This window comes from Amblyomma americanum, chromosome 9 (assembly GCF_052857255.1).
Source record: "Amblyomma americanum isolate KBUSLIRL-KWMA chromosome 9, ASM5285725v1, whole genome shotgun sequence".
In the NCBI taxonomy this organism is placed as follows: Eukaryota; Metazoa; Arthropoda; class Arachnida; order Ixodida; family Ixodidae; genus Amblyomma; species Amblyomma americanum.
In genome coordinates, this window is record NC_135505.1 from 16,734,880 (window position 1) to 16,806,968 (window position 72,089).

The 72,089-nt window shown below is 47.5% G+C and overlaps 1 protein-coding gene across 1 annotated transcript; it reads right to left on the reverse strand.

Moving 5' to 3' along the window:
- Positions 1-1,979: 1,979 nt before the first annotated feature.
- Positions 1,980-57,135, reverse strand: LOC144105186 (uncharacterized). Its single transcript, XM_077638339.1, has 2 exons — positions 56,908-57,135; positions 1,980-2,294 (listed from the first exon to the last, which is right to left on the reverse strand). The coding sequence occupies exons 1-2, from the start codon at positions 57,133-57,135 to the stop codon at positions 1,980-1,982; spliced, it is 543 nt and encodes a 180-aa protein (XP_077494465.1).
- Positions 57,136-72,089: the final 14,954 nt, after the last annotated feature.

Sequence of the window (72,089 nt, forward strand, 5' to 3'; positions counted from 1 at the left end):
GGTTGACTGCATATTTTTGCATTTTCAACAAGCTTCTGATTTTGTCGCACATAATTTATTATTACTGATACTCTCTACCCTCAGAGTTCCACCCACTTTTCTGAAATGACTCGAAGCGCACCTTGTCGGTAGAAAGCAACGCGTTAGTCTTGAAGGCGCAAGCTGATCAGATATTGCAGTCTTATCAGGTGTTCCCCAGTTATCAGTTTTGGGCCCTCTTCTTTTCTAAATATTTATTAATGATATAGTTGACCAGGTTTCTAGTCGGGTCAGATTGTATGATGAATATTGTTGCAGTTACCGTGACGTCACATGTGTAAGCGAGTCCTATGAATTGCAAAGTGATCTCGACTCTCTCCTGGCATGGTGCAAAACATGGAACATGACACTAAATTTTTAAAAATGTAAAGTTCTGCAATTTACAAATAAAAAGCAACCAATACATACCCAGTCCCCTTTAGGCGACAGAAACTTGTCATTTGTTAAGAATTTCAAGTAATTGGGTGTTATCTTCGCAAACAACCATTCTTGGAACGACCACGTAAACCATATTGCTGCCAAAACTAGCCGTGTGTTAAACTTTTTAAAACGCAATTTCAAGCAGGCACCTGCTGATTTGAAGGAGACACTCTAATTGACAAACGTGCGTCTCATCTTAGAATATGGTTGTGCGACTTGGGACCATGAAACGAAAACACTTATCAGCGAACTTGAACGAATTAAAAAATGAGCAGCAAGGTTTGTGTCCGCAAAGTATGGTTTCACCAAAAGCTCCTCTGAGCTGTGCAAAAGTTTCGGCTGGCCTCTATTGCAAGACAGAAGCAGATACCTTAGACTTAAGCTATTTTACAATATTTTATAGGCTCAACAGGTTTGCTTAAAGATTCATACATGAAAGCTCCCAGCTTCATAACCCCCGTTTAGATCATTCCTTAAAGGTTCAAGAATACCAGTGCCGTATAAATGTCTTTAAAAACTCATTTTTTCCCAAAACAGTACATGACTGGAATAAATTGCCAGACGAAGTTGTCTTAGCCTCGCAATCTTCTTTTGAAAACACTTCGTCACGCCTTTGTTGAATTAACTTTCGTTGAATGGATTTTGTGTGTGTGTGTGTGTGCGCGCTGTGTTGCTGTGCGTTTTAGAATTTTTGTATACGCTTATTTATATTAGAATATGCCATTTACGTCTTTCTTGCTTTCATGATTCTTTGTTATCAGTTTGCTCAGTATTGGAATGCGTTGTACTTTTATTGTTTGTTTGTTTGCTATTACACAGTCATATGCATGACGATGTTTTGCAACTGTATCCCCTCTACAAAAATGCCCTCAACGGGCGCTGTAGGTACCTGAATAAATAAATAAATAAATAAAATTCTTGTTCAATTAGGAGTTCTGACAGCGCCCTTACGCATGCCTCGTGCCTTCGCGAACACATTGCAAAACCTACTATCAATTGGAGCCGTTTCTTGTCGCCGTGGTCGAAAAGCGGTTCAAACGACTGTTTCCGACGTGCTGGAATGGGAGCGAGTGCTGCTTGGCTCGCGTACGTCTACTTCAGTCAGAATGAAGCGGCGCTGTGCAAGAAAAAAAAAGGTGAGCCAGCCATATGCATATTTCGCTGCCAGTCAAGCACCCAGGTAATAGCGCCAATGCTGATTTCTAGAGTCAATATCGCAGAAGGGAGCCCTCTGTTCAGGCCGTGCGTTATGGAAGGAGTCCTCGTCCTAGTTTTCGCTATGTGGTCGATAAACACCTATACTTGGTGAAGCGGGAAAGTAGAAGGTAAGACGAGGCCCCGTCTGTGCGCCTAGCCGTGTTGAATGTCTTTTCTAGCTTCTTTTCCGGTAAAACTATGCTGCGCCTACAATTTACTCCTGTGTTAAATCAACTATAGTTCGAACACCAGCCATACCTAATGTTATCTAGAGCCTCGTTATTTTGATCAAGCGGTCGTCGTTCTCGCGCTAGGCACAGCTTTCAAGGAGAGTAGAGAGACCTCTGTGGCCTCTTTTCACTCTTACCCTTTGGCAGGATCTCGTTTGGCTCGAAGGCGCCTGCGTAGAGGCGCGCATAGTGGTCTATGTCCTGGCGGCTTTCCTCGGCGGCGTGAACAAAGTCCCAGCTGAAGCGCTCCAGGCGCAGCACCTCCTCTTGCTGCGCCTTCGTGTCCATGGTCAGCAGGCTCTGCTCGTGGTGCACATTAGTCAGGTAGCCCATGTCGAAGCGCCGCAGTGCGTCACTGCGCCGGCGGTTAGGGATGCCGTGGTCGCGGTTGCTGAAGTAAGCGCTCACCTGCATTGGTTAGGTGGGTACCATGACGCCTTTTAGCACCGCTTTCATTCCCCAAGGGGCCAGCATGTCCGCAGGCTGTGCCGTACACTGATGGAGCGTTCGCAAAAGGCTTTGAAAGGCGTTGCATACTTTCTCGACCAGGGAAGCTATCGTGTGGATAAGCACTACATTATTAATGGATGCACACGTCCCACGAAAGCTACGTTCCTGCAAACGATACCACGGCGCCCTCTTTGGCGGAGTAGCTGCTATGAAGTTGCCGCTCCCCTTGCCTCTTGTTTCTCAGCTGTATTGGTAGCTAGTCTTAGCTGCTTGATTTTACATACTCCCGTACGCGAGTTGAACCTCGCGGCACCTTTCTGGTCAAGATCGTCGTTTCTCCTGAGCAAAGTTCACTGTTAACGCCCTCTGGTAAGAGGAAGTTTCTACTTTCCTTCCTATGGCACAAGTGCGGCGGCTACCGTAAACATTTTGCTTGTTCTTCGCTGAGAAACAAAAGAAGGCGCATTTAGGCAAAATGCGAAATAGCTGCACTAGCCTTTCGGTTTTTACGTATTTCGGTTCCGTTGTTTGTATCCATAGTTAACGAATGGAAGTTGTTGGGATAGCAGTCAAGAGCTAGTGATCATGCGTATGCCATTTTCTGCTTTACGTTTACAGGTACCTGAGAGCCCACATGACCCTCCTGGTGCACCGGTTAAGTGATCGGTCCCTGCCCTTCGATGGCACATGATGCCATCGGTCAGACCTGTGAGACCAAGGTTTCACTTCCCTTGAAACCTCTCGCGACCAATCATTAAATGAACGACGACCTGCCATGGGTGGCAGTTTGCTCACAATTCAGAAGTCAGTGGCAAGAAAACCTGCTAGCATATACACATACCTGGGCAGGTTGCCCACAACCCAGGGGGCAGGTGGGCGGCCTGCCACAAACCAGGCTTCATAAGACAAACACACGCGCAGCGGGTAAATGCGGGGAATGCATGTACAACCGGCTGCAAAATAAGTCGGGGCATGCGACAGGCGGCCAGAATCGGATAAAACTGCATCTTCGCGCCGCCCGACTTTGCACTTCTGGGGTCGAGACATCGCAGTGCACGTCCTTTCATGCTCACAGCTCTGTCTTTTTTCTCGCCTGCAGTGAACTTGCTGATTGCTTGCAGCGTTTGGTGGTAGGGGTCGCTTTCTTTATTCAGAGCGTAACGCTCGCAGTTCGGAGGGCGCACGTCAAAGTGCGAGCGTGAGGTAGTGAATAAAGACAGCGGTCCCTACCACCGAACGCTGCATGCTGTCAGCTAGTTCACTGCAGGCGTGAAAAAAGACAGAGCTGTGAGCATGAAAGGATGCGCACTGCGGTGTCTCGACCCCAGAAGTGCAACGTCAGACGGCGTGAATATGCAGCTTTATCTGATTCTGGCAGCCTGTTGCATGCAACAAAAGATAAAAAACAGGGCTAATTTTGACACAAACCACACAGAAAGACCAGACAGGATGGGCGCTGACTCCAACAATGTTTATTGAAAGCTACATGTTGCATATATATGCCCCCAAGAAGGTGAACGCATGCACATTTCTTACATGGTAATAAAAAAAGCTTAAAAAAGAAAAACAACACCAAAAGACACGCTCAAACTAAACCTACTGATTATCGCGTATTCTTTAGCAATTTATGCTCGCTTTCTCTCAGGGAGATAGAAGTGGTGCTGACGCACACACCACCTCTCTCTTTGATAAAAAAAGGCTTCTACCAGTTCCCGGGGTAATCTATCTTTGCTTCTAGCTAGAATTTTAATCTCCTCAAGTCGTGGTTCACAGTTCTTTTAGTTTTATCAATACAGGAGCGGCGTTGGGCGGGCAGGTTTTCGGACGAATTTGCTGCGTTCCCTAACTACCTTTTATGTACCCCTGCACGCTCGTTAGGAAACGCAAATTCGCCCGAAAACCTACCCGCCCATTGCCGCTCCTGCATTGATAAAAACGAAAAAAACTGTGAACCACGACTTGGGGAGATTAAAATTCTAGCTAGAAGCAAAGATAGATTAGCTCTGAAACTGGTAGAAGCCTTTTTTATCAAAGAGAGAGGTGGTATGTGCGTCAGCACCACTTCTATCTCCCTGCGAGAAAGCGAGTATAAGTTGCTAAAGAATACGCGATAATCTGCAGGTTTGGTTTGAGTGTGTCTTGGTGTTGTTTTTCTTTTCTCTCCTTTTTTTATTACCATGTAAGAAATGCGCATGCGTTCACCTTCTTGGGGGTATATATATGCAACATGTAGCTTTTAGTAAACATAGTTGGAGTCAGCGCCCGTCCTGTCTGGTATTTCTGTGTGGTTTGTGTCAACATTAGCGCTGTTTTTTTTATCTTTTGTTACACAATGTTACACCAACGAACCCAGCAAGAGGTACAGTCGCAAGCCCCGACTTATTTTGCAGCCGGTTGTAGACAATAAGTGCTAACGCATTGAAATGTCTACCTTCATAATGGCAGCAATGCAGCCGGAATCTGCAGCCTCTTGTGCATAAATGCTGGTGCATGAGTGGCGTCTGCACGGGAATAGACAGAAACACATGAAAGACGAAGCACAACGCTGACACTATCAACAACTTTTTGAAGGAAAGGACAACATATATAGGAGCGACACGACATTTCTTTATGTTCTTCCTGACATCTGATGAAGCACAACCTCTGCGTCTATGCTCTGCGCAAGAATTCTTTTTCTTTGGTTGTCAGATTGACTGAATGTGTACTGACCATGTCATATCATCTGTGCCTCTTTAATCTCTTTCACAAGCTTATCTCTACTCTTTCCAGTCACCTTGATCTGCCTTACTTTGCTTTTATGGCCCCGATGATGCAGAGCATGGTTACTAGATGGGACCCTACTGGAATATTTTTTAGCGCAGAAAGACGCCATAGGAAGGAAAGGACTTGACAGGACAGAGCACTCTGTTCTCTGAAGTTCGTTCCTTCCTCTCGTGCCTTTCTGTGCTAAAAAAAAATTCCAGTAAAGCACCAACTAGCCTGTAAAAACGTTCCCGCGTGATGGGGCGTCTTGAGTGATGCCACGTGTTCTCGGGCTGTGTCATTAACATATCGGCCAGTATGGCCGATATGGTGTCGTCCTAAAGAGAACCATATCTTGTAGATAACGCCCTCTTAGCATATGCAGAATCGCTTCTCGTGTTTATTTCGAGCAAGCGCAGCAAACGTTGCTCCCGTTGACTTGGCGGTATATAGAGTAACCCTTGTGGGGAAAAAAAAAACCGCGTCTTCAGACAGGACCAAGACGAGAACTGCACAGGACGGCGCAGCTGCGGGTGTTTGCTGCTGCGGGTGTTCTCCAATAAAATTAGTTTCAAGCTGCCGCTTGTCCAGTACAGTTATCGTCTTCTTGTTTGTAGTTACGGTTTTTTTTCCCACAAGTATAGCGTACCAACTGGCCCAAAACCTATTTTTGTAGAGTTATCCTTGTTTCGGGCAGAGCTCAGCGCTTTGACGCCTGCTTTTGAGGCTATTTTTTCCCCTGCTTCGCATGCTACGTCTTTCATGTATTTTTGTGTATTTCCGTGCTGACGCCACTCAAGCTACGTACCAACTAGCCCAAATACGACCAATGTTGCGAGCATTGGTGCTTCGCGATCCTTAACGGTGGCAGTGGGATCAATCTGTTTCTTAAAGAGACTTGCAGTGATGTTGTGGGGATAAGTGGAAGGCTTAGCGCTCTCGCGTGTCCGCCTGTTGATGACTTTAACGCAATCATCACCAGCCTGACTATGCCTACTGCAGGGCAGAAGCCACTTCCATATCTCTACAATTAATCCCATTCCTATGCCAGCTGCGGCGACCCTATCCCCGCAACCTTGTTAATCCCATCCGCTTACCTAACTAGCTGTCGCCCCTGCTACGCTTGCTTTCTCTTGCAACCCAATCCCTCACCCTTAAAAACCATTGGTTATCTCGCCTTCGCATTACAAGCCCTGACCAAGCCCATTTCTTCCACTTCATTTCGACTACAACGTTTCTAACATACGTTTGATCCCTGTACCACTCTGCCCCCCTCGTGTTTTTAACGTGACACCTGAGATTTTTATCTCTATATCTTGCTGCGTTGTCCTTAACTTAAGCTAAACTCCCTTCATTAGCTCCATGTTTCTGTCCCATAGGTGAGCACCGGTAAGATACAGCTATTACATACTTTTCTCTTGAGGGATATTGGTAAACTGCCATTCAAGCTCTGTGAGAACCGGAGAGTTGCACTTCACATCATTCTTACTTTATTCCCTAATCGCTTCCAGCTCCGCGCAACCCATTGTAAACTGCTTTTGCCTCCTAAGATTGTTGAACATTAGTTTGGTTTTCTGTACATTAATTTTTAGACCCACTGCTCTTCTCTGTCTAAATCATTGCTCATACTCTCGAGTTAATCGCCTGAGTGACTGAACAAGACAATGTCATCAGCGAATCGCAGATTACAGAGGTATCTCCATTAACTCTTACCCCAAACTCTTCGCAATCAAGGCTTCTGTATACCTCCTATAAAAGAGGCGGTGAATAGAACTGGCGAGATCATGTATCCATGGCATACACCTTTCATTTTTGGAATTTGATTGCTGACTTTGTGGAAGGCTATGGCAGCTGTACAGCCGTTATAGAATTTTTTTAGTACTTCTAAGTAAGGCTCTTTTACACCCAGGTTAAGCAATGGCTTCCTGACTGCTCAAGTTTCAATTCAGTCAAATGTTTTCTCGTAATCTAAGAAGGCAATATATAGGAGTTGGTTATATCTGCGCATTTCTCTGTCCCCTGAGTGGTAGTGTGAATATGGTCTATTGTAGAGTATCCACTAAGAAAACCTGCTTGATCATTTGGTTGGCTGATGTATAAGGATGCCATGACTCTTTTAGCTATTACCTTAGTAAAATCGTTTAGGCAGCGGACAGTAAACTGACTGGTCTGTGATTTTTCAAGTACTTGAAGCCTCCTTCTTAAGGATTAAGATTATATTAGCGTTAGTCCAGGCTTCCGGTACGCTCGAGGGCATAATTCATTGCGTATAGAGCGCGGCAAGCTTTTCTAGTAGTCTCCTCTCCGTGATACAACAGATCTGCTATTCCTGACACTCAACAGCTGCTTTCACCTTTCCATTGCTCTTAAGTCTTTTTCTCCTTCCTCTTTTGTTACTGACGGGATGTCCTACCGCTGTGCTTTATTGCGTCTCTCATTAACTCCCTGATTACATTCGCTGCTGTATAGATTTGTGTAGAACTCTTCGGCTACTTTAACTGTATTACCCAAACTCCTAATGACACTGCCCTCTGTTTCTTAACGCATACATCTGCATTCTGCCAATGCCTATGTTTCCTCTACACCGCTCTTGGGCTACCTCCGTTTGTTAGAGCATGCTCGATTAGAACTCCTCCTGTCTTCTGTATTTCTTCGTTCGTCCGATGCGCGGCTTTTTAATTAATCATGAAAGACACACTAGCTATGCTATGTGCCTTGACTGCATATTATACTTCCATATGTCGGCTTCACTTCACTTCACTTTATTTCCTTAAAGACCCTCGTGTGAGGGTATTACATAAGGGGTGAAACACATATAGATTATCAACAGAAAAAGTACACAAAAATTGAACGAGTTATACAAAGAAAATTGATTATCGTGATGCAAGCAAACGCGTAATTTGGTTAAGAAACATAGTTTGGCATCTGATGGCAGCAAGTTCACGGGGAAGGCCGTTCCAGTCGCTAGCAGTCCGGGGAAAGAATGATGAAGAAAAAGTTGTTGTGCGTGTTCGTGGCCGAGATACCTGCTGCTGATGCCCGGTGCGAAGAGAAAAGCGTTGTGGGGGAGGGCAGATATAGGGTTCCTGTGATAGCTCGGAATAAAAGAGTTTATGAAATAGGGATAAACTAGCAATGTGGCGACGAAGTGCAAAAGTAGGTAGACTGGACTGCGATTTCAGAGCTGATATGCTGATATCAAAAGTGTATGAGGAATGAATGAATCTAGTTGCCCTATTTTGAACTGATTCAAGTGAGTTAGTAAGGTATACTTGTTTCGGAAACCAGATGGGCGATGCGTATTCTAATTTTGATCGAACTAGTGATTTGTATGCGAGTAGCTTAGCATGCTGGGGGCAGAGTGGAGATGACGCTTTAAGAAGCCAAGCGTTTTGTAAGCAGATGAAATAATGTTCGCGATATGGCTATTCCACGTGAGGTCATGACTAAGATGAACACCGAGATATTTATATGATTGGACAGGGTCGATAGGAACGTTAGAGATAGAGTAGGGGAACAGGAGAGGATTACTGCGACGGTGGAAAGATATATACTTGCATTTGTTTATATTAAGTGTCATTAGCCAGTCGTTGCACCAGTTTTGTACCAGATTTAGGTTATCTTGTAGGGATTGCTGGTTAACGGAGTCAGTAACTGTTTTGTAAATAACGCAATCGTCGGCAAACATCCGGATATGGCAATCTAATTTCTGAGGTAGGTAGTTAATACAAATTAGAAACAAAAGAGGCCCTAGGACGGATCCTTGGGGCACCCCTGAGGAAACTGGTAATAAGTTAGACGTTTGACTATTAATGACGACTGATTGGGAACGGTGAGTCAAAAATTCTTTTATCCATGCTAGTATGTCAGGATGCAAGCTTAGGCAGGAAAGTTTCAGAAATAGGTGGTTGTGGGGTACCTTATCAAAAGCCTTGGCAAAGTCGAGGAAGATTGCGTCGGTTTGGAGGTTAGCGTCAAGGTTGGCATGCAGGTCATGAACGAAGATAGCTAATTGAGTTTCACAAGAGTATCCTTTACGAAATCCGTGTTGTGATGAATGGAAGAAATTATTTGAGTCCAGAAACTGCATTGTTAAAGAGTAAATGACGGCTATCTTGCGCTAATAATGCAAAATCAATATATGGATAACTTTCAAGGTCATGTCCGCAAAGCGAGTCCGCTCAAAACAGCACCATGTAACGACGTTGACTATATCAAGTCACGTGGCAACGATGCAACATGACGTCATGCCAAGTGACGTGACACAGATGTAACATGATGTCATACCAAGTCACGTGACAGGTGATTGCGAAGAGTTCAGGCCACGTGACAAGTAATCCAGATGCCGGTTTTAAGAACATACCTCAATCCCCACCCAATAATCCATGAAGGTGTAGATGAAGTCCCAGCGATGACATAACTGGCTGACCACAATGTGGTGGCAATATTCCTGACTACATTCCCATCAAAAATTTTGAGCTACCGTTCACCGTAAAGTGTTCTTGTTAGTGTCAGAGCTTTTCTCTTTGCATATTGCTTACATCTTGTAGTCAAGTTAAGGAGAACGCAGCACGCTGCGGAAAGAAAATGATATGTTTAACTCTAAGAGACCGGAAGTGGGCAGAGTGGGTGAGGGGAACAAACGCGGGTTAATAACAACCTAGTAGAAATCAAGAGGAACAACTGGGCTTGGGAGGGCATGAAATGCGAATGCAAGATAACCGCTGGACGTTAATGGTAACGGAGTAGATTTCAAGAGAAGGCAAGCGTAGCAGGGGGCTGCAGAAGGTTAGGTGCGAGGATGAGATTAAGAAGTTTGCAGGCATACGATGGGCGCAGCTGGTAAATGACAGGTTATTTAGAGAGACGTGGCAGAGGCCTTTGCCTTGCCGTGGGCGTAATCAGGCTGATGATGCTGATGATATGGAGGCTAGCTTGTGACAGGGGTTCAGATCTATGACATAGTCACCCTGAGTTGCATGCTTTAAGGCGCGGTGGAGTGTCCACGGAGATGTGAGAGCTACTGCGCCCATTCCATTCCTCAAAATACATGCTTTCGCATTCTTTTACGTAAGCATACTTAACTGTCCCCAGATTTTTTGATCAACTTACATTGCTCTGACAGTATCCGTCTGTGGGTTTAGATGCTATCATTGTGTGGCGTTTCTTAATCAGATCTTTCGTCTCCTGAGAGCTGGCTGGTATCTTGTCGAACCATCGTACCGCCTACTTCTATTCCGGACTCCATAATGATAGATTATCTGTTCTGCAGCACTATCGTGCATTCCGTTACATTTGCTGTCAACGCTAACTAGTTATTGCACTTCCGCTTTATTCTAGGCTAATTTGAGACCTTGCCGTCTTGTGGCCTCTACAACGCATCTTTCCGAGGACGTCTACATCCTGCATGAAGACAGGGTGAGCGCACAGTATGAAGTCTAATTTATCTCACTACTGGGGCTCTTCAACGTCCACGTCCTGTTCTCTCGTTTCCGGAAGGAGATATTCATGATCCGCAGACTATTTTCTCTATATGAACTGCACTAACAGCTATTCCTTCCTATTCCTAGACCCTGTCGTAGTTACCTGTTGCCGGGTCTCCAGCCTGCTTCTTGCCTACCTCCGCACTGAAGTAGCCCATCAGTACAGTGTACTGTGGGTTAACTTTGCTCATTGCCGATTCCAGGTCTTCACAGAAGCTTTGTAACAAAAGAACTGTAGCGAAACCAAGACGAACACAAGAAAGAGGCACACAGGACTACAGGCACACAGTCCTGTGTGCCTCTTTCTTGTGTTCGTCTTGGTTGCGCTACAGTTCTTTTGTTACAAAATGCACCATCTAGCCCAACAAAAAGTTATTCTAAACCACAGAATCTTTCGACGATCTGGTCATCATGGCTGAATGTAGGAGCGTAGGCCTGTATATTTCAATCCGCCTATTTATGTTAATTGCCATTCTATCGTTAATTCTGTACAATTCCTCTGCTGACGGCTATCTTCTGATTGATGAGGAATCCTACACCTAGTTCTGTGCGCTAATCTACGAATGCACACTACGTCCCCCTCATCAGCTTTATATACGCCTTATCTGTCCTCCTAACCTCACTGAGCCCCGTGAGACCAATTTAATACCCGCTAGTTCCTAGAACACTACTGCTAAGCTAGCCTCACTGGATAAGGTACTAGCGTTAAACGTTGTCAGGTTCAGTTTTCAACGGAGGCCTGTCTGGAGCAAGATATTTTTAGCACCCTCCGCAGCGTCGCAGGTATGGCCGCCGACTTTGTCAGTTGCTGCGCAGCCTCTGGGGACTGAAGGAGACGGTTGTCTGGTTTATTCATACGGGAGGTTGTGGCAAACGACTACACCAGAATGGCCAAATCCTGTTCTGGTGCTGGAGAACGTCACCTCAGACCTCACCCAAGTAGAGAATTAGAGGCATTGGGGTTTGAACTCCTGTCCTCTTGCACGAGAGGTGGATGCTCTGCCTCTACGCCATCACTGCAATCCAGGATCGCACTAAACAACCAGACGCCGCGTAAGTTACTCCAGAGATGCGCAAGGGCCGACACTGGTGCCAGTATTTCCTGGAGGCCTCTGGTTAGTGCTAGCTTTATACGCTTGGTCAATTGCGCTCAGTAGCATTCTACGGCTAGCGGCGTCGGTGGTAAACCTTGTGGGCTTGAGCAGCCTGCGGCGCAGGTGTTTCTATGAGTCATTTTGGAGACAGTTCTGCCTCTGTCTTAGGGTGTGCCGCAATAGCGCGTAGAGCGCAACGAAAGATAACGCAAAAGTACTTCAATTTTGGATAAATGGTGAACTGTGGTTTATGCTTGGTTTATTAGAGTTTAACTTCGCGAAACATCTGAGGCTATGCGGCACGCGGTAGTGATGGGCTCCGGAAATTTCGACCACCTAAGGTTGCTTAACATGAACTGATATCGCACGGTAGACGGGCCTCTAGAATTTCGCCTCCATTGAAATGCGACTGCCGCGGCAGGGATCGAACACACGTCTTTCGGGTCAGCAGCCGAGCGCGATAACCAGTGAGCCACCGCGGCGGCAAATGGTACATAGTTGGGGCAGGGAGCCATAGAGCCTGCGAAGACGAACGCAACGGAAGAACGACGGAGCAGAAGTGCTAACTTCATCTACTTTTATTCGTTGAGAAGTCAGCAAATATATAAAAAAACAAATAACTTCATCTAAATTTTTTCGCTTAGAAGCCTGAAAATATATAGAAAACCAAGACATGCGCAGTTATAAAAAGCAGAAACGATAAAGAAAACCGTTCTAGATACGATTTCACAGTCTTAAAATGGGTCACAGATATATCGCTAAAACAGTCTCTTTCTTTCTTCCGTGAAAAGCTTCCAAAACTTCCTGTGCCTTAGTATCTCTGCTCCTGCACATATTCTTAATCGCCTGGAGTGTGGTTCATGCATTCTGCATGAAACACACAATGTTCTGCCACTCGGTGACACATACTGAATTCTGCACAATGTTGCAGAAGATGCGCGCCTGCTACTTCTTTTAGCGACAGCTTGTTCTTCTGTTGTGTTAGCCATTGCAGGCGCTCTTGTTTGTCGTATCAAGTGCAAGAAGCGAGCACTCTTTTTCAAAACTTCCCGCGCCTCCAAGTTCTCTGCCGGACCCTGTAGATCGGCACTGATTTGCGTTTGTCATGACACAGAAATGCACTTCGGCACAATGAAAATGGCAACTGAAAAGAGGACTGCTGCGTTTGTGACATAATGTACAGTCGGATTTTAAAGGGTGGGCGCTTCCGCCAAGCTATTTTGCCGGGGATAACTTGTATTACTTGATTGGGCATATTTTTGATGGTGTGAAATAGTGACCGAAAGATGCGAGGCTAATAGTTTTTCTCTGCTTAGTAAAGCTTGACTGGAAAAAATTCCCACCATGCAGTCTTGTTCAGCAGAGTTCACACTGAGGATACTTGGTGCATATGGCCTGGCCATATGATTTCACGCACGCGATAGGAACAGCTCGACTTTTGACAGGGGAAGAAAGTCACGCTGTTCGTTTTTGAAATGGCATACCAACTCCCCCAAGCATCAGTTTAAACTTCTTTGAATAGTGGCGCAATAAGCTTGCACCCACCGGCATCGCTCTCTCAGCGATATCACTGTTGTAGATCTGTGAATACTTCGCAATACACTGTGTACTGTGCGATGTCAGTGGACGTTAATGAACCCCAAGTGGTCGAAATTTCCGGAGCCCTTCACTACGGCGTCTCTCATAGCCTGAGTCGCTTTGGGACGTTAAATCTCTATAAAACGTAAACATTCGCAGTACAATGTCATTCAAAACAAGTGCTAGAAAGTAGTAACACAGTTTTCGTTCGGTGGATCGCTGACAGGTAATGGCTTTGGCTGAAAAATAGGATGAATTCTTTAGGCCAAGAATACGACGTTTCGATGCTAAGTACATAGTTACGTGATCGTATTGCAACGGTAAGGTGAGCACACAAATAGTGGACATATTCACAAGGAACAGCTCACACCGTCACAAGACAACTAGAGGCAAACGGCGCCCAGGTATAAGTACTTCGACCTCTTTATGTTCCGCGTACTGGCGCTGGACTTCGTCCTCATCGTTGTCCACGGCCGGAGGTGTGAGACAACCCCCAGCGGCAAAGGCCCCGTCCCGCGCTACTGCCTCCTGTCGGATAAGTTCCTGGTGTGGTGCAACGTGTCATTTCCTACTTGGTCTGTAGTATTCCATTAGCTCCCCATGGGAGAATGGGATTGATGGCGCTGGGGCAGCTGGCGCGGGTGATCGAAAAGTATGCCGTCGGGCTTTCGTGCCGGCTGCCTCGTCGCCGTCGACTCCTTCGTGAGGTGTCAAGAGTATTCTTTGATTCAGATGGCAGATCTTGTTTTCATCCTCCATGATGCGGTGTGCCTGCTTGAGTACTCGTCCCGACTGGAAGGATAGGCAGGCCTTTTGGGAAAAGCTGTGTATTGAATTTTCTTCCTATGTTGTTGGCGTTTTCATGAGCAGCGCCAGCTGCTCACCACAGCCAGAGAGGCAGCCCAAGCCATTGGGATTGTGGACTAAGGAGCACCACCCGCGCAGCTTTGGAAACCCACTGATGTTTTTATTCACTCATTCCCCGATGGTAAATAGAGAACGTAGCAGATGTTTGCTATGATTTTAGGCAAACAAAGCCGGACAGTTGATGGCGATAATTTCATAAGCGCCGTCGCTCACTTGACGGAGCAAGCTGTAGGGGCCGGTAACGGGTACAGAAGCTTTTAGAGAGTATGCCCTGGCGAGCCGGGCTACATAGGAGGACGTGGGATGCCGGAGAGAATTGGGCCTCATGTTGTCGATGGTCCTAAATATACTCCTGCTGCATTTGAGACGCATAGAGGCAGTCGCGGGCACATTGGTGCGCCATTCCAGCTCGTGCGATGGCCACCTTGGCGTAATGTAGGGTCAAGACGGCAGCGGGCGTTACAAGTCGTCGTGTGATAAGCGTCAAAACTTAATGTCTCAGAACTGCGCAAAAAACGTGTATTCGTGCTTAAAACAACGCGAAAAGTTGTTTTAACAGCGAATACAGGAGCCAGAGAGGCAGCCAAAGCCATTGGGATTCTCGACTAAGGAGCACCGCCCGCGCAGCTTCAGAAACCCACTAATGTTTTTATTCCGTCATTCCCCGATGGTAACTAGAGAACGCTATCGCGCTGAAGTTCCGTCCTAAGAAGACGACGCGATAGTGTTAGTTTTTTTTTTTGCCCATATATGCGGAACTGGCCATTCTATACTTCAATTTCGTAGATCCCTGGGTATCATCATACAACTCATGGCACAGTTTAGCAGTCGAGCGATGCGCCCAAGCCCTGCGATCGCAGGTGCTGCCACCAGTGGCGCCTCTGGGGTCCAGGTTCCTCTTCCGGGGTGAACAATCCTTAATTGAACTGCCACCTGCCACTGTGGTCAGTTTGCTCACCAACCGGTGGGCACGTTATGATGACGCCACAAGGTCACGTGACACAGGTGGCCCACCTGGTTGTTTCTTCGAGACTTTTTCGCTTACAAAGTTGACGACGACACCGACGCCGGATTTCCGGCACAACAGGAGCTTAACGCTATCGCGCTTAAATGTAGCGGTGCGTGTCGGAAAGAACTGGCAAATGGGTCATAAATGAGTGCCACCTCTCAGTCACAATGACAGGCCGAGACATTCATGAAAAGCATTTGTATCAGTTTCCCGTTAAAGTGTTAAACGAGGACATCAGTCTGCAGTCTAGGCAGGGCAGGCTGTAGTGAGCTTCATAAAGAGCTTCAACCTGAAGACCTTTTTCATTGCGATTATCTTTAGTGACCCTCATTACTGATTAGTAATGCAGGTTAGTGAGCACCTGAAGTGGCGTAGTCTCTGGGTCCTCATTCCTTCCCTCACCCAATCCGCCCTACAGCGGCAGGTAGAGGAGCTCAGGTGCTAAAGCCAAATTCTCGGCCATAAAATTCGGGAACTAGAAGCTAAACAGGCCGGGCAGTCTCAGCCCATGCAGAAAACTGACCCAGAGGGTAGCGATGACGGGTACTCCACATCATCTTGCCTCACTTGGGTCTCGCGGCGGACAGCGAACACGGTGGTCGATTCGGCCTTCGTTGACGCTGGCCGCTTCCAGGCCCTGTAGCGTAGAGCCGAGCAGGTGGAGGAGCGGGTGGCAGCGCTCCCGAACCAAATCATGATTGTGGTCCGCGAGCCCATTCAGGGTATATTCAACTCCACATTTGCTGAAATGCTTCCCGACATTGCGGAACAGGTGACTGACTCTGTGCTTAAGGCGGTGCAGCCCTGGGTCAGCTCCCGAGAAAAAATACTGCCTACCCCGACCGCTTTTCCACCTAAACCGTTAAAGAGCTCCCCACCAGGCAGAGGAAGAAAGCGCTTCCGGCCCGATGGCCACGACGTTGGTGAAGCCCCTGGCTGGGGTTGCGCCGGCCCCCGGACCGAGTGGGTGACCAGCACCGTAAAAAAAGCAAAAAAGAAAGCCCACAGGACGGTTACGACTATGTAACGCGAGATTCAGCGATACAGCTGTGCGAGGATGCAGCGATGACGTAGAGGTAGGGCATTCGCCTTGCGTGCAAGAGGAGCGGGGTTCGAGTCCCGGGGCTGTAAAATTCTCCACCGGGTTTATAAAAAATCACCCCGTGTCAATGGATTTGCATATTCAGGCCTGGGGTTGGCCTGATCTCGGTGACCAGAACCGACCATGCACTCCCTCACCAGAACTGAATTTGGCCACCTTGGTGTAGTACTTGGCCACAACCTTCTATGAACAAACCAATTAACCCTCGGCCCTCAGTCCCCAGCGGCTGCAGATCAATTGAACAAGGCGACCGTTAGACCTGTGACGCAGCTGAGGGTGCTAGGAATCTCTGGCTCCGGACAGGCCGTTTTTGGAATCTGAGCCTGGCAACGTTTAACGCTAGAACCTCATCCACTGAGGCTAGACTAGCAATGCTTTTCGAGGACCTCGCGGGCAATAAATGGGATGTAATAGGGCTTACTCAAGATAGGAGGACAGGTCAGGCGTATACAGTACTCAAGGGCGGACACATACTGTGCTATCGAGGATTAGCGGATAGACGAGAACTAGGTGTAGGATTTCTGATAAATAAGGATATAGCTAGCAACATCAAACATCTCTATAGCATTGACGAGAGGGTGGCATTTATAGTAATTAGGCTTAATAGGAGGCACAAGGCGAAGGTGATGCAGGCCTAAGCGCCTACGTCTAGCCATGATGACCAGAAAGTTGAACGCTTCTATGAAGACGTGGAATCGGCAATGAACAAAGTAAAATTTGGAGGACGCTTAAGCTTCGCCTTTAATAGTGGAACGCGACAGCGGGTTGCCGCACTGCCAGGGAGTTCAAGGAACGCCATCACCCGTTCGGAGCGGGGCAGTGGCGCGCCATCTTTCGAGGCAGCGCCGTACATTGCGAGGAGGGGGTCTTCTGTGTTTGCCGCATGATGGCGGTGCGTGCGCGCCAAGCGCAGGAGAAATGTAGCGGAGAGATTTAAAACTAAACATTTTGACAGATTTGCCTGTCTGGTTGGGTTTGAAGACTTATAATAAACTGCACATTTCCAACCAAAATTTTAACTTTAACCCAACGTTTCGAAGCCGACTCGGCTCCTTCTTCAGGGGTGCTTCACGGCTCCTTCTTCAGGCGTGTTCCAGGGGTGCCTAAAGCACCCTTCTTCAGGGGTGTTCCAGGGGTGCCTAAAGCACCCCTGAAGAAGGAGCCGAGTCGGCTTCGAAACGTTGGGTTACACCCCTGAAGCACCCCTGAAGAAGGAGCCGAGTCGGCTTCGAAACGTTGGGTTAAAGTTAAAATTTTGGTTGCAGATATGCAGTTTATTATAATTGTAGCGGAAACGCACTTCGCTACTCGCTTAAATGCGACTTCTGTAATTTAGATGCTCACAATTACCAATATCAACCGCAGTATAACTTTCTACGGCACGCTTCTAAGACAACACCGCATTCACTAGAGGCGCTTTTGTTAATTCTAAACCAACGAGCTGGCGTGGCGGAGTAGCTAGCGTGCTCGTCTCGCACTACGGAAGCCCTGGTTCGATTCCCAAACTCCACAGATTTCCTTCGTTTTATATATTCATGCTTCTTGGATTTTTCGCTCACTACGGACGCCGACGAAACCGGCTTTTCTGCGACACCAGCCCCTTGACGTGTCGCTTTAAAATCGCTTTACGATGTAGTGATGGGAGACTTCAATTCGAAGGTGGGAAAGAAGCAGGCTAGTGACCAGGCGGTAGGCGATTATGGGACATGCTCTAGAAATAGCAGGGGAGGGTTTATAAGTAGTACTCGAAGGTAGAATTGTGCAGGATATGGAGGTCGTCAGAAGGGCGCTGTGTAGCGTCTACAGTGAAGTGAAGTCTTTATTTCATAGCGAAATGTACAAAAAAGTACTGGTCAATCTAAGCACATAGTGCTTGTTAGCAGACCAGGCAGCCAGCGTTGCATCCTTAAACTAGGATAAAAAGCAATATACATTCACAATATTCACATAACAGGAAAAAAATAATAATACAAGGTAAATACAAGTAATACAATCTAATGCAAACAAAATATAAAAAACGAGAAAATATAATAAAAACTAAAAAAAAATCCGACAAGTTCCCCACATGAGTGGGAAAAAAATCACACATTACAATACAAAGTTGAACACCATTTCCTTACTTCTCTCAGCATTACAGCTCGTGCTTTTAAATCGTACAGTATCTCACTTTGTTCATTGAATATCTGAGGTACATAATAATTCCTGGCTTTCTGTCCATAGTTTGTAAAGACTCGTGGTTTAACATATTTCTCAGTTTTTCGTAGTGATACATCTTTCTTTACTAATAGCTTAAAATTGTTCGAATAATAGTAGCGGGTCAACACAGTATACTTGAATAGCTCATGCACTGGAAGTATTCCTAGTATGCGGTATTTCTCATGTGTCTCTATATGTTCCCATTCCGTTCCATAGGCTATGCTATTGACAATTCTTGTAATTATTCGGTCAATATTTTGTTTCTTGTGGTCAGAACACGTACCATACAAGGTGATACCGTATGTGATAATTGTTTCGGCTAATGACTTATATACAGTTCTTCGAATGTTGACAGGGCTTTTCCCTCGAAGGTTATACATCATGGCTGCGACAGCCCTCAGTTTTCTGCAAACGTAAATGACATGGTCACTCCAGGATAGGTGCTGGTCAAAGAAAATTCCTAAATACTTGACCACTGGCTCGAACTGCAATGGTTGGCAGATGCATGAACTACACTTAGAAGAATGCAAATATATGTCGTTATTAAATGAAAGCGCCTTATGAGGATTTCTGAAGCACATTAACTTCGTTTTTTGTGTATTTATAAAAATTAAATTATGAGCGAACCAATCTACTATCGCTGATAAGTCCTCTTGAAAGCTTTGATACCCCGTATTATAATCCTGAATTTCCAGAGCAATTGCAGTGTCGTCTGCGTACTGGAAAATTTTTGATTTCAGCGGTAGCAGGCCGAGGTCGGAAACATATATGTTGAAAAGTATCGGTCCGAGGGTGCTCCCTTGGGGCACACCAAACTTTATTATTTGAAGTTCACTGCATGTATTTTTTAGTTTAACGCACTGAAGTCGGTCGGAAAAATAATTTACAAAAAATTGATAAAAGCGTCCTCTGAAACCTAGCTTCGTTAATTTCTTTAGTAACAAGTTGTGTTCTACCGTGTCAAAAGCCTTGCTTAGGTCTAGAAATAGAGCGAAGACTACGTTATTATTTTCTATTGATGCGGTTATATAGTCGGAGAATTCCTCTAGCAAAGAAGTGTTTTTATTTTTTGTGAACCCGTATTGCGCCATGTTATTCAGAGAATACTTTTCGCAAAAGGATTGCATTACAGAGACAATATACTTTTCCATTATGTGTGCAATAGTGGACAATATCGCTATCGGCCTGTAATTTGTGCAGTCATTTCTTTTACCGTTTTTGTAAACCGGCCTCACAATTGAAATTTTCAATTCTTTGGGTATTATACCTGTTTCGAATATCCCATTCAATATCTTAAGGAGGACCTGTTTGATAATCTCGAAGTTCGTGCACAAATCCCGAGAGCGAATTTTATCAAACCATGGTGGTTTAATCTTTTTCATGCCCCTTATTATATTCCATAGATCCATTTCAGACATCGCTGGGAGATATGCAGAGTGCGCGCATGCGCGTTTCGGTTCATATTCATAATGTCGGTCACTTTGCGTTGTTTTCAGTTTCTCAGCTGCAGCGATAAAAGTTTTATTGAACCTGTCACACAAAGTCTGAAGGTTTTCCTTTGGAAAATTTCGTTTGATGGTATCATCGACACCAGCTGTTTTGGTTCTGCCCATCAATTCGTTTGCGGTACTCCACGTTTTTTTCACGTCTTTTTTGCTGTCTGCAAATCGACGCATCATGTATTTCCTTTTTTCCTGCCGTAACTTTGCGGTCACTGTGTTTCGCAACATTCGGAATTCTGCCCTGTAATCCTGATTGCCAGGTTCTTTTCTACACTTTTGCCATGCTTTGTCTTTCTGAAAGCACAACTCAACAATATCACGCGTGATCCATTTCTTATTATGGTTCCTTTGTTTGACTGTCATGATTTTAGTAGACATTGCGTATATCGTCTTAATTGTTTCAGTAAACTTGGAATATAATCTAACATGGTCTAACACTAAAAGCGCATTCGAGTCCGTGTTTTTTCTGTATTTGTAAACTTTCTCGTTATCTATGTACTGTTTCTGTATTCTGGTGTCACAGTCAGCATTCCTTTTGTCAGACATAATTACAGGAGACGTAAAGTAATGATCAGCTGGTTTGACTCTAATTACACCGCTTGTGTAGCACTGATTTCTTAGCCGAATAACAATGTGATCAATGCATGATCTTGTTATTTTCGTGCCCAAGTATTCCTCTCTTGTGTAGTCTTTAATTACATTTACCAGTCTATATTCAGCTATGATATTAAGGTAATCTGTAACGGCCTTCCTCGATACTTGCATTACGTCGATATTGAAGTCCCCTACCAATATAAGGTGCTGGTCGTTCATGTATTTCTTTAGTAGAGAGTTTAGTTCCTCGAAAAACTTATCTGTGTTCATGTTCGGCGGTCTGTATATCGCACATATGGTGTAGGTAACATCCATTTTGCTCAGGGTGACAAAAATAGCTTCCGCATACTTGAATTTTACTGGGATATTATGAAATACCCAGTTATCTTTTACAAATAGAACTACTCCTCCGCCTTTTCGAGGTTCCCTGCATAAACCAATCTGAGAGTACCCAGTTACTGTATACCTACTCAGTTTGCTTGTATCGAGATTGACCTCTGTGATCACTTACATCGATGTTAGAAAGTCTCGCGTGTAAATATGCGCATAACTGATCCCAGTTCTTCTTTACGCTCCGCACATTTACGTGTATCAAGACAAGCTCTCCTTTTGTCTTGTTTTCAGCTGTAGCGTTGGAAACGTGGAGGTCCCAATCGCGAAAAGAATCGAATGAAGCCATCTAAGACATTTTTGCAAGATCATTCTCAGTGGTAATGACGATCACATTAGTGCCTTCCGATTTGCGGGCTAGCAACCTGCCATTCCGTGTCCAGATAAATTTATACCCGAGTTCCTTGCCGAGCTTTCTGCATTTCCAAAACAGTTCTTTTTGTGCTGTCGTGAAGTTTTCATTCACGAAAATATTTTCGCTTCGAAGGGCGTGTTTCTTTGTCAGCCACAAGTCCCTTGTTTTCAGCTCTGTAAACCTCACCATTATGGGTGCGATTTTGTCTTTCTGTGCCTTTAATCTATGCACAGCTTCAAGTGAGTGTTATTCAGGCACCGGCAAATCAAGCTTGTTGCTAAGGTCCACTAGGACCTGGTACAGATCTTGGTCCTCTGCTTCTTGAACGCCGTGTATTTCAATATTCTTCCGTCTCGAATATTGTTCTCCACTTTCTACTCGTTCCCTGAGCTTTGCGATTTCGTTATCTTTTTCTTGCATGTTTTGTTGCAGTTCTTGTGAGGTTTTCTTTAGTTCAGCAATTTCGTTCTGCTGATCATTCACCTTTGTCAGGAGGTCTTCAAACTTAGCTGCTAAAAATTCAGTTGACTTCTCAATAGCCTCAGTTGTGTGACACTGCTTATCTACCTTTCAAGATTTTCAAGCCTACCCAAGACTTCCATTATCTTCTGGTTTAGATCACCAATCAGCCTAGCCAAAAACTGCGTTCACTTGACTCAGATAGGGCTTTTTTCCTGCGCTCTTCCGCATCACTGCTATCTGAAGCAGTTTCATCATCTTTTCCTTCTCTGTTACACGTGTCACATTCCCAAGCTTTGATTTCACCCTGATTCATTTTCTTCAAATTCCTACTGTTCACGCCCGAACATTTGCCAGCATAACTCTTCTTGCACCGATTGCAAATTAGATATTGTTCATCTTTTTCAATGCATTTACAACATGTCGCACACTTCTGCGGCATAATTCAGCTCAAGGAATGGTGCAGTCCGGTGGAGCAAAAAAGAGAGCACAACTTCCACAAAAAGGCTGCTTACCTAAACGCAGAGAAGGCTGTTAGTCTGCCTCCCGATGCTCCACCGGACTGCGAGCTGGCATCACAAGTGTTGTCCTTTTAAAGCTGTGGTCCGTGACGTCACTACCGTAGTTAGTGCGAGCAGCGACGCCTTCGCCACGTTCTTCAGGTAGTAGTTCTACGCTGTTCTTGATTCATCGACGATCCCTCCCTCATCCGCCAAAACAGGTCAGCAGGAAAGCGGAACGTAGCCAGGCAGATAGCGGGCGGTAGGCGGCAGGGCTCGGCCTAAAAGCAGAGAAGGCTGTTAGTCTGTCTCCCGATGCTCCACCGGACTGCGAGCTGGCATCACAAGTGTTGTCCTTTTAAAGCTGTGGTCCGTGACGTCACTACCGTAGTTTGCGCGAGCAGCGACGCCTTCGCCACGTTCTTCAGGTAGTTCTACGCTGTTCTTGATTCATCGACGATCCCTCCCTCATCCGCCAGACAGGTCAGCAGGAAAGCGGAACGTAGCCAGGCAGATAGCGGGCGGTAGGCGGCAGGGCTCGGCCTAAAAGCAGAGAAGGCTGTTAGTCTGTCTCCCGATGCTCCACCGGACTGCGAGCTGGCATCACAAGTGTTGTCCTTTTAAAGCTGTGGTCCGTGACGTCACTACCGTAGTTTGCGCGAGCAGCGACGCCTTCGCCACGTTCTTCAGGTAGTAGTTCTACGCTGTTCTTGATTCATCGACGATCCCTCCCTCATCCGCCAGACAGGTCAGCAGGAAAGCGGAACGTAGCCAGGCAGATAGCGGGCGGTAGGCGGCAGGGCTCGGCCTAAAAGCAGAGAAGGCTGTTAGTCTGTCTCTAGATGCTCCACCGGACTGCGAGCTGGCATCACAAGTGTTGTCCTTTTAAAGCTGTGGTCCGTGACGTCACTACCGTAGTTAGTGCGAGCAGCGACGCCTTCGCCACGTTCTTCAGGTAGTAGTTCTACGCTGTTCTTGATTCATCGACGATCCCTCCCTCATCCGCCAGACAGGTCAGCAGGAAAGCGGAACGTAGCCAGGCAGATAGCGGGCGGTAGGCGGCAGGGCTCGGCCTAAAAGCAGAGAAGGCTGTTAGTCTGTCTCCCGATGCTCCACCGGACTGCGAGCTGGCATCACAAGTGTTGTCCTTTTAAAGCTGTGGTCCGTGACGTCACTACCGTAGTTTGCGCGAGCAGCGACGCCTTCGCCACGTTGTTCAGGTAGTTCTACGCTGTTCTTGATTCATCGACGATCCCTCCCTCATCCGCCAGACAGGTCAGCAGGAAAGCGGAACGTAGCCAGGCAGATAGCGGGCGGTAGGCGGCAGGGCTCGGCCTAAAAGCAGAGAGGGCTGTTAGTCTGTCTCCCGATGCTCCACCGGACTGCGAGCTGGCATCAAAAGTGTTGTCCTTTTAAAGCTGTGGTCCGTGACGTCACTACCGTAGTTAGTGCGAGCAGCGACGCCTTCGCCACGTTCTTCAGGTAGTAGTTCTACGCTGTTCTTGATTCATCGACGATCCCTCCCTCATCCGCCAGACAGGTCAGCAGGAAAGCGGAACGTAGCCAGGCAGATAGCGGGCGGTAGGCGGCAGGGCTCGGTCTAAATGCAGAGAAGGCTGTTAGTCTGTCTCCCGATGCTCCACCGGACTGCGAGCTGGCATCACAAGTGTTGTACTTTTAAAGCTGTGGTCCGTGACGTCACTACCGTAGTTTGCGCGAGCAGCGACGCCTTCGCCACGTTCTTCAGGTAGTAGTTCTACGCTGTTCTTGATTCATCGACGATCCCTCCCTCATCCGCCAGACAGGTCAGCAGGAAAGCGGATCGTAGCCAGGCAGATAGCGGGCGGTAGGCGGCAGGACTCGGCCTAAAAGCAGAGAAGGCTGTTAGTCTGTCTTCCGATGCTCCACCGGACTGCCTACAGAATGGTAACGTGTCGAATTCAACCACATTTGAAGAGGAAACGGAAGAAACTAGTGAAGCGGAAGCCCGTACACGAGTTAGCGGTAAGAAGGAAAGTAGGGAATAAAGGACTTTGCTGCAGAACAGATATTCGGCTTGAACTCAGGAAGAGGGCTCATACCATTACAGATAATCTCATCGCTATCATTACAGAGTGCGCCCTAGAAGCACGTGGTAGGATGGCTCGACAGGATACCTGCAAGCTATCTCAGGAGACGAAAGATGTGATCAAAATGCCAAAGCATGAAGGCGTCTAGCCATAGAGACGAAATAGAGCTAGTAGAGTTATCGAAGTCAATAAATAAGCGCAAGGGACCGCAGCGGTGGCCGAGTGGTTGAGCATCCGCCTCGCATGCGGGAGGTGCGGGGCCCGATCCTCAGTGCCGTCGGGCACTGACAGGTGATACAATGGGCGCAAGCTTTTTCCCCAGATCTGATGTTCGGCTTATTTAGGGTGAAATGCTTCGGAAATGGGTCTTTAACCCCACCTTGTGTAGACGAAAAATACCTTGTGCCATCGCGTTCTTTGGCCATAGATGCTCTTGTGCCATAAAGATCCATAATCATCATCATCAAATAAGCGCAAGGTAGCCGACATAAGGAAGTTCAATATGAAGGGAATCGAGTGCGCTCTAAAGAACGTTGGTAGACTAGAAGCGCCGAAGTAGAAGCTAGGCATCGTTAAAAACCAGATGTATGCCTTTAGATATAAGGAGAACAATGCCATTAGCAATATGGATAAGATAGTTAAAGTAGCTGTAGAGCTCTACACAAATTTATACAGTAGCCAATGTAATGAGAACGTCAATGAGAGACACAGTAGCCCACAGCAATCCGTCATCCCGTCAGTAACGAAAGAGGATGTAAAGAAAGCCTTTGGAGCAATGCAAAGGGAAACTCAACTGGTGAGGATCAGGTAGCAGCAGATCTGTTGAAGGGTGGAGGGGAGATTGTGGTAGAAAAACTATCCACCCTGTATACGCATGCAATGCCTTGTGACCTCGATCGTACCAGAAGCTTGGAAGTACGCTGGCATTATCTTAATTCATAAGAAAAGACACTACAAAGATTTGAAAAATTCAAGGCCGATCATCTTACTCTCCGTTGCCCCCAGGGTATTTATTAAGGTAATCGCTAATAAAGTCAGGGCAACGTTATACTGCAATCAACCAAATGATCAGGCAGGCTTTCGTAAAGAACATTTCACAATAGATCATAATCACACTATCAATCAGCTGATAGACAAATGCGCAGAATATAGCCAACCCCTATATATAACCCTTATTGCTTACGAGGAAGCATTTGACTGAGTGAAATGCTTGGCAGTCATGCAGGAATTGCGGAACCAGGCTGTAGAACAGCCTTATGCGAAAAAAGTGGAAGATGTCTTTAGCAACTGCACAGCTACCATATTCCCTGATAAAGACAGCAACACAATTCCAATGAGGAAGGGCGCCAGGAAAGGAGAAGCGATCTCGCCAATGCTGCTCTCCGCCTGTTTGCAGGAGGTATTCCGAGTATTTAACTTGGAACAGTTGGGGATAAACGTTAATGAAGAATACCTAAATAATCTGCGATTAGCCGATGACATTGCTATGCTGAGTCACTGAGCAGATGAATTGCAAAGCGTGACCAATGAGTTAGACTGGGAGAGCAAAACGGTGGGTCTAAAAATTAACATGGAGAAAACCAAAGTAATGTTCAAAAGTCTAGCAAGGGAACAGCAGTGCACAATTGGCAGCGAGGGCATGGATGTGGTAAAGGAATCCGTCTACTTAGGGCAGGCATTGACAGCTGATCCGGCTCATGAGAGGGAAATAACGAGAAGGATAAGAACGTGGTGGAGCGCATATGGCATGTTCTCTCAGTTCACGAATGGCAGTTTACCGATATCTCGGAAGAACGCTAATCATCTTAATCCATAAGAAAGGAGACGTCAAGGACTTGAAAAATTACAGACCGGTCAGCTTACTATACGTTACCTACAATGTATTTACAACGCTAATCGCAAATAGAATACGGACCACCTTAGACTTCAATCAATCCAATGATCAGGCAGTCTTTCGTAAAGTATACTCTAATATAGGCCGTATTCACAGTATCAATCAGGGGATAGAGAATTGCACAGAATATAACCAAGTCCTATATATAGCCTTCATAGATTACGAAGAAGCACCTGACTCATTCGAGAACTCAGCAGTCAAGCAGGTATTGCGCAATTCAGTGCGGGAAAGCCTTATGTAGAAATACTGTTGATACCTATACCGGCTGCCCAGCTACCAAGTCCTCCATAAAGTCAGCAATAAAATTCCAATAAAGAAGGGTATCACACAGGACGTCACGATCTCGCCATTGCTATTCACCGCCTGTTTACCGGAGGTGCTCAGAGGAATGAATGGGGAACAGTTGCTTAGTAATCTGCCATTCGCTGGTGGCAAAACCGCGCTAAGTCACTCAACAGACGAACTGCAAAACGTAGTTAATGAGTTATACAGGCAGAGAGCACTGTCCTTCTAAAAATTAATGCACAGAGAAAAAAAGTAATGTTGAACAGTCTCGCAAGAAAGCAGCAGTTCACAATTGGTAGCGAGTTGCTGGTAGTGGTAAAGGCATAAGTCTAATTAGGGCAGGTAGTGCAGTTCCGAATCACGAGAATGAAATAACTAATAGGATAAGAAGAGAAACGTATAAAACAACTGTATCTTACCAGTACTCACCTAGGGGGCAGAAACGTGGAGGCTAGCAAGAAGGGATCAGCTCAAGTTAAGGACAACGCAGCGAGCTATGGAAAGAAAAATGAAAGGTGCAAGGTTACGAGACCGGAAGCGGGCAGAGTGGGTGTGGGAAAAAACGCTGGTTAATGACATCCTAGACGAAATCAAGATTAAAAATTTGGCTTGAGCAGGGCATATGATGCGAAGGCAAGATAACCGCTGGTTCTTAAGGCTAACGGAGTGGATTCCAAGAGAAGGTAAGCGTAGCAGGGGGCGGCAGAAGGTTAAGTGGGCGGATGAGGTTAAGAAGTGTATTGGAATACGATGGGCGCAGCTAGCAAAGGACACGGTTAATTGGAGAGACATGGGAGACGCCTTTGCCCTGCAGTGGGCCTACCACTCCGCAGAAGGTCGCAGGATCTCGATGGTGAGGCGCTGGATAGTTCCGTGCTTGTTGTAGCTGCTTCCATCAGAAATGTAACGGAAAAATGAGCACACAGACAATGAATGTATCTACTGACAGCGGAACAGCTAGGGGAAAGCGAGCAGTGTACTTTTCGTCATAGCTTCCACGCCGACGACTGTAACAATATTACGTGGATTGAATAAGTCCTTTAATAATTACGAGTGTTACGAGGCACGCGGTTAGCGAGACGGACACGTTTCCCACGAGCAACTTTTCGACGCAGCCTGTTCATATCTTTCTTTATGCGTGGAAAATAAACGTTTGACTTGGTTTAGATACGGCATGAGTTGGTTGCATCACATCAGTTAGAGCTAATATTAGCCACGAAATCCTTTTAGATCACTTTCTCAACGAATTAAGCTATTTTAATCCGGAAACCGCGGGGAACTTGGAGCCGATTATGAGGGCGAACATAAAGCCGGAATGATCCGATTTATTCTTAAACTTTCTGTTCGAATCGTAGCCAGCAGCAAAACATTCAGGGTTAAGTTTCCTCGTTTCGGACGACTCCGCCCACGTTCTTAAGCAATGGCGCAAAGCTGCCAATCTCGCATGCATCAACGGTACCGGGCGCGGCAGTTACCAGCTGGTGATTAAATCATAAATATATTTCCCTCTTAAACTTAACTTATAATGTGAAAAATAGCGTCTCAGTGAACCAGAGACTTGTTAGTATTGCAACCTATTAACCTACACGCCTAAAAAATTCATTGATGTAGGTTGCCAGGCTAATTGATGCTGTTTGCTTTATCAAAATAAGGAGCCTCAAGAACGGCACAATACAACTCACAGGGCAGTTACTACTATGCAACGCGAGATTCAGCTAGAGCTGTTTAGGAGTTTAGTCGCGTGACCACTGGTGTAGTGGCCACGTGATGCACCCCTGCACTGTCAGGCGGCTGCTCCAAACAAAGCCATCCGTAGGCTTATGCAACCCAGGTTGACCGGCGCAACCGATGGGTGCTAGCGCACCCACCGGTTACGCCGACGACTGCGGGGCGTCGACAAATCCAGGGACGCGCGCCTGCTGTTAGGCGCGAGAGAGTACTGTTTTTCGTGTTATTTTGCGGTGTCTATGTTGCACGTTGCTCTAATCAACAGATATCAATAAGCTGTCAACAAGATACTTACCTCGTAGGTAGAGGGTGCCACCAGTTGCTAGCACCACAACTCACTGACGCGCTTCTTTCAACTATAAAGAGCATGTTTCATAAGAATGTTTTACATTATAACTGGTAAGCAGTCAGATTGCGCACTCCGCAAAGCAAATACGTCAGAGGTCTGTTTATGTGTAAGAAGGCGAAAGCCCGCCCGTTCATTTCGTGGGTGCGTTCCAATACCTCCGAGTAGACTGCTACTGAAACATCTAGCCGGACAGCTGCCATCTTGGGACGCGTTCCATTTCTCACGAAGCCGCCTATTGCCTGTTTCCCATGCAAGCGAACCGCTCGCGAACTCCGCCGCGGCGGCGAGTACACCCTCTCTCAAGCGGCGGAGAAGGCCCCAGCGGCTGGAGCGGCGTGGTTCGGGCAAGTTGAAAATTTTCGCGGCGGCGTCGCGGCAGCACCGCATCTCTACCAATGACGGCCCGGCGTTGCCAAGCGAGTTTGTACGCCGCACGTACGAACTTTTGTTTAAAAAATAAACTGTATAAAGTGCTGTTTAATGCTTAAAACGCGAGAATTATATTTATTTAAAGAAACTGAAAAGAATTGACAAAATAATGCTTTTATATTACGCTTTTTTTGTGTTTGCCGGCCAACAAAACTGGTTGCAGGCCACCAAAACCGGTTGCAGGCGCACATCTTTTGCCAGCAACGTTGGTTTTCGCAGCGGTGGGAAACGCGGAGCGGTGATGCATGTGAAACGAAAGCTCGCGAACCGCTTCGCAGCGCCGCGCCGCTGTTCGCTCTGTTCGCCAATTCGCTTGCATGTGAACCGCCCTTAAAGCCCCATCTCGATGCACACATCCTGACGCGCCGCGACGGGCGTCAAAAAAAGGCATCCACCTCCATGCTCCCTGTGCTGGCGCGTTCACCCTCTCGAGCCGACCGAAGGAATTTCAAGCGTGAAGAAAGGAGTTTGGGGGCCGCTGAAAGGACAACTTCAACCGCGAAGAAAAGTGGGGGGAACCTGAAAGAGCTTCAAGCCATAAAGAAAAGAGTCCCCGTGAGCCCCGCGGACCTCGTATTGTTGTAAACCAGACCCCGCTTCAAGGGGTATTCACACGGGGAATGGAATCCCTCCCGAACTGACGGCGGCTGCGTACACGTCACGCCTTCGAGTGTGCTCGCGGCGACGCAGTTTCCGGTTTTGGTCCGGCGGCCGCCGCCGACGGGGGAGGGGACCGTTCGCTCGGCCGCTACGTTCAGTCCCCGCGTCCCCGGGAGATTAGGCGGCACTTGGCAGGGCGCGCGTTGGGGTCGCTGTGAGTGGCGCTCCGCTGTCGACGGAGCTGTATTACTTCTTGCCGTGGATTTTGCGCACGTTGGACGAAGAGGAATGCGTGCACTAATAAAAACATTTTTGAAGTCCAATATTTATGAACTGGTTAGAGCAAGATGCGTTTTGTGGCATACGTCGTCTTTGTGTTTGTCTGCATCTTCTCAGAGTTTCTTCTCTTCTATCTTTCACGCATCTCTTTTTTTTTTTTCGTCTAATTTTTCCCCCCTCGACTGTCGGCATTTTCCCTCCTCAGATCAGCACAGCCCCGCTCCTTGAGCATGGTAAACCCAGATGGCGGCTTTTGTTGTAAAAAAAAATAATAATAATAATAATCCGGTGTCTGATGCGTTCCAGCATCCACAAGAAAACTTCATGCGGCACACGAAGCAGTTTCTGGTATTCGTCCGGGTCATCTTCACGGAGCGTGTTATACAGACTGTGCTGCACACCAAGGGACTTTTCTTGCATCCATGGCTTCACCCAGCACCGCCGCTTTTTCTTGAAAAGATCGTCGTCATCCTCGGTTTCAAGTAGAGCCGCCAACAACACGTACTTGCGCCTTTTTGCGACGTCCATTTCCTGCTCTGGATCCTCTAGCGCCAGAAAGTTCGACGTGTATTCAGCTCCGGTGCTGGGAACTGTCTGTTTGTTTCCCTTTTTCGGTTTCTTTTCCCTCTTATCTCCCTTCAATCTTTATTATTTTTTTTAGCCTTCGCTGTCTTCAAAGAACAGCAAAACCGGCCGTCCGGCCCTTTCTTTAACCCCTCCCACGCCGTCCGGCCGCTTCGCGCGTCTAGATCCCCGCGGCGGCTCCCCGCTGCCCGTGTGAATACTAAATTTGGGAGCGGGGGAGGGGTTTGGCCGGCCGGTGACGTAGCGCGCCTCGTCTCCCCGTCCCTCCGCGCCGAGGTCCCCCGTGTGAATACCGCTTCAGACGCGCGCGCAAGCGCGTGCGCTCAGGCGCGGATATCTGACATGGACAGATATCTGCCCCTGCTCACGCCTGCGCGCGCGTCGCGCTTTGCGCATGCGCAGGCAGGATCCAGCGTACGCCCGTGCGCGTAGGTGCTCCGCCGGTACGCGTAGGATGTGTCCATCGAGTTGGGGCTTAAAATGACGTATGGCGGAGAGCCTACGCGCCCAGCCCCGCGCCGCGACGGGTGTCGAAAAAAGGCATCCACCTCCATGCTCCCTGTGCTGGCGCGTTCCCCCTCTCGAGCCGACCGAAGGAATTTCAAGCGTGAAGAAAGGGGATTTGGGGGCGCTGAAAAGACAACTTAAACCGCGAAGAAAAGTTCCAGGAACCTGGAAGAGCTTCAAGCCATAAAGAAAAGAGTCCCCGAGAGCCCCGCTGTCCTCCTATTGTTGTAAACCGGACCCTGCTTCCGACGCGTGCGGAAGCGCGCGCGCTCGGGCACGAATATCTGACGTACAGATACCTGGGCCCGCTTGCACAAACGCGAGCCTCCAAGTCCAGACTGAAATCCGAATCTCGTCTTATTATAACCTAAGATGAGCCTGGACTTCCCTGCAGACGTAGTGTGCTTGCACGAACCGAAAAATCTGAACTACTGTCCAGACTTATTTCAGACGGTAGGTACTTTTAGTACCTAGGCCGGAAATTTAGCCGCCGACAAGGAACGAGATGGGGAATCGGCCGGAAGTCGATTGTGAGGGCGACGGACGTTCGCGCTGTCCAATAGATAACCGCTATTTAATGTCAACATCCGGATACACTCCCGCGCTTTTTGAACACTGATAGCTGAACCGTGACCATGGCGGCTCCCATCAATCTCAACCGAGCCGCTACCGCCGCGAGTAACAAACTACTCGTCTTCGTGAGGATTGCTGACAGGCGTTCCCACAAAATCTGGAAAGCGGTGCCAGCCTGTCGTTGCTGCCTCTGAAAGTGCGTCGGCATCGCCTTTGTACATCTATATGGGTTTCGTTGAGCTGGTCGGCTTTTCGGGACCCGTTGGTATGCCCCGTCCTCTGGCTTCGGCGCCGCCGCGGCTCATCCACGGCGTCTTCTAGCCGCGCCCGCACTGACCGTACGCTACGCTTAATTCTTCTCAGTCAAGCGCGACCGTCCAGACCCGTCTCGCCTGGCGGTGATGACCCCTCATACCTAGACGAACCAGGGGGGCGGCCGGCGTATGGCGGTTTCGACAGAGTCACTGCTCGTGTCTCCCACGCTCAGCCGCATTAACTGTCGCCGCAAAACGGGGACCTCTGGGAGTTACGGGAAAAATGTCCCCTCTCCTTCCCTCTAGCTTTGCCGTCGCCTTGGCCCGCCTGCCTCAGCCTGCATGCACGCTTCTTCCCGACACACCGACGGGGATTAACAAGGAAGTCGCCGCTTGTGGACGCGGGGCCGTCAGAAAAAGACGGATGGTCCGAACAAATCCGCGGGCATCCACCGATCCCTTACAGCGAACAATGCAAAACGCTCAGAAAGTAACCTCTGCACAGGGACTCGGTCGGCAGTTTGCAGAACCAAAAGCAACAGCATGCTGCAGTAATCCCTGCATAGCTCTCGGAAGCCGGTTGACTCACAGTCGCAGGAATTAAGTCCATACCCTTTTCCTACCCTTGGTATCAGTATCACCGCTCTCCGTCCCTAAGCTTCTCCTCCTCCCCACTGGGCCTTTAAATTTAAGCTGCAAACCAAACTGCCCCCTGTCGCCCTTGAAGAAGCAGCGGAGCCGGGTTCAAACGTCGGGATACCCACGCACGAACTTCAAGCATTCGAGATTTTCGAGACGCTTTTGTGCGCACGTGAACGGCCAGCAAGCATGGACAGCCAGCCAGCAAACGCATGAAAAGTACACACTGGTCAGAAGAGAAATTGGACTTAGTTCGTCTCGTCGGTGAGCAAAGAACCCCACTATTCGCCAAATTTAATTCCTCCATCACTCGAAAAAAACGCGAACAGGCATGGGCAGGCTTAACTGATATACTGAATTGCAGGCATCGAGTCCAAAGAGACGTTAAAGAATGTAAAAAACAATGGCAAAACCTGAAGCAGCAATTGAAGACTGCACTGCAATGGGCACGCCAGCACGACCGGCAAACTGGTAAGTAAAAAGTTTACCTACTCTTTTCTTCGATAGAACAATCGGACTGTGCACTCAGGTGGTTATCAGTTTTGTCCACCTCAGAATATCTCGATGGCAACTGTGAACAGGCGCAATATTTTTTTTTGGCGCAGCGGCATTTAAAGACAGCGCTCAACTAGGTAGATCAAATGCTCAATGCTTTCTTTGATCATCACGTCCTTTGTAGCACGCACCTTCACCCTTGCCACGAGAACATGCACTGTTAACCGCGACAAATTTGGTTTCAGCGCCGTAAATATGCGCGATGCTTGGACAAGGCGTGAAAGAGGGTGGTGTGTCCGGCTGTCGCGCGTACAATGTTTTAGCGGAATGTGCAGCAAAAAAAAAAGACAGTAAGCATGATAACTTCACCGAAAAGGAAGGTTGCTACCATTTCGTATTTTGTTATGTTGCTGTTTCCTATCCAAATGCTTACGCTGCACGCGGACAGCCAGTGATGTATACAGATAGCAACTTGATTGCGTTTTATTTGCCTTGTTCTGCAAGCACATGTACAGTTGCATCGTGCGTACTCCCATAACATACCTCATGTGAAAAAACAGAGCATAATAAATACACCTTTAGCAAGAACAGGGAAGGGAAAATTTATTTTGTGCGGAAGCAAGTCATCAAGCATTCATTGCCAAATATGTCGGTAAGAAAACATTAGAAAACAGTAATACAATGTTTGTATCTGAAATGAATGCAAGAGCAACATGAAGCATCTGATAATTCACAGAAAATCAATATTTGCAATTTTGACATGGCAGGCACATTACAGAGACAATCAATTACATGGCGCACAGAGTATAAGAGTACATACTGAATTAACTTTTCGTGACAGTGTTTCAGCTGCATACAAAGTAATGCATTTTTTATAAAGGTGCATTCATGTGCATGTTCTATACTGAATCTCACTGCAGTATTTTGTGATGCAAAAAGATATTACAGCCACTATGCACTGCTTTTCTTGGTGGAAAAGGACTGATGACTGTCTCAATGAATGTTTGCAGGTGCCGGCCGGAATGAGCACGAGATTCCAGCCCTGCTGGAATCAGTCAGGGATGTCCTCGGGCCTCAGAACCCCACGCTTGTGGGCCTGTCAGGCGGCATAGACCTGAGCGAGTGAGAATTCTTTGTTTACTCCAAGCAGCAGTGAACATGGGTGTATTGTTATAATAAAGCAATCACTGTAGAGCACAAAATTCCAGCAATCATGATAGCAGTCTTCGCAGTTTGCTTGCAAAGAACACTAGGTGGAAGAAACATTCGAGGCCCACATGCTTCCATGTGATGCCTTACGAAACCGCAAGCAGCACACTTGCAAGCTATGTCTCTGCAAAGTACACAGCCACTGCTTCTGTTAATTAGTGGCGCAAACATGTTGTGATCTCAACGATATTGCCATGCTCTTGTAGAGGTGATGTCGTCTAGATGCTGATTATGCTAGGCTCCAGTAGAGGTGACACTACAGTGCAGCTAGCAGACTCCATTTCACAATCTCTAGCTTCGCAGTGAACAGGAGCAAAATCAGCACTGGGAGGATGGTTTACTTGGCTCAGCCGCAGCTGCAGTGCCCCAGGCACTTGAGAGAAAGGGTGTACATCACACTACGTACATACTAATGCTTTGAAAGCTCGATATTTCGAAAGGAAGTAATTCAAACTTTTGGATAATTTGAACAATACTGCTTGACCCTTCCTGGCCCTCCGTCATGTTTGATTACAACAAAAGGTAATGGCTGATGCCTTCTGGAAAGAGAAGCAGAAGGTGAACATTCAACTGGAACTTCGGTTAATTTGAAATGTGGTGGCATCGATGTGTGGTTCTTGATTTAGTGAGCTTTTACTTCACATTAGTTATGTTTTATAAAAAACCTGAAGTTCCTTCATTTTGCTATGTCACACAGTTCTGTGATGACCCCCATAATGCGCAGGTCCACACGGGACGGAGAGGCAAAGAGACACCGTATGGCTCAGTTTAAACAAACAGGTATATTCAATAATTACACATGATTAAGGTTATACATCAGAGGCTGGGGCGTCCGAGCTTACGTGCCGACGACTTCATGGGGGCGATGGAGCGGCTCCGGAGTTGGGCTCGAGCGGTTGCTGGCAGAAGCTGCACGCCGTCGGGCTTCGGCGCTGAAGGCCCTCTTCGCTAACGATGTCGTCCTGAGCGTGTATGCAGTAGAATTTCAATAGTCGTCCGTTTCTTCGAGGATGGTTCACAAACCCTTCCTCTAGTGTCGTTCGGCTTGGAAGATGAACAGGAGGCGAGCTTGTAGATGATGACAGCAGAGCATGATTTTACAACAGAACAAACTTTGCACTACTTTACTCATCGACCGGGCAGGTTAGTGCCTAAGTAGCATCACATTACATGCTAAGCATGGAGCCCCAGCTCAGACTGGACTGCATCCGTTTACATGTGCTTTTAAGCACTTGATTAACAAAGGACTAAGGGCGGTCATTTCCAGTGGCCCGCCCAAAGCATCAATTCTCCAATCCAAAATAACATGCGAGATGGGGACCACCCCTTGGGTTGGGCTTAACCTCGACCCCAGAGTCTGTTAACAATACAAACTAAATAAACAACAAAAACGCCACCACTCTCTCTCAAGTGAGAGTATACACAGGCTCTCTCTTCGGAGCTAATTCACTAGCGCCTGTCTTTCCACATTCTTGGCGAGTACTGCCTGTCTGTCTGACAGGTGTCCGTCACGGCCCTTCTGGGAAGCTGTGGGTGCCTTCCCGGCGATAGCCCACGACAAAGGGGGGGGGGGGAGGGAAAGAATGTTGTCTTCGCGGTAGCGCATAGCGTCGGCTGTGGTACGGCGCGCTCTGGCCCGCTGACAGCTCCCTTGTCCTGGAATGTGCCCGGAAATTGGGGAGGATAAAGCCTGTTTCCCCGGGGCGGCGGCGGGTCCGGTTGTTCTGGTCGTCACTCAAAGAGCATGGCTGGGTAATTGATGATGCCGCTGTCACGGGTCTCCGTCTACGCCGCGCCGTCGAACGTGGATCCTCGTAGCACACACGGAATGTCACACTCGCTCACCCTCCAGAAGAATGTTCTCCGAACATTTGAGTCCACGCAGCTCCCCTTGTCTTTCTGAATCGCCCCGCAGAGTGCGTCCGACAAAACACTTTTCGCTGCACTCAACACCACTGCACAACACCATATGCCTCCGCTGTCATAACTGGCGTCTCCAGGGGCAGCACTGATCTTCTTTTACAGATAAACATGAAACTCAGCACCCAAGCCTCTCCTTTCTAGTCCAAACTGGACGAAATAAATTTACCACAGTTACAAAGGAGCTCCCACTTCTAGCACGATCACGGCACAGACAAAAATATAGATAACGAAAGGATGTAGGGCAGGTTCTGCATGCGCTCCGCATGCTCTCCTGTGAAGGTGTTACTTAATGACAGAAAGGTTTAACTACCAACTCCGATAACTTAACACATAAGCACATAGCAATGTTAGGAGCTGCGGCCTTACACAATTCTAACCAGTTCACAACTCCGCTCTGTTTACGCCATTAGTCCGACTTAGCTTTCCGATTTCGCAGCGGATATCGGCCTTCATGAGTCATACTAAGTAAGTCTGTGCCCCTTTGTCTGCTTTGGGACTCGCGAGGGCTCGTGGCAGGAGCCTCTCCTGGCGTTATCTGCGCGGCAACCTCGCGCGCTTCTTCTTCTAGCAATGCATGAAGTAAATCCGGTGGCATTCCGGCCGTCACCTCGGGCGCCTGCCGAACAAATGCAGGAGAGGGCGTTTCTTGCGAACTATCTGCGCGCTCCGCTTCACTTCTGTCCCCATCAAAATCCGCGCTTTCCCTTTCCTCATTTCGTGAATACTGAACCGGTGCCGACTTGAGGCGATTTGCGTGTATCCTTATCAAACGCCGGTTCACGTCTCGGACTCTGAAGTTTACCGGAGAAAGCTTCTCGACAACCTCGCACGGTCCTCTCCACTTCGTCTGGAACTTACGAGCTAGCCCAATCTGCCTTTGGCAGTTTTCAATGTACACGCTGTCCCCCACATTAAACGGCGCGTCTCTAGCACTGCGATCGTGCACCTCCTTTTGCGCTTCGCCGCTTTCTTTAAGGACTCCTTTGCGATGTCCCTCGCCACTTGCAAGCGCGATTCTAGCTCAACCTTATAGTCGTCCAGTGAAGCGTATGGGACACGACGGGGGCCCTCTGGCACTTCACTAGGCTGGTCCGGGTCTCGGCCGTAGAGAAGAAAGAATGGCGATTCGCCCGTGCTCTCGTGTGCTGCGGAATTGTAGGCAAACATTGCATACGGGAGCCACAAGTCCCAGTCCCGCTGGTCGCGCGAAACAAAATGCGACAGGAACCCGGCCACGGTTTGGTTCAGTCGCTCCACCGCGCCGTTGCAAGCCGGATGGTACGGTGTTGTCTGCTTCTTAGCGATCTTAAGCAGCTCGCAAACTCTCCTCATTAGCTGCGACACGAAGTTCGTTCCCCGATCTGTCAAGAGTTGCCTCGGGGGTCCATGTCGGAGCACGATCTGTTCGACAAATGCTCTTGCAACCGTGTCTGCCTTCTGATCTGGGAGTGCTACCGCTTCCGCGTATTTTGAAAGGTGGTCGACAAATACTAAAATGTACTTGTTTCCGGAAGTGGTCGTGGGCAATGGGCCCATTATGTCCATACCTGTCCGCTCGAAGGGAGCCGAAACCTCAGGGAACGGCTGAATTGGAGCTGGTCTTCGTCCCTTGGGTGTTTTTCTTTCGAGACAGGAATGACACTTCGCACAGTAGTCTCTAACATCCTGTCGCATGCCACTCCAAAAGTACAAACGCTCCACACGCCTGCGTGTCTTCGCTACGCCAAAATGACCGGCGCATGGCGCATCGTGAAACGCGCGAAGAACCCTTTCTGTCCACGACCGAGGTATGACGACTCTCTCCCAAGCGGTTTTCTCTGGTCTCCCTTTCCTGGTTGGCCTCGTGCGCCGACACAGGGTGCCGTCTTTGCCAATGAAATAACCTAGCTGTTCGGGGTGAGACGGTGCGCCCTCTAAGCTTTCGATTATTCGCTTCAGGTCAGGATCTTTGCACTGCTCTGTGCTTAATTCGGCGGGGTCGACTACGGGGACAAACTCATCTATAGCTGCCACGGCAGCTGTGCGGCTGAGTGCATCAGCATTCAGATGTGTCTTTCCTGACTTGTGCTCAACTTCAAAGCAGTATTCCTGCAGGTGTAGATTCCATCTAGCGAGTCGCGAGCTAGGGTCCCTGACACTCATCACCCATTTCAGAGGATGGCAGTCTGTGACTAGCTTGAATTTGCGGCCGTAAAGGTAGCATCTGAAGTGCTTTACTGCCCAGACAACGGCGAGGCACTCCCTTTCCGTAGCTCCGTACTTTTGCTCTGTGGGGCTCAGCTGTCGGCTAGCAAAAGCAACGGGATGTTCTTTGCCCTCGATAACCTGAGATAGCACGGCACCAACTGCGAACTTTGACGCATCTGTGGCCATAACGAAGGGCAAACTAAAATCCGGGTGGCGCAACAGCGGTGCACTCATTAGCTTCCTTTTCAGGGCCTCAAAAGCATTCTCCGCGTTTTCGTCCCAGCGAAAGGCGACATTTTTGGCTGTTAAGGCGGTGAGCGGCTTAGCGAGCTTGGCGAACTCCTCTATGTGCTTCAACAGGGTGAGTTGTTGGGCTAGTTGGTGTTCGGATTTTCCAGGCATATTTTTAGCGCAATATCTCAGCATTATACAAAACGACAGACGTGTCACTAACGCAGTTCTGACCCCCTTTCCTGATAAAGAAAGCTTCCAAAGTTTCACGGGCAGTTTTTTGACAACTTCTGCCAAGGATTGAAGCACTCCGGAACCGTGGCTCACACTTGGTGCAGGCAATGCAGTGGGCAACTAAATTCGTGCGTTCCTTATTGTAAATATCTTTAGCATGCTCCCGGAGTCGATCGTTTACGCAGCGCCCTGTCTGGCCGATGTACACCTTGCCACATGACAGGGGAATCCTGTACACGACGTTCATAGCGCACTGCACAAACCGTTTTTCGTGGTTCTTTTTACAGCCCCTTTTTTTGTCTTCGCAAGTAATGCGGCGGCTCAGCTGAGCAAGTTTCTTAGGGGCTGAAAAAACCATAGGCACGTCAAACCTATTAGCCACCTTTTTCAGGTTGTGGGATACCTTGTGCAGGTACGGAACCACTTCCGGCTTTTGCTGACCATCCATAGTCTTTGCTGCAGATGTGCGCTTACCAGGATTCATTTTCTTGAGGAGCGTTTCCGCGACTGCCATCACGACCAACCCAGGGAAGCCGGCTGAAAACAGCCTACCCAATTGATGCTCAAAACTTGCCTGCATCTCATGGACACACGACTTCCTTAGCGCCAAATCCAAGCAGAGAGTTGCTATGCCTCTCTTTACTATTTTCGAATGAGAGGAGTCGAACGGCAAGAGCTCTTTTTGTGCTCGGGGAGAATACGCCCAGCAGACGTGCTTTTCCCTGAACATAAGCCTCAAGTCTAAAAACTGAAGAATCCCTTCGACTGGAAGTTCGTAGGTAAAACTGAGCCCTCTGCCATGTAGTTTAAAATCATCAAGAACACACTGTAGTGTTCGCTCATTAGAAATGGGGCAGAGGTTGTTTAAAACAATTAAAAAGTCGTCCATAAAACGAAAAACTTTAAGGACTTTGTCATTGTTAAAATGATTAAAATGATCGTGTAAAGAGCGATCAATATATGATAAAAAAATGTTGCACAAGCCAGGGGCGATGCATGAACCAATGCAAATGCCCTTCTTTTGTAGATAAAACTGGTCGTCAAATTTGATAAAAGTGGAGCGAAGATAAAATTCTAAAAGGCCTAAAAAGTTGTCTACCGTCAAACCTGCAGCATTCTGGAAAGCCACTGCACCATTTTCATCTATGCAATCTTTGACGGCAGCAAACAATTCAGGGTGAGGCACAGCATAAATTTCCTATCGCGTCATCTGCTGTGATTCCAAGTTCCTTGTTAGGTAGCGCTGACGCAGGCCAGATATGTATTTATATGCCTCGATCTTTCTTCAATAAAGCAGTTGTCAGTAGCGCCCGTGCTCGTCTTGTCTGTTCTCGTCCCGTCCTTTGCGCTAAAAATATGCCTGGAAAATCCTCTATGTGCCTTCGGTAGTAACCGATCAGGCCGAGAAACTGCCGGACCTGGCGGACGCTAGTCGGGGATGGAAAATCCGAGACACACCTTAGTTTCTCAGGGTCCGGTCGCACGCCGTCAGCTGAAACAACGTGCCCGAGGTATTTCACCTCGTTTTTGAGGAATTGGCACTTAGAGGGCATCAGCTTGAGACCCGCTGCTCTTAGTCGCACCAAAACCTGCTCAATATCGCGCAAATGGTTATCAAAACTGTCACTGTATATGATAATGTCATCCATATACACGAAGCACAGCCTCCCCAGAAGACCTGCCAGGATAACATCAGCGGTTCTCTGCCAGACAGCAGGGCTGTTGGCCAGACCCATCGGCATTCTTTTCCATTCATAGTGCCCTGAGGGCGTGTTGAATGCCGTTTTCTCGGCATCTGCCGGATCCATTGCTATCTGCCAGAATCCCGCCGCCATGTCCACCACCGTGAAGTACCTGGCAGAGCCCAGCTGAGAAAGCGTCTCCTGTATATTGGGGATGGGGTATGGATCGATGCGAGTTACGGCATTTAGTTTGCGGTAGTCCACTACCAATCGATACGAGCCATCTGGCTTTTCCACCAATAGTACTGGTGCTCCCCAGGGTGACTTTGAGTGTTCGACAATGCCGCGATCAATCAGGTCCTGCACCTGCCGCTCCATCTCCTCACGTTGGGAGTAAGGAATCCTGTACGCACGCTGGTAAACGGGCGATGAAGTGCCGGTTTCTATCCTGTGCTTTATAACGCCACAGCAGCCCAAATCCAGGTTGGACGCGGCGAATACCTCCGAGTAGTCGTTCAGCAAACCAGCCAGAGCCTCCCTCTCCCTGGATTTTACGTGAGAAAGATCGAACGACACCTTTGGAGCAGCCGAAGGACTAGCATGCTCTACAGTTGCGAGTACCGTATCGGTGGGCTCACGTTGCTCTATCGCAGAGGTGAAGAAAGCCAATGTTTTGTTCTTGGGAAGGCTCAGTGGCTGCTGGCTACAGTTAACCACCCGTAGGGGCACTCTGTGGGCGTCATTAACTGTCACGAGGCACGCGGCTGCCTTCAGGCCATTGCTGAGAGAGTCGACCGGCTCAAGCACTCCCACGGCGCCGCTCTCTACATCTGAAGGCACAAACGCGTACAAAATGTGCTCCGACCAAGGAAGGACGACCGCCTCCTCGACCAGCCGGACGGCGACCCGCGAATATACCTTCTCCAATGATCCCACTGTTTGACGGGTGTCAATATCGGTAATGCGAATCTCAGCCCCTCTCCTGTTCAAAAACGGAACTTTTGAGCCGCCCGCATTAACCTCTTCCTCAGAGAATGAGACTACTACCTTCCCTTTTCTCAAAAAATCCTGCCCTAATATACCTGACACTCCGTTTGGCAGAGACACCGTGTCCGGGCATACGTAGCAGGGGTGCTCCAATGCAATTCCGCCGAGAGAGAAGTGTAACCGGTAGAGTCCACTTATGCCAAGAGGATCCCCCGTTATGCCTACAAATTTGGTTGCCATACCACCAGACGCTTCCAACACCTCGCGGTCCCCCTTCCTTCGAAGCGTGTTAAAACTGCTCTCCTTAAGCAATGTCACCTTTGACCCCGTATCTATCAACAATTCCATGCAACAACCATTTAACTTGCAACGCACAACAGGGCATGCCTCGTCGGCCACACAAACTACCACCACCTCATCATCTACTGCTCCCTCCCCACGCTCCTCAGGCTGGGGAGGACTAACTAGTTTTTTGACTCGGTATCTGGAGCCCCGCTGTAGGCTTGCTTAGGGCGTGTCTCGCCTGCTTCTCTTTGTGGCTCCCCACGGCGCACGTTTTGGCAGAACCTGGCGATGTGTCCGCGACCCTGGCAAGCGAAGCATACGATTTCTTCAAAATCTCGCATACCGCGCCTGTAGCTTTGTGGCGGTCTCCGGTTTCCAGCGAATGGGCGCTGTTGAGCGCGCGCTTCAACCTGGCATTCTACCTGCTGAGATAGCAGCTGTTCTAAGCGATCTAACCGCTCTGTCAAGAGAGCAACCTCAGGGTTGAGCACCGCTCTCTCTATGACGCGTACTCTCGCTGCGGCTGTCGTTAACGCCTCATTTTGTTCCTCATCCAATGCGGCCTCCACGGCTTGGTCGAAATTGCTCGGCTTGCGCGAGAGCACGAACCGGCGCACGGGGTCTTGCAGACCAGCCACGAACAAAGCGGTCATTTCCTCTTTAAGTATATCCTCCGCATATTTCTTCTTAAGCTGGTCTCCTTCCTCCTCCCTGCTTAACGTATCGTGCGCTAGGCGCTGAAGCCGCGACGCAAATGTTCGCACGTCCTCCCCTACCATCTGTCCGGCGTCACGGAACCTCTGTACCCGCACGTGACGTGGTTCCGTGTCGAAATGCTCAAACGCGAGCTTCTTAAATTCCGCAAATGATTTTGTGGATTTTACTTTTTCGTCTCGCCATGCAAAATCATGAGCAGCTCCTGCCATCTTACACCTCGCCATTCCCAGCATTTGAGCATCGGACCATCCCCCCATTTTCCCAATCTCTTCTAGCATGGAAAAGAAATCGCAGATTGGAACCCCTGTCTTATCTCCTGTAAACGTCGGAACGACGCTTCCTAATGCCAGCATGCTTGCTCCGAGCGACGGCTGTGGAGTGGGAGCTCCCTCAGATAAAGACATTTTTTTTTCAAGCCCTCCAGTGCCTCAAGCCTCTCAAATGGGGGTAAAAGTCCCACAATCAGTCCCGTGATTCCCTTTTGATTACAATTTTGAAGTCATGAATGTCACAGCATTCAGAGGACATTTGCTTTTGAGACCCCACTTCTGACACCAGTGTGATGACCCCCATAATGCGCAGGTCCACACGGGACGGCGAGGCAAAGAGACACCGTATGGCTCAGTTTAAACAAACAGGTATATTCAATAATTACACATGATTAAGGTTATACATCAGAGGCTGGGGCGTCCGAGCTTACGTGCCGACGACTTCATGGGGGCGATGGAGCGGCTCCGGAGTTGGGCTCGAGCGGTTGCTGGCAGAAGCTGCACGCCGTCGGGCTTCGGCGCTGAAGGCCCTCTTCGCTAACGATGTCGTCCTGAGCGTGTATGCAGTAGAATTTCAATAGTCGTCCGTTTCTTCGAGGATGGTTCACAAACCCTTCCTCTAGTGTAGTTCGGCTTGGAAGATGAACAGGAGGCGAGCTTGTAGATGATGACAGCAGAGCATGATTTTACAACAGAACAAACTTTGCACTACTTTACTCATCGACCGGGCAGGTTAGTGCCTAATTAGCATCACATTACATGCTAAGCATGGAGCCCCAGCTCAGACTGGACTGCATCCGTTTACATGTGCTTTTAAGCACTTGATTAACAAAGGACTAAGGGCGGTCATTTCCAGTGGCCCGCCCAAAGCATCAATTCTCCAATCCAAAATAACATGCGAGATGGGGACCACCCCTTGGGTTGGGCTTAGCCTCGACCCCAGAGTCTGTTAACAATACAAACTAAATAAACAACAAAAACGCCACCACTCTCTCTAAAGTGAGAGTATACACAGGCTCTCTCTTCGGAGCTAATTCACTAGCGCCTGTCTTTCCACATTCTTGGCGAGTACTGCCTGTCTGTCTGACAGGTGTCCGTCACGGCCCTTCTGGGAAGCTGTGGGTGCCTTCCCGGCGATAGCCCACGACAAAGGGGGGGGGAGGGAAAGAATGTTGTCTTCGCGGTAGCGCATAGCGTCGGCTGTGGTACGGCGCGCTCTGGCCCGCTGACAGCTCCCTTGTCCTGGAATGTGCCCGGAAATTGGGGAGGATAAAGCCTGTTTCCCCGGGGCGGCGGCGGGTCCGGTTGTTCTGGTCGTCACTCAAAGAGCATGGCTGGGTAATTGATGATGCCGCTGTCACGGGTCTCCGTCTACGCCGCGCCGTCGAACGTGGATCCTCGTAGCACACACGGAATGTCACAGTTCAGTAAACAAAGCATAGTCGATTAATGGCAGAGAATGACGAAGAGTGCAACAACAATCAGCAGACAAGAAGTGGAAAGATGAGGAAACTGCTCTCTCCTGGCTGTTATTGCATTGTTTACCATTCTCTGCTCTGCAAACAGACAGGCAGCTTTCTCAAATGACAGAAATATACTGACAACTTAGCTGGAATTCATATTAGTGAACGTCACCACTAAGAAAGCTTGTCTTATCTGCACAGGGGCACCACAGGCAACCAGCAGGGGCTGTCATGTGATACAGTTGTGCCAGGGCCATCTGGACAGCAGACCACAAACACTGGCACTGACTGCACAGAGTACTACACCAATTATATGACATGTTCCTGATGCCGTCGACGAGGACACATTTTACGCTGCTGCTGAGGTACCAGCAGAAGACATAGGCACTGTCGTCACAGCTGCTTATGTGCTAGTAAGTCCACTATCCTTCAACAGCACACAGTCAGATGCAGAGGATGGCCAGACAGCCACAGCAGCAGGTGAAGAAGCTTCTACACACAACGGCCACCAGCTGCAGGACCAGCCGACAGTGAACGAGGCTGCACCTATCAACATATAGTATGGTGGAGCAGCCATAAAAAGAATGTAAACCAATAAGCTCCTGCTTGCAAGTAGCAGTCACTAGCAGCAACACACCACACCAGTCAGCAGCACACGGCGGCCATCAGCACCAGCAACAGGACAGCCTGCAGCCCTGCCGGCGGCAGTCACAGTCAATGCAGCAGGCTGGGCACCTACAGGAGGTGATCCAACTTAATCGTGAGAATGTTGAGCTAGAGACAGCTTCTCTACAGGCACAAAAAAGGGCAGCTGAGACTGTTCAGGCAACAGCACAGACTGCAGCAGATGCAGTAACTAAGATGGTGCATGCAGCCGAACATTTCATTAAGTTTAACGACGCATCTGTTAAAACAATTGAAAAGTTTGGCTGCCTAGCTGATGCACTAACAGAACTGACACAGGTCCAGACAGAATGTGCGATGATAGATTTATAAAACGCCAAACAAAAGCACATGGAGTACCAGAGCTCACAAACTTTCTTTACTTAGAAACTTCGCACTGGTTGCCTTGGCGAGCATCATTACATTTGAAGTGTTTAGCTATAATGTTTTACTTGTACCTCTCCTATGCATGTTCTTTTTTTAATGTGTGCAGCACTCTCTGTTCATCATGACTGACCGACTCGCCCAACAATGCATTCTCTTAAGTACTGCATAATGTTTATTGTACAGCATGTGCAACCGAAGCGGTGGCCTTGTGTTAGAGTATCCGCCTATTCGGGAGGTGCTGGGTTCGATCCACTGCGCCGCCGGGTACCCACCAGTTTTTTGATGGGTACAAGATTTCCCCCGGCCTGGTGCTCGGTTCTTCAGGGGTAAGATGCTTGGGAAAAGGGTCCTGGACCAAACCGTTGCCTTAACGGATCAGAGATAAGTTCCGCTGGCAAGCAACCCTTAATCCACCTCGTGCGGTAAAAGCCCATTTGTGGCTCTTTTTTTACGGTTTGGTCCAGGACCCTTTTCCCAAGCATCTCACCCCAAAGGAGCCGAGCAGCAGGCCAGGGGAAATCTTGTACTTATTAGAAAACCGGTGGGTACCCGGCGGCACTGGGGATCGATCCCAGCACCTCCTGAATGCGAGGCAGATGCTCTACCACAAGGTCACTGCTTCGGTTTTACTTGTACCTCTCCTATGCATGTCCTTGTTTATATGTATTGCACACATATAAAAAAGGACGAGAAAGGTACACATCAAGCGCTTGTTGTAAATCCTTCTCGTCCTTGTTTACATGTGCGCAGCACCCTTTGTTCATCATGACTGACCGACTCGCCCAACAATGCATTCTCTTAAGTACTGCATAATGTTTATTGTACAGCATGTGCAACCTCAGCAGATATTTTCACCCGTAGTTGCTCTGTGATTTAAGTAGACAAGTTTCCACTGTGCATTTCATGCACAGTATGTGTGATGCGTTTTGACAGCGATACAACGTTTCTGTGATACGTTCTGACTGACATTTTTGAATGTGATGCATTTTGACTGTGATGCGTCCTGACTATGATATGTTTTCGTTTGGCTTGTGGGGGTTTGACGTCCCCTTGGGACGTTAAACCCCCACAAGCCAAACGGGATGCTGGGAGGGATGCTGCAGCGAAAGGTGGTGAAATTTCGACCGCCTGGGGTTCTTTAACGTGCACTGACATCGCAGAGTACACGGGCCTCTAGATTTTCGCATCCATTGAAATTCTACTGCCGCCGCCGGGATTGAACCCGCGTCTTTCGGGTCAGCAGCCGAGCGCTATAACCACTGAGTCACCGCGGCGGCTTGTGATATGTTTTGACAGTAAAATAAGTTACTTACGTGCAATAGGGATCACAGCTTGCTTGGCCCTGCTTTGCCATGAAATATACTTCCTTTAAAGAAAAGATATGCAGAGTGAGTTGGGTGGGAAGCATGTGTCAACACTAGCATATTTAATGACCATTATTGCTAGTTCTAAGTTTTTTGTTTGCTCCCATGTATTCATTGCCGCCCGAGAAATTATTCTCCTCGTGTAACGGCGTATGGTAAATTTAAAATCACTTAGTATAGTATCAGCATTCGTGATAATGATGGCAAGGGCGATAGACTGCCTGTTCTGCCATTTCTGAGGCTCGTTTTAGTAGTGCCGGAGACTATCAGTCTGACTTGTGTGTCCATCGCCGATGGTGCGAACGCTTTTTTCTCTGGGTTTTCTGCGACATCTGCATATAGCACTTATTCATGTTAGCTTTACATTCTGTGTAGAGCTTTTGCCGTAGCTTTCCTGCTCTCATCATGGTGAGCAGTTACTAGTGTTTGCCAAAGCCAATTCTAACAAGTACTCCTTGCGCTTCAAAACCCTGCACATCGGCTCAAAACGCTATGTATTTGACGCATCATCCCAAACCGCTAAGGAAATAGCATAGCAATTGCCCCGTCACAAAACCTTAACAAATCGTCGACCCGCTCCACCACACAATGTTCTCTCGTTTTCGATAATATTCACTAACATCCGTAGTCTTCTTCCAAAGCACGAACTCATATCAAACATCACGTCGTCATCCGGAAGCAACATACTAATACTAACAGAAACTTGGCTAAATAGTGACGTAACGGATGCGGAAATTTTGGCCGATTTACCCAACTTCGAAGTGTATCGAAACGATCGGAAAGGCAAACGGGGGGGCGGTGTTTTCGTTGCCATTCATCGAGGCATATCATGCTCTGTTGTTGACGTCGCATCCGACATTGAAGCCATATGGCTCATCTGTCGCGCTCCCCCCGTAACAGTTCTGCTTGGCGTTTGCTACAGGCCCCCCCAGACTAGTCCAGACTTCCCACGTCATCTGAACAACATCCTTCATAAACTTGTTTTCACATATCCAAATGCCCGTATTCTTCTTTTTGGTGATTTTAACTACCCGGATATTGATTGGCAGAACATAGCTAGTTCCACAATAACGTGTCATGCAGAGGCGAAGAACTTCATCGATGTCTGTTTAAATTTTAACCTCACTCAATTAATTTCCCAACCAACCCGTGCCTCACGAGAATCAGCAAACACACTCGACCTGATACTAACAAGCAGCCCCGAGAATGTATCATCCATTAGTTACCTTCCTGAAATCAGCGATCACAAAGTCATGCACGCTTTATTCTCATTTACCTCGACTCAAAAACAGACATCCGATAAAACGATACACCTCTACGATAAGGGTAACTATAATACAATAACTGAAGAACTTAACACCTTTTTTCCTAAATACGTATCCGCATTTCACACTCGCTCAATTCATGAAAACTGGCTGATATTCAAGAACAAATTAAATCATCTCACTAATATGTTCGTACCAAGGATTACCTTTCATACTAATCGCAATAAACCATGGTTTATCCAGCACTTAAAACGACTCGAAAACAAAAAGAAACGATTGTTTCGTACCGCCAAACGAAACGACACGCCTGCCGCATGGGGAAAATACTTCGAGGCCGAAAAATCGTACCTACTTTCTGTTCGTAACGCCAAGTACTCATTTTATCACAATGACTTACCAAACTTACTTATAAGAAACCCCAAGCGATTCTGGCAAGTTTTAAACCCAACACATCCTCCCGATATTAAACTGACGAATGATTCACATGAAGCAGTGATTGACCGTGATTGCGCAGAAATATTTAACCATGCATTCACATCTGTGTTCACTACCGAACCCAACGCACTTTCACAATTACCACCCTTTAACTTAGAAACCCCCATGCCGGCAGTCACGTTCGTCGAAGAAGGCATTTCATCCATAATTCGTAATATGAAACTTTCATCATCAGCTGGTATGGAGCTGATTAATTCAAAACTATTGAAAAACGTGGAATCAATTTGTGCATCATATTTATGTCTCATTTTCTCACAGTCACTCTCCTCAGGAATTTTGCCTCTTGATTGGAAAACGGGGAAGGTCGTTCCAGTCTACAAATCAGGTAACAGAGACTCGCCCTTGAATTACCGCCCCATTTCATTGACTAGTGTGCCTTGTAAAATCATGGAACATGTCATCTACTCACAAATCGTAAACTTCTTGGACCGAAACCATTTCTTTCACCCCTCACAACATGGGTTTCGTAAGGGCCTCTCTTGCGAAACCCAACTAGCGCTTTTCCTTCACGACTTGCACACTAATCTAGACCGTAATATGCAGACAGACACCCTCTTTCTTGATTTCGCCAAAGCTTTTGACAAGGTTCCCCACCGCCGGCTATTACTAAAACTCTCAAAGCTGAACCTACCCCCTAATACTCTCAAATGAATTAAAGAATTCCTAACTAACCGTTCTCAGTCAGTCTATCTTAACGGCCATCTGTCTACATCTCTCCCGGTTACTTCAGGGGTCCCACAAGGTTCTTTCCTCGGTCCCCTCCTATTCTTAATATATATTAACGACTTGCCCCTGCATGTTTCCTGTAGTATTCGAATTTTCGCAGATGATTGTGTTATTTACCGCACCATTAATAACTGTCACGATCAATACACTCTTCAGACAGAGCTTAACAACGTATTAAATTGGTGTGATAACTGGCTAATGTCCCTCAATCCTACTAAATATAAACCCATCTCCTTCACTCGTCGTCACAATCCATATCTCTTTCATTATTCAATTTATAACACACAGATTGAGCAAGTACAATCATATAAATATCTAGGAGTCACCCTCTCTTCTAATCTATCATGGCAGGTTCATATTGGTAACATCATTTCAGCATCAAACAAAACACTCGGTTTTATAAAACGTCACCTTCGTCTTGCCCCACCAAATGTTAAATTGCTCGCGTATAAATCACTTATAAGACCCAAATTAGAATATGCATCCCCCATCTGGAGCCCACAACAAGCATATCTAATCACCGCATTGGAAGCTGTGCAGAATCGTGCTGCCCGATTCATTCATTCCTCATACTCATATGACGTCAGTGTCTCATCCTTGAAAGCTACATCCGGACTGCCACCCCTCTCTTTTCGTCGTCGCATTGCTAGCCTCACCCTTTATCACAAATTCTTTTATTCTTCTCTCAATCAAGCACCGTATATCGCCGCCGCATCACGCATATCTCACCGCACCAGTCATCCCCTTCAAGTTGCCCGCCCACTATCACTCACCACTACGTTTTCAGCTTCGTTATTTCTTCTAGCAGCCACGGACTGGAACGGCCTACCCCATGACATCGTCGCCATCGCTTCAACATCTGCTTTTCAAGAAAGCGTAACAGATCACCTTCAATGTTAAATTACCATCGCTGTTTGTTTTCCTCACTACAAATGTAATCCCACCCCTTATGCAACACCCCCTGAAATGGGGGCCTTGAAGGAATAAAACTGAACTGAACTGAACTGAGCAGACATTCTTAGGTATAGTGGCGCGACTAGTATTGCCTGAGCGATGCGTTTAGGCATTTGTGTCCTGATGTCAAGTGGTGGCAGCTTGATGCCTATTCCTAGGCGATGAAATATGGCCCTTCCTGCTTTGGTGTGGGAAAGCAGACCTCATTGCATTGTTTAGTGTGCTTCCTTAATCTCATCTAGGGTGTTGTGTACTCCTAGGCCCAGCAGTCTGTCGGCAGAGGTATACTTCGGTAGCCTTAACACAACCTTGCATGCGTGTCAAATTATACCCTCTAGTTTGGCTTTGTCATTGCTAATTTCAGGTATGGGAATGCGCCCACAAGCCTGCTTAGTACAAATGCTTGTACTGTTCTGCATAGTTCTTTCTCCTTCACTCGTGTCCTTTTGTTCCCAATTTGTCTTGTTAGTCTTACTGTCATGTTGGCGGTTGTCTTTAGTCTTTATAATGTCTCTTGTCCTTCCTGTTTGACTGAAGGAAGAGTCCATGGATTCTTATAGTTTAAACTTGCTTTACAGGAGGCCCTTCCACCCAGATGTCAAGTGAGACGGATGTTTGTAATTTGTGTAATTTCTGGCTCGACGGCCTCGTGGTGTGTCTCTGATTCGCTGCTTTACCAGTCAGGTCTTCTATTATTTGAGGACAACGTTACCTAATGCACCAGAAGAAACTAAGCTATTAATGTACAAATCCTTAATTCGCCCCGCAACTGAATACGCGACTCCCGTCTGGAATATTCATTAACAATGTGAAATTATTCAAATTGAGAGCGTCCACAGGAAAGCCATCAGGTTCATATACCGTCAATATGATCGGCATTTTTCACCTTCTTGTGCCTTGTCTGCTTTTAATCTAACCCCCTTGTCCGTTCACCGTCATGTGGATTCACTGCAGTTCTTGCACTGCATCGTCAATTCACTTTATCAAGTCACAACTAGCGTTTACCTTACCCGATATTCTCCGATCACCCAGAGGAGTCATCACAGCCTTAATGTTAAGCCATGCTTTGCCCGTACTAATAATTTCAAACACAGCTTTTCTCCTGGTACCGTTGAACATTGGACCTTAATTCCTGGCATAACGCGGTCTCTTAAATTGAAGCCACTTTTAATAGCGATCGATGCCACATGACGTTTCCTTTTGTGTTGTGTTCATTGTGCATTGTATCAATTTATTAGTTACAGCCTATCACATTGTTCGCACTATGTATTCAAACATGTTAGGTGCAATCTTCTGTATGTGTGTGTCTGTGTTTTTGTTGTATGTTGCTGTTTTCACACGAATTGTTAACCCCACTCCTGCAATAGCCCCAATAAAGGTTGCACAATGTGAAAATAAATACATTTCTACAGCTTGTTGCAGTGTGTCCTCTATCTGACCATTGCTGCGAATTTTCGTTCATAAAGTGATATCATCTGCATAGAATATGAGTCGCAGCCCTGGGAGAGCAGCTAATTTAGGAGGAATTTAGATTAGGTAGCGTTGTCAGTTTGCCTAGATATGCATGTTGAGATGCTTTCACCACACATTTTACCTCAGGATTTCAATGAATTAAATTGTACTCACAGTGAGAAAAGTGCTGTTGCACAAGAGCACTGCGGACTGCACTGCCATCCTCGTTTCCACAGTTTGGCACAGCCGCAACATCAGGTGGCACCTGACACGCTTCGTCATAGTGGCATGCATACTTTTTAGCCACATTGTGCAGCACACAGCACGCCACAATGATGGCAGGGCATCGGTCTGGAGCCATCCGCTGCTCTGCATGCAGGCAGTGGAATCTTCTTTTCAGCTGCCCTATGGTCCTGTAACAAAAGATTGCGGCAGTGCTCTTGTACCACCGCTAATTGAGCGACGTGTCCTGAGACGCTACATAAATCTGGCCACTACGGTCATTGAATGGAAGCCCTATGAAGGACATCAAGAGCAATTATCTGTGGTGCAGATCGAGGTATACCGAGTTTTATTTTTCCTTGTTTATATCACGGCAGAAAATGAGGGCACTCTGAGAGGTCTGGTGACTGATTGGGCAGGCTCGTGCAGAATCACGACAGAGGGCCCGAGGATGGAACAGGCAAAAAATGATGGGTCGGCGCTCATCCTCTTGTTCACCTGTCCCATCCTTTGTGTTGGTTGCCATGAGTTCGAATGAGGACAACACTGGAATGAACACATACAGCAAGTAGGAGGAACACAGCCTTAGTGCTGACTGCACAGTTTTTATGTTCATGAAAAGATGTACTAATGTGAAGCCTTTGTGAATGCTTCGGGCTATAACCTCACGCCGTACTTTACTGATTTATGTTTTATCATGCGCAATTATAATGTCATGTGAATCAACAAATGACTAAACAAAACCTTTAAAAATGTGGCAGTACAGTTACACTAATTCAAATGTCGCCACTTGCTTGCACTGTGACAAAATGATGAATGTCAACCACTGTACATAAACAGCAGAAAAATAACTTGGGAGGTAACTGAAGGCTATGAGCAATTGAACTGTACAAATGACTTTGTGCGGACATTTTTTCTGGTGAATCTTCCAACGCACTCATACCATTGCATGATTTTAACACAACGATATAATCATAAAATGCCTAGCAACGTCTCGGCACGGGCTTCTCATTATTTCACTTATGCGCACGGTGCACTGGGAAAGGCAAAACCGACAGGCAAGACTTTCTCGTATGCTGACTGCGCGTTGACGAACCTTTCCACCACTGCCCTCGTAGTGCCGTGCGCTGCATTGTAGCGCCTCTTCCCAGGAGTGTCTGGCGTCCGTAATGGGGTCATCAGCCATGGCTTGCACGGGTACCCGCTGTCTCCCAACAGCAGGCCGGTGTACAATCCCCTGTCAAAGCGTTCGGCAAGGGTGCTGTTGGCAAGCACCCGCGCGTCGTGCGTTCCACCTGCCCACTTGGCGACGACGTCGAGGATCCGGCAGTTAGCGTCGACTACGAGCTGAACGTTGATGGAGTGGTAAAAATGCCTGTTGACGTAGGCCTCCTCGTTCAGCCCGGGTGCCTGGATCCTCACGTGCGTGCCGTCTATTGCTCCCACCACGCCGAGGGCCAGCTGGAAAATACAGAACACAAGTAACTGCTGTTCCATATCGATGTCATGCGGGATCACACTTGTGGGCACTTCCGAGCCTTCCTACACAAAAACTTCTAGCTCTAGCGCACAAATCCCACGGCACCGCAGGCGAAAAGTAGCCCACCGCAGGCGAAAAGTAGCCCACCGCTGGGAACACGATAAACGGCGCAGTTGCTGCCCAAAACGCGATTTTCGCACCTCCGTCTTGCTATCGCAACGTTAACAATTTTGTGCAGCGCGCAATAATGCTCTGTGCAAGTGGTCATGTTACATCGTGTCTTTAGACTGTGCGCTGCTTGTTTTCTTGCAACCGAAAGCGATAACTGCTATCGAGCATTTCTTCCGTACTTTTCCGTGCTGCAATTTCCTTGCGAAAGCGCCTGCATAGAGGCGCCTGCCTGGCTAGGAAGCAGAGGCAGCCGCTGCGCACGGCGTCGTAGAAGCAGGCTGCAGGGAGCCGAAACGCCCACAATAAAGCTAGAAAAAATCGCGAAGGGTTAAAGCGAGGCTTACCGTTTCCAAGCGGCGCTGTGGTGGACGAGGGCAAGAGCAACTCGCCGAACGGTGCGGCTGGCAGTCGACTCGTGCACGTTGAGCGTATCTCCGGCCGTGATCAGAAAGCCGCCGGTGGCGAAGAACTTCAGCGCGACCAACACTTGCTGCTCAACACTCAAAGCGTAGCTCCGGCAGGTTGGATGCTCGAGGTCGTCGCGCAGCAGCTCGGCGAGGTACGCGATGCCAGCGCGGCCAAACCGAAATCGCCTTCGCAGCTCGCCCTCGTCGAGAATTTCGAAAATGTTGGTCCGGTCCCGGAACACACGCTCACGACGCAACAGGCGCTCGGCGAGCATCTCGAGGCGGACCAAACGCAAGACAGACATGTTGGATATGGCTGGAGAAGATTGAGACTAGACTGCTCGACTGCAGCTTGGGTTCCAGCCTTTTTCCAAACTTCATTCTGGTCTACTTCCAGTCTACTTTCTTTCGTGCAAGCGACTTGTCGGCTAGGGAAGATTAAGCCTCCAATGAGTTACGATTTAGCATGAAGACTAGATTAAGCCTGGACTAAAAAGTTTTGTGCAAGTGGCCCCTGGCCCTGCCTTGGCCCTGCTCGCGCGTCGCGCTTTGCGCATGCGCAGACAGGATCCAGCGTACGCCCGTGCGCGTAGGCGCTCCGCCGGTACGCGTAGGATGTGTCCATCGAGTTGGAGCTTTACTTGCTGTCTAAAGATGGCGGAGCTGATGTACGCGGGTGAGCGAGTTGTGCTCTTGCGGACGTCGGACTGTACCCGGAGTATAGGAAAGGAAAAATGTGAGTCATTCCATTATGTTAATTGGTACGCAAACTTGTGGCCAATTGATCTTCGTGGACGTGCGATTCCTAGCAGTGAATCACGCAGAAGAAAATCGTGCAGTTGAGAGCTTTGCTACAGCAGGGGTCGCTGTAGGTCTGCTTACGTAGTCTGCTTACGTGATCCGGCATCTGACGACGCCGGATTTTAATTAGCACCTTGATTTTAGGGATGAATATTCGTCGCTTTCATTGGGTTCCTCGACGGGCGTTAAGACGGCTGGCGTGACGGTTAAAAAATGTGTTTTTTTTGCTGCTGTATTAGTTGCATCAACTCTTTGGCGTACATTCTTTTTTATCTCTACAGTCTCAGAACAAACGCACCGGCATGTTGCTAATTGATTTCAGTCTTCCCAGGATTAAAGCTCGCTGCTGTCTTTAGGTTTTTCGCCGTCTCCGAGTACCACGTACGGCAGACAGCAGGTTTAATGACAACCAAGGGGTTTACAGTTGCAGCGTATATTAGCCGTATCGCAATTCGCGCATATTGATTACAGTCTTTCGTATTCTTTCTTATGTTTACAGGACCATCTGGACGAGCACGTTCGAGGAGCATGTAGAGTTTAGCATCGTCTTTAGCGTAGTCTTTAGCGTCGTCTTCAGAGAGCGGCCCCGTCTGCTGCAAGTAGACTGACTGATAGGCGCATCCACCAGTCGATTTACGCACAATGCCATTGCAGAAAAAAAATATGCAAACTTGCTGAAAACACGTTTTTAATGACCGTTATTGCTTAGTTTGAGAAAAAGTATGGTACAACTGCTCATAAGCTTTAGTGACATTATTATGTCGCCAGGCGGCATGAGCAGTAGACAAGTTATATGGACATGAAGACGGCTTCCTAGACGTCACACTAGACGTCTTGTTAGACGTCTAGAGTATTGGAACGCACCCTTGGTCGCCGCGTGATGGGCAGAGGCAATGGCCTGTCCACGCAGCCTGCAATGTCCTTCATTTACGTGGCTGTTCGAAGCCGCCGCCGCGGCGCCGCTGCACCCCTTCTGTTCCGTGCGCATCATCGTGAGGTAAGTCGTTGCCACGCAGGTTGCAGTTCTACCCCTAAAGCCCCAACTCGATGCACACATCCTAGGTGTACGGCGGAGCGCCTACGCGCCCAGCGCCGCGCCGTGCCAAGCGTCGAGAAAAGTCATACACCTCCATGCTCCCTGTGCTGGGGCGTTCTCCCTCTCGAGCCGACCGAAGGAATTTCAAGCGTGAAGAAAGGGGATTTGGGGGGCGCTGAAAGGACAACTTAAACCGCGAAGAAAAGTTCCAGGAACCTGGGATAGGTTCAAGCCATAAAGAAAAGAGTCCCCGAGAGCCCCCGCCGTCCTCCTATTGTTGTAAACCGGACCCCGCTTCCGACGCGCGCGCAAGCGCGCGCGCTCAGGCGCGGATATCTGACATGGACAGATATCTGCCCCTGCTCGCGCCTGCGCGCGCGTCGCGCTTTGCGCATGCGCAGACAGGATCCAGCGTACGCCCGTGCGCGTAGGTGCTCCGCCGGTACGCGTAGGATGTGTCCATCGAGTTGGGGCTTAAGCCGTCGCCGCGACGCCTCGCTGCCTTCGTGAACGCAGTGGCCGCCCCCCTCCCCTACCTGCTGCCGCATGATATTGCATTCAGATAGGCCGACAATCTGCAAGAGGACACCATATTTTATGGGTACCATCGAGTGCCACACATCCACGCACACGCACGCGCACGCACACAAACGGTTTTAGGTAAGGTTTTCGCCTATAAGAAAAGCCCGCAAATCGCGACAAAAAAAAATTTGAGGACTCTTAAGCTTTGGCTTTAAGAGTGGAACGCGACAGCGTCTTGCAGCACTGCCAGGGAGTCCACAGAACGCCATCGCCCGTTCGGCGCGACGCCTTGTCTGCAATACTTACGGCGAAATGGACGCGCGGAGCGGCAAACCACGCAGCGGAGAGCCCGAGAGAGGGAGTGCTCGCGTCAGCAGCAGCGCGCAGGAGGGGGAGCGCCGGCTAGCCTCCCTCTGAGCGGTGGCAGGACTAGCATCCCAGCAGGGCTCGACTCTAGTCGGGCGCGGCCTTCGGCAGCGCTCCCGCGCTAGCCTCGCAGCCGGGCCCCAACTCGGGCAATGGCGACGTAATGTCATCACGTGGTATCTGTTTGCGCAGTGGGGTACATTGCGAGGAGTAGGAGGCGGAAGAATGCGAGGAGGATTTTTCGCGGGCGGCCAACGCCACCGACACCGGCTTTTCTGCGGCACGAGCTCCTTAACGCTATCGCGTTAAAACAGGCGTCTATAATGGGCATCTGGCAGCAGCCGAGTGCGAACCTCTCGGTAAAGTATGTTGGATTCTGTGCGATACGTGCATTGAGGAGAAGCCTACGTATGCTTCGGTGCCACATGGTCGCGTTTGGGGAACAGAAGCTACAGCTCGCGTTGAAAACAGACGCGAAACTCTGCCTCTCGTATGTCCGCCGGGCTGGCCCCGTACCCTTTGGCCAGGGGGAAGGCGCAGGGCAGCGGCTATCTGGGCGGCCGTGTCCCCACGGGCTCCCACAAGGAGCTCCTCCAGTGTACTAGCCACGGCGTACGGAGACAGAACCACGTTGGCGTCCGACGCTCCCGCAGAGCGCCGAAGCTCGTGCAGAAGGTCGATGCCTAGCTGGAGAAGGCCACGAGAGATGTCCATGTCCGTATCGGGCGACAGCGCCGGAGGCATCCTGCAGTAAAGCACTGCCAATTCAATTTCTTCTATGGGCATTGTCTACCCCAACGTCCCTCCAATTATCTTGTATTTTTACAAGTATCCTTAATTTACCAATATCCAAGGTAAGTTGGTGGGAAAAACACCGACCTGGAGGACGTCAAGTTGGACTGCGTCAACAACATCAGATTTTCACGTTGTTGAACAGTTAAATTAGATTATAGAGAAAAAGCAGGAAACGCTGCAAGATGAGCCCGAAATAAATCATGTCTAAGGTGCCTTCCTACATAAACGCAGCCGCGTTGAAAATAGGAAAGCAAAAAGATTGATAGGGCTTATTTGAGGGCGGTCCGGCAATTTTGGTCTCTGAAAAGCAAGCGGCCTATATTTAGAATGCCCGACGTCCGTATAAGCAGCGCTTTTCCACCAAGGGAAGCATCCTCATTTGCCGTTGTACTATTAAACTGATCATTGAAAACAGTGCTACCTGCAGCGCTGACGGACCAGCTCAGGCTTTCAGCGGTACCGATTGTAAGTGGCCCTCACAACTGTTACGAAACTATAAAATTTCCCTGTAGTTTAATGCAGGGAACTCAGCGATAACGTGGAGGTATTGCAACCGCCTCGCATGTAAGAGGTCAGCGGCTGGAATCCGTGTCGCGAAGCAAGCCTTTACTGCTTAAAAATATCCGTGTCTATAGAATTTGATAACCAGGTGTAGGGGCAGCGTGATCCAGCAACCAAAGATGAGAACGCACCTGCCCACCAGAACACAATTTGGTTGTCTTGGTGTAATACTGGGCCATCATCTCCTACATGAATACACCAGTTAGCCCTAGAGTGAATCGCGTTAGCCCCCGGCCCTCAGTCCCCACCAGCTGCAGAGCCGCTGATATTGACGGCGTTCAGACCTGTGACTAAGCGATAGATGCTAAGAATCTTCGGATATGGACAGGATGCTGTCGGATATTGAATGCGGCAAAATGTTTAATGCCAGGTCGACATTATCCTGTGAGGCAAGCCTGGAAGTGCTGTTCGAGGATCTAGCGTTTAATAAATGGGATATCCGATGGGTTAGAGAGGTTAGAAATAATGAGGCATACATAGCGTCAATGAGTGGGCACGTACTATGCGAGAGAACCGAAAGTGAGTTTAGAGGAGACCGAGAGAGAGACAGAGAGAGAAAGCATTTTATTTGCGTCCGTCAGAGTGTATGGGTGATTGGGTGAGGCGCAGCTCCCCCTTTCACCGTCTTCCGCCCCTGTAGACGTCGGCAGGAATAAGTTGACTTCCGGCGGCGGCCTGGGATTGACCGATGACTTGTTTTTGGGCTTGTTCTTCCTGGCTATGGCGGGAGGATTCCCATGACTCTTTGTTTCCCTGTAGACCATTTTGCACAGGGCAAGCTCAGAGCATGTGATTTAGGGTCGCTATGCCTTCACAGTTTTTCCATTTGGAAGAGTGGACCTCAGGATGCACCTCACGTCAAGAGTGCCCCTCAGATGCAAGATTACTTCTTTCTTCTTTGTGAGAGATCTGTGGGCGGGGAAAAGGGTTTTTCTCCCCATTCTGTAGTGTTCTAGAATTTCACTGTATCTGGTTAAGTCTCGCTTTTTGGACAGGGAGTAGTCTGCCAGCGCTGTTGCACGGTGTGTGAGTCCTCGGGCGACCTCGTTGGCGATCTGGTTTCCTATGAGTTCACTATGGGCGGGTGCCCATAAGAGCTCGAAATAGACGCGAAATAGACGTGACACTGCGCGTCCGGATCCAGAAGATGCCGTGACCATTAGATGGTGGGGTCATGAATTAGCCTAGATAATGGAGGAATCCAGAAAAGAGGAACCGCAACAATGAAGTGGTGGAGTAGATGGAAACAGAAGCTCTCTGGAGGACACATTCCGCTTTAATGGAGGAAGTTCATTTTAGTGCTAAGTATACGAATGATGCTGGCACTACATTCTTCGATCGTGAATGATAGCCTTCTGGAAAAATGAATAAGGAGGAAAGTGATTGGCATTGTGCCTCTTCTTTTCGAATGAAAATCCCCGTTGAGGCTTAGCGAACACCTCTGAGGCAATGGAGGCTTCCTTACAGCATGAATGGAGCTCCACGCGCGTCTTCTCACCCGTGGAATAATAATAATAATAATAATAATAATAATAATAATAATAATAATAATAATAATAATAATAATAATAATAATAATAATAATAATAATAATAATAATAATAATAATAATAATAATAATAATAATAATAATAATAATAATAATAATAATAATAATAATAATTATTATTATTATTATTATTATTATTATTATTAGTTTGCGCTCTTTGCGTTTCCTGGCCTTTTCCTGCGTTTGTCTCTTTTCAGTGCGCAACTTGGTTCTTCAAAGCAATGCTCCAACTAGCCCAACAAGAAGTTCTAAAGTACCCGATTGCGTTTTAGCCACGATCAGGAGTTGACTGCCATCGGAGCAACGGAATCGAGCTGCCTGATTGCGTTCGAAACCTACTCTGGGCTTTTTAGGTGTCATAGAGTACTAGGAAACGAACAGCAAAAAGAGGGAAGCCTAAAATATACACAAAAAAGATTGTTTTTGACTGGGTTACAACAAATGCTAGTACGTTTTATTCAGGCATAATTTCTCATATTTGTGTCAATACCGCCGACATGATGTTCTCCAGAGAATTTCCGGTGATCGGTATCGACAGGTACGTTTTTTAGCCATAATACCATATAGACATATTTTTTTTTTCTGGAAAAAGTGATATACAAGGACTTTTTTCTGCCACCTTCGCAAATTTTGTTGGGTGTTTCGGACCTACTTAGTGACATCTGTTGCGCTAGGGCTGTTCTTACTCCCGATTCTTGGACCGCTATATTAGCGGTCATTTTGCATCGCGATTGAAAGTCCTATCCCGGTCGAGGGCTCGATCACAATCGAAAGTGCCCATGTGAAGGGGTATAAGAAAATAGTTGCGGGTACCGCGATCTACACTATCATTACGACAGTGTGCGATCACTTTAAAACGAAAGTTTATCACTGCTCCGTACCGCATTTAGGTATGGTCTGGAAGAAAACCATACGAGACAACCATTGACGAAAGTCACTGCTTAATAGACAAAAAATCAGTTTACGTCAGCTCGCTGCCGCAAGGAATCGAATCTAGTTAGACAGAATTTTTCATGAACCTAAGTTAGCTTGCTTGCCTGCAAACCTATTATAAATAACTGCCATCAGCGAGTTTATTTTTCTTTTCTATCTTTTTTTGCTGCGGTAAAATTCTCTTTGCCGTTTGATGACTGCAACATCTTTACAGTCTGTACACAAGCCCACATGAATATGCCACGGAGTGGATTAAATTACGGGAACTACTGCTGCGTTTCGTGGTGTGGGAACTACGGGCGAAGACAAAGGAAGCCGGGGACGAAGCTGTTCCGCATTCCACGTGACAGTAGGTGATTGACGCCTGTTCTGTGTACTTTAAAGAAAATATAAAGCAGTGCTGCGAGTAACTTCTTAGAACCGGCTACTACGCGCATGTTTTTTTAGTCAGCCAGTCAAGCGAATAATTATGTTAGAAAAGTCCCCCACCCATCTGTACGCCACGTATCGCATCTTCTGGGATCATTTCACCGCAGATGACTTCATGGACCCCGGGATGACTTCGCTAAAGAAGACGGCTGTTCCAACTGTTCGGCCTACAGGTTAGTGGGATTGTCAGCTCTCTGAAAGTAATTTTCAATGTGCGCTTGTCGGGTATTTAAACGCTTTGCAAAACTGCCCGGCCAATGAAGCTTTGAATTGTCTTTTTACAGCTACGATTTATGATTAACACAGGACCCACATGATGTAGTCCCAGCGATTAAAACGTACATTTCTTAATAAAATATAAAAAACTTCGCCTTTCCTGCACGTACGTTTCATCAATAGCAACTTAGAGAGCATTCGCTTCAAGAAATCAGTGTCTGGCAGATAGCTGGACAAATTTAAAGCCTGATGTCTCATTGTTTCTCATCACTGCCAATAGACCACAGGGTTTGCTTACAGATATCCGTCACTAAGTTTATAATTGCGCTGATCATTCATCACATCTTTACTTCCCTTTGCTAGGTTCGATAATTAGTAAGGATATGAACTAAATTCTGTATCTGTAGGACAATGTTTGTAGAAAGTTGTATTTTTTTATTGTTCTCAAAGGCAACTGCAGCCTTTTTCGAAGAGACAATTTACGTTGCTGTTGTTTGCCATTTGTCCATATTTCTATTGTGTTGGAAAAAGAACGTGCAGCACGAGTGTGGATTTTTTTTTTTTTGCGTGGTGTCTGCACCTTGACCAAAAAATCGCAATAATCGCCTTTTACGGAAAGTGCAAGCTCACTATTGTGTTAAGATGATGTATTGAATATGTTGTGCTTGTATTTCTGAACAGCCAATGAACCTATTGCTCGAAGCTGCTGATGTGCAGGAATCGAGAGTGCTGTACGTGCTTTTTTAAACCCTTAATTGTATCTACCTGTTTGCAACTCCTGTTGTGTTGTTCGCACGGGTGATGTTTTAGATGACAAACCCGCAGAGCGTATGTGCAATATTTTTTGTTCCCGACATGGTGCCACCGGCTTTACCATAACATCTTTCTTGTTGCTCTGTGTACAATGATGTATTTTATAAAATGTGTGTGATCCAGTACTTTTTCTGTACAGTTCAAATTGTAAATAAGAAGAAATAAACTCTTTGTGTGAAACAACACCCTTCTCTGTCTGAAACTGAAAGACGCGGCTCAATGACGATACAAAGTTAAAGTGAGGACAGCTGTGATTGCATTATTCAAATATGCATGAACTAATTCAGCTTGCGTAGGTTCTTCGAGAAGCCTGGTGGTATTTCCAGTAAAAGTCTGCGATCCTCTGCGATCCGAGAGTTTATTACGTCTATTGTATGACATGCTTAGAAATGAAATATTAAAGCACTTGTTCTCCACTTAGACGATGTAGTTGAATACTTTAATAGCCAAAGGTAAATCAGAATCGAAAGCACTGCTATCGAAACCGAAACTGAAACAGAGCTGATGCACGGGCCTAAAATCTCGGAGAACGAAATTAGCGGTCTGACCACACGCTCGGGGCGCTGGAGGCAGTGCAGTAGCTCGGTCGCAGGGCCCTACGGGAGTGTCCGCTCTTTAAGTAAGTATGTTTCTCTATGGTCAAGGAAGAGACGACCGACTAAAAAAGAACGATGGTTGCTGCACAAATCGCACTCATGGCGCATCAGCAGTTACCAGATTATGACGACGAAAGAGACAACTGGAAGGCGTCGCAGCAGCGGGTGGACAACAGCTAAGCGTATTTTATTTGTCGCTGCAGATAAGCCACGCAATCGGCACAGCCTGACCGATCTACACGTGAACGAGAAACCGGCGCTGGCAGAACTACGAAGCGGCTCTACCAGGCCACCGCCCCCCGGCAGCATCTACCGCTAGGAGGATTCCGACGCTTTAAAAGTTCGGCACAGTTACTGACTGGAACCACTTGGCAGCAGCGGGCGGCGACGGACAACAGCTAAGCGCATTTTACTTGTTACTGCAGGTTAGAACTTTGGACTTCACGCATTCTTTTCTTTTTCTCCCTTTCTGCTTCCAACGGTGCATTTCCTGTGTTTCCTGTTGTTTTTATTGAAGAGCTGCATTATGTCAACCAAAACATGCAGTGACTTTAAAGAGGAAATGAAAAGGGACATGAAACAGTTTAAAAGCAAGATTGAACGTGATGTAAGACATGATTTGACGGAACTCGAGGAAAGCGTAGATTTTTTTAACAAGAAGCATGAGACGGCAAAAAGAAACGAGCAGCTCAAGAAAGAAAACGACACACTAAAGGAACCAAATGAAACACTTGTGGATGAGTGTAAAAAGACAAAAAAGCAACTTGAAGAGCATGAAACTAGAATCACAGCCAGTGAGCAATACGAAGAAATCGCACCATTGAAATCAAGGGTGTTGAAAAGGTGGAGAGTGAAGACCTGATACTGTCAGCGAAATTGGGAATGTCCTGAATGAACCCGTGGCACAAGATGGTTTGGTTTGGTTTATGGGCGTTTAACGTCCCAAAGCGACTCATGTTATGAGGGGCGCCCTAGTGAAGGGCTCCGGAAATTTCGACCACCTGGGGTTCTTTAACGTGCACTGACATCGCACAGCGCACGGGCCTCTAGAATTTCGCCTCCTTCGAAATTCGACTGCTGCGGCCGGGATCGAACCCACTTCTTTCGGGCCAGCAGCCGAGCGCCATAAACCATTCAGCCACCGCGGCGTCCCCGTGGCACAAGAGGAAATTGAAGTGTGTAACAGTGTGAAAACTCACAACGATTAGTCTGAGAGCAATATTGTTCAATTCAGGAACAGATCCAAGAGAGATGCCTTGCTTCTTAAGGCAAGAATTACGCGTGTTTCCATGAAAGACCTTGACCAAAAATGCATCAGCACACCCATTTATATTAATGAGCATTTATGCCCTGCAATGAAGCGAGTGTTGGGAATAACTGTAGCAAGGAGAAAGGAATGCCACTGGAAGTTCGTGTGGACCAGGGATGGCAAAAGTTTCGCTCGAAAAGATGAAACGGCTAGCGTTATCAATATGCGAAGCGAGCATCACGTTCATTTGATTGTCTAAATCCGCACTGAAATAGTTGTACCCAGTTTCATTTTTTTTTGTAAGAATAGCAACATTACAGTAGCATTTCGAGCCTTCAGCGTGGTGCGGAGCAACTGCCGGTCTCGCGGCAGCGCGGCGCGCCGGCGAAACCGAGCTGCCACAGCTCAGCGCATGCGCCGCGTCAAGTGGGACGAAGATGAAGAAGGAACGCCCAGCGAAATCGAGCGGCGAAACAATGACTTCAACTGAGCAAGTTCCCCTCGGCCAGCTGTAGCTATCGCGTCACTCCAGGTTTAACCAGAGCTAGACCACAGACATTTTTTTTTGGTCCAGAATGGCACTACAGTCGTGGGATATTAATAAAATTTTTGTTTCTGAAAATATCAGTGAACACACTGAATGTCTAGCGGCTATCAGCTGTAAACAGCTTTTCGCTGTCGTTTATCGCCCTCCTGATGGCAGTATAGAAAGATTTTTTTGCTAACTTAGAAAGGCTGCTATGGTTTACAAACAAAAATGGTCTGACGCTATATTTAGGAGGTGACTTCAATACTGATCTTTTAAATCAGTCAACAGCTCAACGTTCAACTGCAAACTATACTCTCCTGAAATGATTTCAGCAATATAATATACACAGTAACCCGCATTACAATAAGTACGAATACATTAATAGACCTCTTCATTACAAATTTACCTACCCATGAGGCTTCCGCAGGCGTGTGTACTGCAAACATAACTGATCACCTATCTATCTACATGTTTACCAAATTGTCATTACCACACTCTGATACGGAAGCCGAAGGCCGTTGCGTAAAGCAGAACATCAATGAACGAACGTTAAACAGTTTCAGGGAGAATATAATGGAGACAAGCTGGGATAATGTTTATAGATTAAACTCTGCAAATGACGCCTATAACGATTTTCTCAACCTCTTTGCGTTTGCGTATTCTCAATCTTTCTCTTTGGTTCTGATTAAAAAAGCTAAGAAATTTCGCAAGCGTTGGATCCCGAAAGAATACATTAACATTACAAAAAAGAAAGACAAACTATTTAAACATTTCCTAACCACACGTGATCGAAATCACTGGAATCAGTTTAAGAAACATACAAACGGAACAAATGCTTTACTAGGAAATCAAAAGTTAATTACTTATATAATGCATTTGAACTCGGTAGCAGCAAGAAACCTGAAGTAATGTGGAACAAAATAAATGTATTATTAAACCGTTTTCCCGCCAACAGAGACCTCGGTGAGATAACAGTGAACAACGAAATACTGCGTTATATGAATCTAGCGGAAGCATTTACCAACTTTTTTTGTAATTTAGTTTTAGGTTTTCATTGTTCCGAACTGCAAACTGGGGTGGGCAGAGATTCAAACACGCTTTTCTTAGAACCAACAAGTGAGAGTGAACTCTGCACAGTGTTTTTTATCGCTTAGAAATAGCCATGTTACTGACACTGACAATATTAAAATAATTTTTGTCAAATATGTTCTTGGTTTATTATTACCGCAGCTTACACATATATATAATCTTGCTCTCTCAACAAGTATCTTCCCGGACAGAATGCAAATATCAAAATAGCAATATTTAAATCAGGTGACAAAAATTCATTTCATAATTACCCCCATTTCGATTTTGCCTGTTGTTTCAATAAGCTTAGAAAAAATTATACACTTGAGAATAACAAAATTTGCAAACGAATATGATCTTATCAGTGCATCCCAGTTTGGAATCCATAAAGAGAGATCTGCTGAACTGGCACTTTTAGCACAAAAAGATAGAATCCTGAAAGCATTTGAAGATTGGAAAATTGCAGCGGGCTTCAACATTGCCTTTTCTAAAGCATTCGGCAGTCTCAATCACCTAACACTATTAAAGAAATTGGAATTAGATTTATTTATTTATTACTTTAACAATACTGTCAACCCCATTGCGAGGGTCCTTACAGAGAGGGTATGAAAACTTCATCGGAAAAGAACATTATTCAGAAGCACTGAATACATCAGCATAAAACGGCACATTCAGTCAAGCATTAATTGGCACTTCCAAGCGGATGGTTATCCAGAGATTGCTCGAATTCATGCAGATCACTCTTTTCCACAACACTTATTGGCAAGTCATTCGACATTTCACTTACATGAGGAAAGAAGGAATGTCTGAAAGTTTCACTGCGGGCGTAGTACGGCTGAATTATCCGACTATGATTTGTACTAGACGTATGTTTGCCTGGTGTTTGAATGTATGTTTCTTTTTGAATAGTTATCTGTCCTTGGAACAGCTGGAATAATAGCTTCAGCTGATGTTTTTGGCTACGTATTTCTAATAAATCCAGGTTACAGGAAGAGAGCATATCTGTAACTGAGTCTGTCCTTCGATATCGGCAGCAAATAATGCGTACTACGTACCTCTGAACTCTTTCTAATTGTTTCTTTAAATAATTCTGTTTAGGACTCCATACTACTGACGCATACTCAAGGATTGGCCTCAGAAATGCTTTATATGCAGTTAGTCTTACATCTCCTGTGGCACGCTCCAATTTTTTTCTCTCAAAAAACATAACCTAAATAAAATCAAATAAAAACTGAGACTTACTTCGAAGCAAGGGGATTAGCGACCAGGCAAGAAAAAGGGCGTTGCTTACCGCGGCGCTCAACACACGCACCTTCCAAGTACTGGCAGGGAGAGGGGCATGGAAGCCTAACACGCTCACCTACGACGAAGTATTTCTGCGACCCGGAACGACATGAAACTTCGGAAAGTTTCCCGTTCTTTAAAAGCTCCCAGAAGGAAAATGAGCATATCCAAAAATTTATTCTGGAAATACTACGCATTGCTGACAACTGCAATTATTGGACATGTTAGACCGGATGCTACGGGACCGTGTTGTATGTCGGGTTAGGTCAAGCTCATTACAGAAGCAATTGTTGTCCAAGGAAATTTTATCGCTAGCAGAAGCGGAAACCATGGCACTGGCAGGAGAAGCAGCCGATAATGATGCCCTGAAAATAAGTTCAGAATTAACGGCTGCTCTGAAGGTTAATGCACGTCACGCGGTGTTTAACGAGGCGTCAGCAGAATGGATTCCGTGTGGTAGCAGGAAGCATAATATCATCGCTTGTGGCTGGTCAAAGGCGTGGTTCTACAGCTGCGGTAAGCAAGGGCATCTTGTTAAAAGTGTTTTAGTGACGCGCACGGCCAACGGACTCGGACAGATATGCACGCACCTCAAGGTACACGCGATCAAACTCTTGCTGTAACAGACACCCTTTGATGATGCTGCGCACGTTTGGACGCTGAGCTCAACACGTATGGCTCAACTGGAACCAAGCGCACTTTCAACTGGGCTGGCAGTGCATGTAGACACGGGCTCTCCTGTGTGAGTCGTCCCGCGGCAAGCACCGACCACCTTGGCCACCACTGAAGCCCACAGATGTCAAGCTATCATGCTTCCTTCCCCGTTTGAGGGAAGTGCAAATGCCCGTGCCATACAATGACGCATCGTTCAATTGTCCCTTGATTATCCTAGACTACCCAGTTCCCAGTCTATGCGGCCGTCACTTGACCGCTCAGCTTTCAAATTGAGGATTGCCAGCCTTCAACCTAACAGCCCAACCGGATGTCCTTCCGCCTCCTGTGGACGATATTCTTGCTGCTGCTGATGTGTTCAAGACAGAGCTTGGAACGATTGACGGCCTATCGGCACATCTACACCTGAAGGAGGGAGCCACACCATAATTTCGTAAGGCTTGATCACTTACTTTTTCCTTACGTGATGAAGTATCGTTAAATGCAGAGAGAGAACAACTATACTAGCAACTTGAAGGTTGGGGATTAGGCCAGGTGGGCCGAGTGTAGCCCCCAGGTGGGGGCGATGTCTTGAGCCCACGAGACGAGTGCAAGTTTTGTCTTCTTGTCTGGTCTCGCCAGAAGTTGGATCCAAGCCTCCGGGGAGGGAGCTGGCAGTAATGTTTGTGGGGGTGGGTTACCCTCTCATCCCCAGAGGATGTGTGCCTGAGTGGCAAACACTCCGTGGTCGCAATTACGGCAGACGGGGCCATATGCCCCGTCAATGATGAGGTATAATCTAGAATGATTGAGAATGGAATTGGTCTCAAGGGTTAGTCAGACTTGTAAGCATGGGGGTGCGCAGTCACCCGTCACGCACTCAGAGTGGGTCACATCGATTGTGCTCGTCTTGAAGAAAGGTGGCACTATTAGGTTACGCACAGTAGCAGCGCAAAAAAACACACGCAAACGAACAAGAAGACACCAAGAAACACGCACAGACGCTGCACTTACAGTTGATTTTATTCCAAGCCATCAAGTGGAATATATAGGCTGCGTCGCGCATGTGCGTTAAAAGAGAAAGAGAGAAGGCGTGCCATTACAACATCCCGAACATATATCTTATCTTCTAGAAGAAAAAAGTGCCGTTCCGAACTATACAACAGAATTCATGTATCCCTAATACAATAACGGCCCCTTTTCTATATATGGAAGGCTTCCAATAGCTCACGTGCGGTCTGGTCTTTACCTTTGCCTAGAACCATAGTGCTTTCAAAATGCGGCGAACACTTGCAAGAACTGCAGTGCTCTATAAGCGCACGTCCTCACTGTTGTGTAAATTTCGTTGGTGCCCCCTGAGATGATCGTTCAGCCATCTGCCCGTTTGGCCTAGATAGGCTTTCCGGCAAGACAACGGTATCTCGTGCACCACTCCTGTTTGCCAACGCGTGCCAAAGGTCCTAGGAAAAAGTAAAGACCAGACCACACGTGAACGCCGCCGCGGTGGCTGAGTGGTTATGGCGCTCGGCTGCCGGCCCGAGAGACGCGGGTTCGATCCCGGCCGCGGCGGTCGAATTTCGATGGAGGCGAAATTCTAGAGGCCCGTGTGCTGTGCGATGTCAGTGCACGTAAAAGAACCCCAGGTGGTCGAAATTTCTGGAGCCCTTCACTACGGCGTCCCTCATAGCCCGAGTCGCTTTGGGACGTTAAACCCCCATAAACCGTAGACCGCATGTGAGCAATTGGAAGCCTTCCGTATAAAAAAAAAATGGGGCAGTGATTGCATTAGCGATACCTCAATTCTGTTGTGTAAGATGCATGTTCGGGATGTTGTAATGGCACGCCTTCTGTATTTTTCTCTTAACGCGCATGCGCGAAGAAGCCTATATATTCCACTTGATGGCTTGGAATGAAATCAGTTGTGAGTGCAGCGTCATTGCGTGCCTTTCGGTGTCTCGTTCTTTTTTTGCTTTTTTTTTGCGCTGCTACTATGCCCAAGATAAGTAACCAACTCGCCCAAGAGCTCGTTTTACTGAGGCACTATTAGAATTTTCAGTGATTTCAAAGTCACCTTAAACCTACTTTGCGTATTACAGCAGAATCCATTGCCTTGACTGATGATATGTTTGCTTGCCTCAATGGAGGGATGTTTTTCAGCACCCTCGATTAGCGCGATGGGTATAATCAAATTCTACTGGACGAAGAGTCGAGGAAGCTTTGCGTAATCAACACGCACCGTGGACTGTTTTGCTATAACAGATTGCCATTTGGTATCGCTTCAGCACCAGCCATTTATCAGCGTCAAATTGAGACAGTCATGCAGGGCGTATCATGGGTTCAGGCTTATCTTGATGACGTTTTGGTATCGGAGAAAGGGGAAAATGGCAGGCACTTGCGGCTTGTGCTACAACGGTTCAGAGAGCGTGGCGTAAAATTGCGTCGGATTTAGAAAAGAAAGACAGCACACCTTAAGACAAGGAGAGAGGACGATATAACGACCAAGCGCTGTGTCGTTGTATCTTCCGCGGTCCTTGCTTAAGGTGCGCTGTTTTTGTTTCCAAATATGAACTACCAACTAGCCCGTTAGACCACCGTTGCAAATTACGTCGCGACAAGTGCAAGTTTCACCAACAGTCGGTCGTCTACCTAGGCAACCAAATCGATCGCGAAGGTCTGCCTCCAATAGAAAAAAAAAATGTGGAAGCGATCTTGAAAGCCGCAAGACAGCAGAATGTGGGGGAATTGCGTTCGTTTTTGGGAATTATGACGTATTATTCGAAGTTTTTGCCTAATATGTCGTCTCTACAAGCATCGCTGTACCAACTGCTCGAGGAAAACTTATGGCGGATGTGGGGAGCAGCAAAGGAAACAGCCTTTGTAGCGGCAAAGCGTCGTCTGCGGCAGGCCGCTGTGCTCGTACATTTCGACCCTGAAAAGCCACTGAGACTAGAATGCGATGCTCCACCACATGGTATTGGAGCCGTATTCCACACGCACGGACATGTGAACAAGCGCGTCAGGTTTTAAGTCTCGAACGCTGAAAATAGCCGAGCGAGATTATTCTGAACTCGAGAGAGAGGCCCTTGCGCTCGTGTTTGGTGTGACTAAATTTCGCGACCATCTTGTAGGTCACGAGTTGGCTTTAGTCACAGACCGCTAGCCGCTTCTGGGCCTCCTGAAGTTGGATCGACCTGCACCATCCCTGGCGGCTGCTCGCATTCAGCGCTGGGCTTTGTACACTGGAGGACTTTGCTACAGGCTGCAATACTCCCCTGGCAAGCTACTCATCAATTCGGACGCACTGAGCCGATTGCACCAAGAGACAACAGAATTGGAGACGGAAAATAAGCCTGCTGATTATCTCTTGGCCTTGTAAACCTTCACAGCCGAGACTGTTTCGCTGCCTGAGTAAAAGCGGAAAACAGCACTTGACCCTTTGGTGGCAAAAATTGTAAGACGTGTTTCGTGGCTGGCCAGCACGTAAATGCGAACTTGACTCGGACATGAAACCACTTTTCGTCCGGCGACTGGAGCTGTCCGCAGCGCACGATCTGTTGTACTGAGGTCGGAGAGTTGTGATTCCAGAAAAATTGCGTGCGCGAGTGTTGGACCACTTGCGTGAAACCCAAACGGACTCCTCTGCCACGAATGCGGTCGCCAGGTCGTCTTTCTGGCAGCCGGGTCTCGACAGCAGCATTAAACTGCTGTTCGCTTCCTGTACAAGTTGCATACAAAACATTCTTATGCCTGCATGCTGCTGCACCGGCGCGGAACTGGCCATAGACTCAAGAGAGCTGGGAAAGAGTTGACGCTGACTTTGCGGGTCCAGTATTGGGTACAGTCATCCTCGTACTCGTAGACGCACACAGCAAGTGGATCGAAGCTGTTCCACTGAAACGAGCAAGTACCTCTGCTACGATCAGCTCCTTGCGGAATATGTTTCGCAGATGTGGTTTTCCTCGAACCATCGCAACTGATAATGACACACAGTTCACCAGCGATGAGTTCGCAACATTTGTGAGGAGGAATAATATAACCCATCTGCGTACACCTGTGTACAGTCGCAAGTAAAAAATATTAGCACAAATCACTGGCGATCAGAAGTTCTATATATCACCACGTGGCACTGCGGTTTGCAGACCTGCCTGTCGGGCCGTTTCCATATTTGCAGCTTAGGGGGGGGGGGGGGGGGGGGGCAGGAATTAAGCTTTATGAAGCGTGCCATCGTTCGAGCGTCGAAGTGCCGACCCTACGTGACTGTGCATGCGGCATTTATTTTGACTTGGTTATCATGAGCAAAGATGCCTTCTTTTTTTCTTACTGCTCATTTATGTCCGTGATGGTTTGTCAAAAGGAACTCGCGGGAACAATAGATTATAGCGCTGCTTTAAGCCAGTATTACACAAGCTCGAAAAACAGATAGAGTTTATTTTCCCCATGCAACTAATTCACTCAAGTCACTTTCTTGGGAAAGTGTAGTAACAATATTAACAGGATAGCCAGGTCACTGTCGTGATGCAAAAGCAAACACGTCGTTGCACTATTAGCGTACATAGGCCCCACCGACCCTCACAACGCTTTGAAGTCGCTCAGGGAAGGAGTCAAACAGGCTGATTGCAAGGCCGGGAAGAGTCTGAAGCCTGCTCAATTCCTCTTGAACCGCCGCCCAAATGATATCTGGCTATGACTCGTGCAGCTGCCTTTTAGCTAGTCACTTTTTCATTAACCCCCATATATTTTCTATTCTGTTCAAATCAGCTTCCTTGGGAGGCCAAGAAGCTCCTGGATGCAGAGCTGTTCAAGCGGTTGCCAAGCTCTGCGCGGCTGAGGCTGCTCGCAAAATAACTGCCAAACAAGAAAAAAAATGCCTGTCCTATTCTTCACCAGCTGCCTGCGGGAGCAGGGCTGCGTACGTTAGAGAAAGAGAGAGAGCGAGACAGAAAAATAGATTTTGCTGAGCCGTGGCACTCCGCTGGACCCCCCCTAATACTGTAGAATGGAAACGGCCCGGCACTCTCGTTATCG

What these genes read in the sequence shown, in the direction of transcription:
- LOC144105186 (XM_077638339.1), bottom strand. Translation starts at nt 57,135, where the DNA reads ATGCCTCCGGCGCTGTCGCCCGATACGGACATGGACATCTCTCGTGGC. An exon ending in GCCTTCCCCCTGGCCAAAGG is followed by an intron (nt 2,295 to 56,907) that starts GTACGGGGCCAG and finishes TAACCAATGCAG; the next exon opens with GTGAGCGCTTACTTCAGCAA.